The 72089-nt window shown below is 45.2% G+C and overlaps 1 protein-coding gene across 4 annotated transcripts; it reads right to left on the bottom strand.

The window, feature by feature from the left end:
* Positions 1–11773: 11773 nt before the first annotated feature.
* Positions 11774–71669, bottom strand: large1 (LARGE xylosyl- and glucuronyltransferase 1). 4 transcript variants are annotated; one of them, XM_070928977.1, is made up of 15 exons: positions 71549–71654; positions 66475–66477; positions 58188–58486; positions 54085–54167; positions 45496–45619; positions 45085–45256; positions 28478–28582; positions 27349–27461; positions 25411–25536; positions 24051–24206; positions 18946–19109; positions 15064–15342; positions 14785–14931; positions 13349–13544; positions 11774–11971 (listed from the first exon to the last, which is right to left on the bottom strand). In XM_070928977.1, exons 1-15 carry the CDS (start codon positions 71652–71654, stop codon positions 11774–11776), a joined length of 2271 nt encoding a protein of 756 aa, XP_070785078.1. The 4 variants fall into 4 exon arrangements, with proteins under 4 accessions (XP_070785078.1, XP_070785081.1, XP_070785079.1 ...); XM_070928980.1 differs by lacking the exon at positions 66475–66477 and having other exon boundaries at positions 71549–71669; XM_070928978.1 differs by lacking the exon at positions 14785–14931.
* Between the last annotated feature and the right edge of the window lie 420 nt (positions 71670–72089).

Raw genomic sequence — 72089 nt, 5'->3', positions numbered from 1 at the left:
GCGTGCTTTCAGGGTTCCCCGGGACGTTTTAACGTGATATATTGAAGGCATATCGAGAATGACATCCCGTGTCAAAATAGTCCCTTATCACTTTCATCTCATCTTCCATCCTTTCAAACTTAAGTGTGTGAGCCGAGGACACTGAACTGTCGCCAGGGACTTGGGTTCTGTCCAGTCACGAAACAAGAAGGCCCACCTTTTCCGTAATGTGAAATGTAGTGTTGTGACCCTCAGGGCCACCGTATATATATTGCTATAAAACTGCAAAAGGTTGTGGGCCTGTATCAAACAAACATGATATCTTCACATCTTCACAAGGATTACCTTCACATTCTTTTGTTACATGTGTGTACACCGAATCCTACCCTGCTACTAGGCAGGTGGCTGCTAGGCATTATGGTCTATTTAAAAGCACTGGGACACCTGTGTTTCACATTCACGCTCAGCCATGATCTCCACTCCTTCCTCTCTTGTTCTCAGCAGCAGTGCGCCTCTTGGATCACCGGCCCTCGGTCCACTCAGCAGATGCCCGCCATGAGTGCCTCCCGTCTGGCTTCCTCAGCCTCCTCTGGGTCCTCCCATCTCCGTGGAACACAACGGCCCCTGACCCCTGACCTGCCGACCCAGAGGACTCGCCCAACTACCGTCTACCGAATCTACTGACGCAGCCAATGCGGGAACTGCAGCACATATGGATCCACGTATTCGTCCATTCATTTTGGGTGTTTTGAATAATCAATAGTCATTGTCTTTTTGTGTCACCCGCACGGGTTATTGGGTTGGGTCAGCATAAACATTTGGTTGAAGTGTGCTTCTGTGTATCACAAACAGTATGGCACCATACAAGTATGTTAACCATCATGTTTAGTTCATAAAGCATGTGCCGCTGTATAGGTTCTAGCTTTTGATGCTTCACAACCTTTTTAACTCATATGCAAAAGCATTACACTGCATTTCTTTCCCATTTTACATGTATTATTCCTGCGCATCAAGTCGGACTCTATTCCCCTGTAGGATAAGCACAAACTGAAGCAATGCATTCCAAAAAAAAACTTTGTTGTGTCGCGTGACTGTTGGCGTCACATCAAAACGCTACAAAAGAAAAAGAAAGGCCGACAGTGCTTAATCAATATTCCGCATGTCCTCTTTGTTTAGCCGACAGTGCTCGGCTGTGACTTCAGGCGGAGTGATAGCAGCCAGGCTCCCCTGTGCCCATTTCATGGTGAAATGGGACTTTGTTATCGGTCCACAAATGCCGATTCACTCGCAGCACTCGCTCAACTGCCAAAGGCTTGAAGCCAAGTGGATACGAGCTGGAGTCTGGAGGACAAACTGAGACTCCAGGCTCTCCTAAATCTCACCTCCTTTAGGTTTTGACCGCAGGTTGTAGTTCATGCTCTGACTGGAACGCGGCATGAAGCTGTTGAGTGAGTGGATTCCTGCACAGGACAGACACGATGAGGGGGTTTGCTCACGTCATGACTTAACCGCTAATATGCAGTAGTGAAATGTACCTGTCAAACTCCTACAAGTTTACCTGCAATAGTAGACAAAGTTCCACTTTGTCTCTGGTGTGTACAGATGGAGGCTTTTTACAGCCAGCCTGGATACTGCAACACTTAGGTCACAAAGGTTCATTTTTTTTTATTTCCATGGTTTCATGAGACCGTGTTGTACTGTCAGGAACGTTACTGTTATTTACTTGGCACAACATGGACCTGTGAAGAAGGGATCAATCAGCATTAATAAGCAATGTTGTTGCAATATGTTTCTTTCAGACACCCCCCCACCCTCCCCCCAAATGCCTCCCTTTCAAATATAAATAAACTACTGCTACATTACATTTTCTCTTTCTTTTCTGCCTATTAAAAGTATTAAAAGTCTGGTTTTGCCACCTGGCAGGAAGAAGATCCAGTTTGCCAGAAAGATGGCTGAGACAACAATCCAGTAAAAGCCCCAAAATGTGGTTCTCTTTAAAGTCTCAATGTCTCCTTAGAAAGGAACAATCTAGGCCTGAACTTGTGGAAAAAGGCTGAAAGTCTATGGCCACACGAAAGGGCAGTGAAACTGTAGCATTGCAAGAAAGGTGGTAATATAAACAAACAAAAAAAATAACACTGGGCCCCATCCTCAAAGAAGCATTAAAATGTTTCTAATGTGGCTCTTCATGAAAAGCTGTGTCCAAAATAACATACTGACTGTGGAGGAGCAAGTAATCTACATGGTAGGCTTGCAGGTCCAAGTTCCTGGAATTCCTTGATAGTTCTGAGTAGGTTCATATGAAAATGAATTCAAGAAACTGTAATCTTATTTAAAATGTTTCCCCCGGACCATATACTGCTCCGGAGAGTCCCAATCACTGCTGTGGGGTTGAATAAGAAGGTCGGAGTGTCTGTATCCCTGGTTTGTTTGTGGGTTTCATCTTTGAACCACTAGAGGGCGCACATGGCACAAGGATCAGTGATTAATTGCAGTACAGTCCTGAGTCCAGAGGACTTACTTTAACCCAGCAGGGCTGCCAACACACACATCAGAGTCAGAGAGGTGAAGCTGGGATACATTTGCCATCATTTTTTCTCACATTTTATCACCCATACCACCAATTGTCGAGAGGGCCTTACTACCGTCAGACGAGCCGTGCTCCGACTGCCTTTACTTACACATGAAGGGCTTTTCCGCTACCGTCGCGTCCCTTATGGCTTGGCCTCCGCTCCATCCACGTTAAAAAGAAAATGATGGAAACGACGCTGAAAAGGTCTACCTGGAGCGGGCAATGACCTCGGCAATGCGACCGTTGCCGGACCTTCTCAGGACGAGCATGGCAGCGGCCCGCGGACCTGACGCTGAGCACACAAAAATGTTCATTCAGGCGATCAAGCCTCACGTTCTTGGGCCACGGCTTTTGTAAAACAGATACTGAATATGACCCAAAATGCAGACTGGAAAAGTTTGGGCATTTCATGACCAGATAAGAAGGTACAAAAGCTTGGCTTTGAACCAGGAAGTGGTCAAAACCGGAAAGGTAGTCCAAACAGGCAAATGACTCCAAAGGGGCAGGCAGAAGGCCACAAGCATGGTTACAAAAGCAGGTTGGTAACTGATTTCTGATAGCAGAAGGCATGAAACAGAGGCGGGAAAGAAAAGGCACATGGGGACTTTAACGATCCGGCAGAGGACAATGGATCTGGGCCGGTGTATGTGCTGAGTGGCTGATGAGGGAATGAGGTGCAGGTGGGGAGGCAGGATCTGGAAAGAAGAGGGGAAACGTCTGAGGGCATCTGGTGGACGGAGGGAGAATGGCGACGAAATGCACGCATGGGCATGGGGAAGGGAGAGGCGACTGACAGGGAGGGACAGGGAGGGGGAACGAGAAGAAGCAGGACTGAGGCGGAAGTGAAAGGGCAGAGATGACAACCTGGGTCCTTTCGCATCCGCACTTGTTCAAGAGCACGTCCCTCTTATCCTGGGATGGGAGCACCAGGGACCTGTGCATCTTAAGCCCCCGAGCAAACAGCGACCACATTACTTGCTGGGATGCTAAATGATCCAAAATGACAAAGCTGCACACAAACATGCAGCAGCTCAGCGTCTCGCTTGTTATTCCATCACGTTGGGATGTCGCACACTCGATTAGTGATGCAGTGCTGCTCCCCATCACCGATGTTTGTTCTCTTATCAGAGGCTCTGGGGACTCTGACACCGGAGGGCCTCCTCCGCCAGACGAGCACCGGCGTTATTATTTCCCACTCTAAGAATAAATAATGATGTGGATGGAATTATTGCACGGGTCTTTGTATTTGTGGACCGGGCCCCGTCAGCTCTGTGAATGATTTAAATGAAGTGAAAGTGTCCCGGGACTAGTCGCGGACATGACTCGTAGGGATGCATTCTACTCACGACAGGAGGACAGGAAGGAACGGGAGGAATTAAAAAAAAACACCACCAACCGCATTCACAACGTCAAGACTTTCAACAGCCTTCCTCACTACATTTTTCAGATGTTGTTTACCTCCAGTATCGATTCCTCCCTGCAGGTGCAGGGGTGTGTTGTGCGTGTGGGGCTGACTCCTTCAGTATGTGTGCTGTGGAGCCCTTTTAAAAAGGAAACGTAATAAGATTCTAGCTTCAGCATCGCAACCCCCCCCCCCCCTAATTGGCTGTTGGCCCGTTTGGATACTACTTCACTGAATACTGATTATATATATCTTTTTTACCAAAGCACTCACTCAACATCAGAAAAGGAAGCGCAGGGATTCGATTGAGCGCAGAGGAAGACGACATCCTCTGACCGCCCCCGTCCAGATCAGCCAGACCAAACACCAGGAATAGGGTCAGGAGAGCCAGGATAAGGGCTCAGGTAACCCAGATTGGATTTCCGGGCTACCCCTGCTACCCTGCCTGCTCCTGGCTAGTGCCCGGTCGCGGGAAAAACTAAACTGGACAAAATGAGCGACGGCTGTCATGCTCACGTCTTTACAGAGACCCGCAACATCCTGGATCAAGCTGGCGCACTTGACGAGCTGCTGTGCGTCCATCAGGAAACTCACCGGTTCAACCAAAATCAGTCAATTAGGTTATAAAGTTGTGGTTTTGTACAGTAATCAGTGAGGCCCGGCCCCAAGAAACACTCAATCCAATCTATCCTTTTTCCAACCCAGTTCTTGTCTCATTTCTCAATTCAGGTTAAAAACATCATACACGTACATTATTATTATTATCATTATTATTATCACGTGGACATCATGTCTTCGCAAGTCAACGACACCAAAACGTGAGTCACATAGGGGAGCTGTGGCAGGGAGCAGTGTTGGCGTTAGGAAACAGCGGCATATCAGTGAGAAGCCAGGCTCGGTGTCTTTTAAAGCGTTGCTCTTTGATGTCCTGTCCTTAATGTCCGTCCTTCAATGTCCTTGTCTTGTTTTCTTTTTTTCAATAGCGCGCGTTGAGGCCAAAGACAATTTTCCTCATCACAGACAGCGGTGTTCCCATCTGACGGACTACAAGTGGCCTCAGGAGGAACGTCAGACAGAGTGAGACTTCACTGCTTCCTGGCAGTGACATAAGTCCAGACGTATATCGTCCTCCTCCTCCTGTGCTCACATTGAGGGCCCCCCCCCCCCCACACACACCATGAGACCAGGTCTCAAAATCATGGCAGTAGCAAAGGAACGGCAGCCTCGGCACGCCGAACGCAATTTCAAAAATGTCAAAGCAATTTCTCAAATACTGAATGCAGGTACGGCACGTTCCGATGATTTGGCTACCCTTCGTCGGCTGAGTGAGTGCAAAGCTGATTTTCTTTGTTCTAACTTAAGCAAATCACACACACGTAGTCGTGTAGTGGGAGGACTCGTTTGGCTTTGGTAACAAACTGTGTGCGTGTTTCTGCTCGCCGCGCTGTCCGTGAGGGAAGGCCCGCAGACGGTGATTGATTGCCTCGATCCACCCGCCCCCAGACAATCTCCATTACGGCTCTACGTGAGGAGACTGCGCTGGGGTCCTCTTGGAGACGGTGCCCAAGCGTCACCGCCGCTTTTGGCCCCACCTACCTCTGTTACCGCAACGTTTGTGAAGTGAGAGGCGGAGGGAGGGAGGGGGGGTGGCGGATCTCTTGGACCAGAAGCTGAATTCCATTGCCTCAGTTTTGCAAGACTAAGATCACTAATGTTGATTACAAGATGTGCCCATGTGCTTAAAGGACCGTTCTGGTTTATTACAACTTGGATCTTTGACACGACATTCTTAACTCAATTGAGAGGTTTTTTTTTTTTTTACTTTGACCCCTGAGATGCGATTGAAAGCTCTGGAAAGAAGCTAGTAAGTCAAGACATTCGGTTTCGGCAGACAACCTTTACTCAAGGTGCACTTCCTACCTACCGTACCTTTTTTGGAACCTTGAACCACACCTTCATCAGTGGGCAGTTATCCTGACATGATCTATGTATGGAATTTTCATCCTGTCCCTCACGCTCTTGTCCAGGGTCCTTGCTGTTTGTTTGGACAGACAGTCCCCCCCCCCCCCCCCACCCCATATGACCAACTCCATACTGCTGCCAAACGGGAACATCTGGGCCATTTTAAGACTGTAAGATGTGGTTGATAGCTCCCCGGACAAAATCTAATCCCTAATCAAGAATAAAACTTCGAGTCAGGGGATCAGCCAAACATGCGCAATGCAGTGCACAACCCTTTGCATTGCCCTAATTCAATCCAATACATAAATATGCAACCTTTATGGAGCTTATCGCGCTCACTCTTTTGGCGACACTGTGCCTGAGAATACTTCTTTGGTCATTTCGGAGGCTGCAATTAGTGGTGGACTTTAATTGCAGGGATGTTATATTGCATTATATTGACAGTATGGAGCAGTAAACAAACAGCAATTATAAGTTACTCCTGTGAAATTCTACGCACCGTGTTCTTTTTGCTGCTCCACGGTGTGCTTTAGTCAACCGAGTTGAGGAGTTTTGAGAAGGCAACATTTGGAGCAAACGACTGCTGTTTTGCAAAGAGTTTTTAGATTTGTGTCTTTATTTATTTATTTATTTATTTTAAACTGGCACTAACAAGGCAACGGCGCTACGGTCCAGAGATCCCCTTCAAGAAACAATTAAAAGGCACACAACACAGGACCACTAGGTGTCACTGTGGAACCATGATTCACCATGAGAACTAACAACCTGCAGAGAACCTACGGACAGTGACACAGTGTTTGCAGCAAATAAAGCGCGACATCAATCAAGCTGCTTGGATCACGTGAGAAACACTTCCATGAGAGTTTGGTTCCCAGTGCTTCCTTCCTTCCTTCCTTCCTTCCTTCATCAGGTTGGTAAAACGATCAATCAAAATCCAGTGCCTCGTCTCGAATGAAACGCTTTGAGTCCTGTGCATAAATGAGACGGCGGCGAGGTGAGGTCCCCCCCCCCCCCCCCACCCCGGGGAGTGTTTGGGGCGAGAGACGTCCTGCGGTTGATCGGCTGCCGTCTCAAAGCCACGGTGTCTCGGGCGAGCAACAGAGGTCTTGTAGTAGGAGCGAGGCTGCTGTAGGTTTGATATTTCCAGCGTGTAACTCACCTTAAAACCCCGTTTTGTGGGAGTTTCACATTTGTTTGCGTGCAGTTTAAACAACAGTGTGTTGCCTTGTGAGTTTTAGAGAGTTTGTGCGTTTTTTTTTCGAACTCTGGACAGAGCCGGGCTAGCTGCTGCCTAGCCTTTGTGCTAAGCTACGCTAACCGCGCCCTGACTCGTGCATTTCCCAAAAATGCGAGTACTTCTTTAAATTCGGGAACTGAGGAGACGGACGAGAGCCATTTCTTATCAACTGATATGAACGCCGGAGAGAGTACAAAGAGCAAAGACGCATTCCCAAAGCGTAGGTCAACTCACGTAGATTAAATGTTTAAATCTTTTGAGTATAATATCTACAGTATCTTGACAGAAGTACAGCTTACCTCTTGCCAAAACGTAGGTTTACTTTTAACATCTTATCGACTGGGGTACCCGCAGACCCCAGAGGTCTCCCAGGTCTCAATTTGTTCCTAATGACTTTCATATCATTGTTGTTTTGTTTTTGTTTTTTTAATGGCAATGTATTGGGGTCCTGGGGGAAGCACCCAATTCCACCTATGCAGTTTTAATAGGGTGGAACTATTTATTAACAATAATAATCTTGTTTGAGATTACTTTAATTATAAGTCAATATATTTTTTTTTACAATAGTTTATTCTTGGGGTCCCCAGGGACCCCCGTGGGTAGTCCGTGTATGTAAAACATGCTGGTAGGATGAGGGTTAAAGCTCCAGTTAGCTTGTCAACGTGCATTGTTCAACTAAACAAACGCAGCTGCAGGTGCAGCAGCCGCACCCTTGAAACCCCACCCCCACCCCCCGGGTATCAAAGGCCACAGTGCATCAGTTCCTCTGAATTCATTATCCAAAAGTCAGCCGAAATTCATGCATTAAATTTTAAATTGAATTAACGAGCTGCTCCACTAAAACTTTTAATAGCCTATCCGATAAGAGAAATGGTGTCGAGGGACCTTCATTAAAGGGGAGTTAAGGGATGGCTCGACAGGGGGACAGTCAGACTCCAGGGAGCTGGCGGACTGGGCGCTCCGCTCTCATTTCATTTCAAGTCAGGTCAGCCCCCCCCCCCCCGACATATACAATGCCAGATGACATAATTCCATTGCACCCATTAACGCCTAGCCTGTCAGAGATTTCAGCCATCGCCCAACGTGACACGCCGATTTGGTCGCAAACCCAAGTGCATGCTCATTGAATTTGATCTGCCGTGCACCGACAACACCAACAGCTCACTGGAATTCATTGCCAGTTGCACAAGAATTAGAACCAGTGGCGGTCCCTTTCTCTGAGTTTACAGTTAGCTCGGTATCAGTTGATTTCTAGGAAATGATTGGGAGCGTCACGCAGACTTCCTCAACATAAATGAATGGAAAATAGACATAGTTAGGGTTATATAAACATATCGGCGCACTGCAGACTATATATAGTCAATTCGTATCAGTATTTTTAATCATGTATCCATGTCAACAAAGGCTTTTTAATGTTTGCTATGTTAAAGCTACAGTAGTATATATTATTGAATTGTAATTTCGGTTGAAATAACTCATTTTGACTGTTGCATGTCACTAACAATATCTAATAAAAGGGCGCCTTTAAAAAATATGTGTCTGTGAGCACCCGCCCCCTTTTGTATTTCGTCTTTTATAAAAAAAAAAGGCCTGAATCAAACAACCAATCAGGGGTAATCAGGGGGGTTCGGTTCTGTGTTCTGATTCACGCTCCAATCCAGAAGGTGGACCTATGAAGTTGGGGGACTTGGAAGACACAGACTTAAAACAGCACGGTCAAAATCTGGCCGGGACACCCTCGCCTCCGGTGACCTAATGTGAGACGAGCCGCGAACACGCCACGTCCTACGTTTCCCCACAATGCAACAGTGGTCGCCCATGCGTCTTTCCGACCCCGGTTTGAAACGCAGGGTTTCACGTAAGAGAGGTGTCGTCACCGCGAGCCCAAGTCAGACGAGCCCGATGACATCACTGTGACATCGCCGGGGTTATTTTCTCAGACTTGACGAAGCTTCTCCAGAGACACAGCGACTGACTTTGACATGTAACACCCTGAACTCAGAAAGGTGGTAAACTCTTGGGAATTCCTACAAGTATAAATACACACAGGCGTACTATTCTACTGCGTGTGTGTGTGTGTGTATGTGTGTGTATATGGTGTCACATGAATCCCTCTTTACTTTGGGTTCACAAGGCTAAGTTGATCTTCGCGGAGACAGAAATGATGAGGCGACGCGACGGGAAGAGCGTTTGACTCTTTGCTTTTATTCAGGTAGCAGCATCAGTCAGCACTGTCCTACTTACACACTGCAGCTCCTCCCAGCCCTGCAAAAGCCACACACACACACACACACACACACACACACACACACACACAAGCGCATTCAGAACTGAGTCAAACAACACACACACACACACACACACACCCGCATACCGAACATACATGTACAATCAGACTACACGGCGCATTCGCAGACACACACATGCGCAACGCCTGCATGACTGGCTGCGCCGAGCCCTTTCTGCGGCTTTCCCGTACGGACTGAGAGACTGCTGTCATGACTGAGAGACAGAGAGACAGACAGAGACAGAGAGACAGAGAGAGAGACGGAGAGGCCACTAGTTTCACAATGGCAACCGGACTGAAATCTCAGCGGCCCGATGACCACGACCCTCGGCACAGTTGGACGGAGCGTCACGGAGACGATCAGCCTCGGCGCGAACTCTGCGTCCCGCTAAAAAAACGGAAACGCAACCTTTCATTCTTGACCCTGGAAAGTGTAACAGGCCCGCTCATTCGCCTTTTGTCAGCCGCATCGCGCAACATTTTGTTGCTGGTGAACGAGGGGCGCCCGTGAGGACGAGAAAAACCTTCGTCTTGCTCGTGTAGTCGCGTAAGTGCAATTCGCCCTTCAGCTTCAGTGTTAAATATCTAGAATGTCACTGTCGCGACTGAACCGCTAACGCGCGGAACTTCTTCTTCTTCTTCTTCTTGCCCGGATTGGGATCGTCCCTGCTTCACATTCCTACGACATTCCCGTCGGATTAACGCACTTGCATTCTTTCATGTGACTTCTAACATCACCACCAAATCCAAAAACATTCCTGCAGTTATCTGTACGACTTCCTCCGACTTCTCTTACCATATCGTGACATACGTCCTGATGTTTTTTTCATCATATGGAATCAGTATTATGGGGGCTTTCGGCTGTCTAGAGTCGCTCTTTAGGTGGAGAGGAGGAGGAGGAGGAGGAGCCATAACACCCCCCACATCGGGATCAACACAAGCAGGAGAACACACACACACACACACACACACACACACACACACACACACACGTCACTGGATGCCGCTATGATGTCGTCAAAACTAGAGGCCAGAGTGAGAGAAAGAAAGAGCGTCTGGGACTCTCAACTCCCTGTCCCGATCCTCCTCAGACCCTCCTGGCGGTGTGTGTGTGTGGAGGGGGGGGGGGAGACACTAACCCCTCCCAGCTCCACCAACTGGGACCGTAAACACACCGATAAATAATACTGGTCGTTGGTAAGAGAAGTAAACAGTGTGCTGCTCAGTGTGAGTGGGGGGGGGGGGTCAGCTTCACAAACCGACAGGACTTCCAGCAGGTGTTTTGTGCAGAGCGCACTGGCATCAATTTAAAGACACACACACACACACACACAAAAAAAAGCACACTGCACCAGCTGCTGTCAGATCTGTGGTGGTAACAAAAACACCGGGAACAGCCTCTAGCAAGCACGGGCTCGGGCTGACGCCGCGGGGGGGGAATAGACCCCGAATGTCAATGCCGCACGGGCGACCTCCAGCCGACCCTTGCACTTCACTTCCCTTGTTATACCAGGGGGAGGATTATCATTCTGATCTGTACCAGCCATCAAGCAAATGAAGCGGCAGCAGCAGCAGCAGCAGATGGTCGGCTGACTGGCTGCTCGCCTCAATATCGGGAGTGTGTGTGTGTGTGTGTGTGTGTGTGTGTGTGTGTGTGTGTGTCGCGCATCGCGTCGTGATTTCTCGAAACCAGCGTGGACATGTTTACTGCTTTGTCTTATCTTGCGTTTGAGCTGGGGTGTGCTGTCAGTCAGAGCGCCGCCGCTGTGTCGGCACTCGGAAGGCGTGCAAACAGAACGTAAGCCCGCAGTGTTTCACAGCTTCTGCTCTCCTCAAGCCTTTAGCTAAGTGCTTGTCCTGGAGGGACACACACACACACACACACACACACACACACACACGCATACATACATACATACATACATACATACATAATGTTACACGCAGCCCATAACTCTTGTCACTGGTCTTACAAATATGGCAAGGCATTGACTGCCTGCGGTCTGTCAGATTTCAGGGCTGAGAGCTCAGGGCCCACACAGAGGGGCCAGAAGGGGAAGGGTGGGGGTGGTGGGGTGGGGGTGGCCTAGCAGTCACTCATGTCGTCACAGCTTTTACATCCTGGCAGAAGTGGATCTCCTCCTGGATTATCTCTTCCATCCACAGCAGAGGACAAAGAATGGACATAAAGACCCTTGCGGTCCCACACTGATGGTCAAACGTTCCAACAAAGTCTGAGGGACACGAGTCTCAAAGTAGTCGTTTTCCTGCAGTCCCGTCCTGGAGTGTGTCAGTAGTTCAAGGCCGGCGGGGTGTGAGGGTCTGCAGTGGTGGCTAGCTGTTGTTCTCAGCCGTCATGTATTTAAGGGCGGCGAAGCCGTAGCGCCGCGACATGTTCTGCTGGAACTCCTCCTTCAGGGTCTTGAGGCAGACCCGGTACTGCTTGTTGGAGCGGAACTTGGTGATGTCGAAGCTGGGTGCGTGAGGCATGTGGATCATGTAGGCGTTGGGCAGAACCACAAACTCGTACTCCTGTAGAGAGAGTAAGACAAGAAGAACTTTCAGTTCGGACAGCTGAGAACAACAACCACCTAACCTCTTTATTACGGATGACGGGGCTTTCACATTAGGGGACCCTGGCCCGGATCAGAGTACACTTGACCCCAAAGTCCAGTTTGTTTGATTAGTGTGAACTCGAGTACGGTCCATGTGTACTCGGGTACGGTTCGCATCAGGTGTGAAAACTACTGTACCAAAACACGGAAGAAGACCACTATTTAGAATGTGACGCCATAACTGTTCGATTGTACCATTCGGGTCACACTGATCTCATCTTTTGAAATGCACGGCCATGGCTGATAAAGTAGGGTCGTTTCTTGACATTATCTCCACAATAAAAAGAAGGTTTTGGATAAAGGTCTGGCTTAACCCATTATCATTCTGGGATAGGGGAAAAAAACATTTTTTGTATTTCTTTAAACCAATCACAATCGTCTTGGGCGGCGCTAAGCCCAGGATGCAGCGACGGTGCCTTTGCAAAACGGTAACACCCAGATAGGGGAAGGGGAGGAGAATGCTGACTATATCTGGTCAGACTAGGACTATGACGTGGACGCCAAGCTACTTGAAGCTGTCCACCCTCTCCACCGAGGACCCGTTGATATTAAATGGGGCGTAGCTCCTTCCCTGCTTCTTCCCAAAGTCCTCTATCAGCTCCTTAGTCTTAACGGCGTTCAGGAGTAGGTTCCTGTCCTGACACCAGCGGGTCAGGTCCTCTACTTCCTTCAACCTCCTCCTTCTTCCTATCCCAATAGCCCACATCCGGTGAGTCAGACTACTAAGTTACAGAGTAACTTCAGACTATGGTACACTGCTGGTGAATTAAGCTAAGCTGAACCGCTGTTTGGTGCTGGGCCTGAAGAGGACACTGAGTTCACTGAGTTTGTGGACAGAAAAAAACCCCAAAACAACCAGCTGAAAGATGCTAAAAAGCTTTGTAGATGTTAATAGAATGAAATGCTATTCTGTTCGCCTGCAGTGATAACATTACAACACATTTTCCATCGGCTACCTTTATCGAGGGACCAGCAGAAATCAGGAACCAAGACTTCTAGCCATCGCACTTTACTTTGACGAGATCGGTGAGGCCGTTTCTATAAGGGCCTTTTTCCGTTATATGTCGGCATTTGGTTAAAAAGGTCACTGCAAAGGCAGATATTAAGTGGGTCATCCAAACCTGACCTAATAAAACCTTAATAATAAGGCCTAATCATAATTAGATGCATGGTGACTTGCTGTACAGTCACAGCAGCAAGAAATGTGTGATTAAAAACTGCAGGAAATAAAAGTTTATTTGGTATTTCAAGATACTTTTTCTCTCTCTCTTTTGAACGAAATGTTAAAAGTTACCTGCGCATCCAGCTCCATGATGTGAGCCACCTTGTTCCAGCCGAAGCCGACAAAGCGGCGGTCGTACTCAGGACTGTCCCTCCTCACCATGACGTAGGGCTCGAAGTCGGCCTCCCACTGCACCCTGTAGGGCGTGGTGGCCGTCCGCCATTTGGCAAAGTTGGTCGGCGCGTGGCCTTTAGTCCACACGTGGTACCTGGCGGGAGAGAGGGGGAGGCAAGTCTTAGCGTGGGCCGGATGGTGAACCACGCTCCTCCGTGCAGCGTTTCTGGGAGGGAGTGTGATTTATAGTTTCTAAAATATTAGGTGGCACTTTGATTACAAACTGTGTCGTAAAAGGTCTTAAAAGGTCTAGACTTTATTTATAGAGTGTTTGTTTACCTCACACTGGAGACCAAATCATTTTTGACGGGAATAAAGTTGTGTTGTCTCTTTTTTTCTGTCCGTGGCATCATAACGCTTTTTTTTTTTTCCCTCCACCAACTTTCTTTGGTTCTTTTTAACCGACTTCAAATTCTAGGCGTGAGGAAACACACTCAGTGGCCGCTTTATTAGGTACACCCGCAAAATCTAATGCAATCCACGACAGCAGCTCAGTCGTCAGTTCTGCCTTTACAAAGACAACCATGTTCAGTTTTGACTGACACGGTCAGAGAGACACGGTTTTATGTAGTAATAATAACAATAACAGCGTTTATTCATATAGCACTTATCGATATTGCAGTATTTATAGAGCAATGCGTGACCCCAGGCTCATTCAAAGGTTTTTTTTTACTACTGGAGAGTGACAAGTTAAAATGTTGTTAAACTAATAATATGTTTAAAAAGAAGTCATAGATCCATGATTTACAATTCATAAGGATGAACTAAAACAATAATTCATTTAATGAATCATGTTATCAGAGATCCATTAAGCATCCAGAGAGCCATTTCGTGCTCACTTTACAGGATTTTCATACATATAAAAGATATATTTTTCACTGTTATTTGCGTACTGTATATATTGTTTTTGTGAGACTTTTACTGAGACTTTGTGTCTCAGGGAAAGAAAAAAAAAACTGTACATCAGTGTCACTCAAGTCTCCACAAAAAGTCAGGTTTCATGTAAATATGTCAATACGAAACATATTGTCTGTTTCATGATTTTAGCAGCATTCCAAACAATTTAACTGTGGGTCCTAATGTAATGTAATGTGCTTCACCTTGTAGTGGCTTATTATCTTTTCTCAATTTGACGCGCAAGTGCGAGTGAGCCTCTCCCAGCGTGCTCCTGAGGATTAAGTAAGGATCTGAGTTAATGAGCGAAGAAATATGTGAATCAATATTACTGATTTACACAACTTCTGCCACGTGGCTGCTGTAGTAGTAGTTTTGTTTGAATGAAAACCTGAAGAGTTTCGAGCATGGCTGGCTACAGAAACCGGGAAGAGGTTCACCTGAAGGTGAAGAGCGTGCCCATGTCCAGCTGAGAGAGCAGCTCAGCCTTGGACTTTGGGTAAGACAGGCGATATCGCAGCGTCTCAAAGGCTGGAACCACCAGAGCTTTCTTGGTGTTGGCCATGTCCAGCTGCACCACTGACTTCCTACAGACACACACAGATGAGATTAGGTCAAATGTAATACAAAATGATCATCATAAGGATTCGAAAAGCCAAACATAAAAGGTGCAACGCTGCCAACTTAGCTGGTCCCATTCCGATTCTTTCCCCTCTTACCTGAGGTACTCATAGAGGCCATACATGGGCAGGAAATCGATGTCCGATAGGAACATGTAGGGTGTGTTGACCTGCCGCATGGCCACATTTCGAAGCAGGTTGACTGGGTAGAACTGTCCCTCTTTGTAGACAATGTGGTAACCGACGTTCCCGCGGCTCATCAGCACCTCTGAGCCCTGAGCGTAGCGCAGGAACTGCTGGGCCTCAGCGTCGGACAGGTACAGGGCCAGGCTGATGGGGCCCTCCCAGTGCTTACAGATGGCCTCCAACATCTGGAGCCTGCAGAGGGCGGGACACAGGGATGGGTGACATCAGTGGGTTGCCAGTAGGTGCTGCCGTGACTATGATTCACGGATGTCACATATAGGTGTGACCGGGAGTGGTGGTCCACCAATGGCCGTATGAAGTTTGAGACTCATCGGTTGAAACATTGCTGAGTTACTCCCACTTCCTGTTTGGCACTGCACTCTGGAAGACTGTAAACAAAGTGTTGAGCCTCGCGTCTTTGTAAAAAAGTGAGACGTGACGCAGCATAACCATCACTATTAGCCATTGTTGCCCACAGTGAAGGTATGGAGTGATGAGATACTTGGCTACGAATATTTGTTTTGTATTTGTTACAAAAGGGAAAGCTTGTCACTCACTCTGAATATGCAATAGACATCTTCTGTCAAGTGGTGATGCCGGAGAGTGGAAGCAAATTCATGGAAGTCACTGTTTTCCACTTCACTGAGTTAAGCACATTCCAGCATTTTCAATTCTGACGCCCCGATGCTTTGATTTGTAGAGCCAAGTTTTGACAACCCTTCCAGCTCCTCTGGATGCTTCCCACCACGGTAACTCTGCAATTCATTTGGCATTCTATCTGAAGGCGAGGTCGTGTTATTTGCGGAGTGTCTGACACTGTTTTGGATCTGGAATGCCAATATTTCCCTCCACAGTCTAAAGCCTTAAAGCCGGGCTAGCAGCCCCTAGAGGCGACCATGTCAATGGTTTAGATTATGATAGGTGCTGAATCCCTTATTCTGATGGCAGCAGTAACGTTTGGGCTCGTGCTTGTTATGATGTCTTAGTTCAAACCGTAGCGTGGTGACGGACGGTGGAACCAAGACAGTGAAGGCAAGATTGACAGCATTATAGCTGCAATACCATAATGAGAGCATTTCCTTCAACACAATTGAGGGAACAATTCAGCCGAGCATCTCTACTCTTACGCCAGTTACTGCCGAGATGCCAAGCTTACTAAACAAGCAGCCTGGCTCCCAGCCTTGTTGGCGGAAAAGCCTCACACCTTGAGGCTTTCCTCCGCTCTCTTTGCCATCCTTGAGCCAGCCAGATCTCAAAAGAGACCATTTACATTTTTTGTAATTATCCCCGACCTCATTAGCCAAAACTGGAAACAAAGTTATTTGTTCAGTCAGAAGACGGGACCAGAGGGGCTGCGGAGAAACCGTTCTGTTGGCTATTCTGTCGCCGGCGATCGTCCCTAGAGTGTGTAACTGCAAAATTTCAGACCAAATCGGTTTATTGAATCTGCTGCAACGGCTGGATTTGCTTGCAGATGAGTAGAAGATTCACAATGTGCTTTCACGTGAAATTCAACTTTGGCAAGCCTTCGGCCAACGGCAGACCATCTTTACAGCGTGGATCTTTGAGGGTCCAAAATGGAGGAAGCTATCATATTGTGCTGTGTGTAGAAAGTAATTAACTACAATTACTGGAGTACTGTACTAAGTACAATTTTGAGATACTTATCGTCTCATGACCCCTCAGATTTATCTGGGGACCCTTTTCTGGGTCGTTGTCTGATTAGCAAACAAGAGTGCAAGTCGTGGCTACATTACCAAGCTTTTTGCTTGTGCTATTTTCTGATAAAAAGCCAAGCACTCCAGAATTCTGATGGATCCAAAGTGTACCGATGAAAAGTAATGACATAAACACAATAAGCAGTTTCAAAGATAAATCATATTTTAAATGTCCTCCATTGGGACTAAGCAGTGAGGACACTGGAGGACTTTAAATTACTCAAGGTTATCCCTGCAGACACATTTGAATTGGGCTGAGTGACGGTTTAAACGACCCAATATCCCATTATGAGAAGAGAGACAGAGGAAGATGTAGCAGTTACATTTACCTGCTCAATATATGGACCTTTCAAATTTAGGAGGAATTGGGTATTCACGTAAACAATGCTCATTGCAAACATTTGTTTATACTACCCCTGCACACTGTTAACGATGAAACTAACACCTTAACATTAACATATAAATGGCAGATGATATTTGATGGTAAAACCTCTGCAGAAGTAACATAATGCTCTTATTAACTCTGACAGTGGGGTGTTTCAAATCCACTAAAAAGCTCAATGTTGCGCATCAGATACTGCAGATCCGTCAGTGTGTCCCCATTGTCTGTCACATGAAACATAAACCTGATTAGTTGCCCTTGCACAGTCTAAGACAGGATTCTCAGAGGGCTTCCTTATGTGTGCATGGAAAAGACCCTGGATAGGAAACGTACCAGTGGGTGCGGAGGAAACATTCAACATGGCTGGTAACAGCAGCACCCTGAAGAACAAATTGGTTCCTCTTCAACTGTACCTCTTCCTCTTTGCACTCCACAGGCTCCCCAGTAACAGCAATGTGACGAGTTTTACAATTGGGAACAAAGGCATGCACTTTCACAATTTCTCCTTAAGTGGTTGAGCAGTCACCTTCAAAGGTGGTGAAGTATTTGTGTCACGAATGACAGAATAGAGATGCAAATTTGGAGAAGCCAATAGTATAGGATGTTTTATGCGAGTATGACGGAGTACTTATTTTGGGTGGTTTAAATATGGCCGACGTTATTTTCACCCGGGGTGGAATAGCCAATGTGGCTATTTGTCTGTAGCCAACAGTGCTATTAGCGCCTGGGGTGGAACCTGACTAAACTGCGACCATTTCACAACATTAACCACGTGTTAGAAAACATTTCTGTCAGAAAGCCTAACCAAGTAGTTTTAGAGCCCCCCTGGAGGTCTCTAATTACCTACTTTTAACAGGAGATAGAGGTGACTGATCAGTCCTAGTGCTTTTCGACCTGAGCACTGCTTTCAACATATCTGATCACACTCTCTCGTTCTCCTGTACCATCTGGAAACCTGGGTTGGTCTTAAGGGTTCTGCTCTGCATCTTCAGTGTTCAAACATCTCCATTAGAACCATCTCTGTTGTTATAGCAAATGCCGAAGTTTGTCTGTTGCTCATTTTAATGCTGGTGTTCCTCAAGGGCCCATTCTTGGTCCTCTTTAGTTTCTACTATACATGCTTCCTCTCAGCCAGATGATTTCGAACAATTATTGTTATGTGGATGACACACAGCTATAAATCCCTCTCCAATCCAGTAACTCCAAACGTCTAGATAATCTCTTTGCCTGCTTCTGTGATATCAAAAGTTGGATGTAAATATTCAAATATTCAATATCAAATATTTCTAACATGTAATGATGGTAAACATGAGGGGATAGTTTGTTTCGCAGTAAGCTTGCTTCTCTGACTAAAAATATCCTCTAGTCATTTTTGACGCAGATCTCCGTTTTGAGGTTCAAGTGAAGGGATATTCAGTCATGGCTCTTTCAGCTCAAGAAAATCAAATCAGGTCATTCTTATCTCCCGCTGATTTACATAAAGTCATTCATGCTTTTACTTTTTCCCACCTGGATTACCGTAATGCACTTTATGCTTGTATGAGTCTACATATATGGAACCTTTACTGCTGGAACCCTGGATGACCACAAGAACTCCTCGCACTTTACTACTCTTGAACATGCAGAATCTGCAAAGCACCTGAAACCCTACCCACAATAAGAGTGAGCTTTGTAACTCTGGGCGTCGAACAGTACCTGTCCATAGAGAGCTGGGCGACTAGAGTGACGTCGGTGTTGTCAGAGCTGGGCTCATACTCATAGTGGAGGAAGTAAAGGTGTGTTCGGTGGACGGTGAATCGCTCTCGACGAAACTCGTAGCAAGGATCGTCTTCATCCAGCTCTGACAGAGTCTTCTGGAGCTGCAGGCAGAGAGGAGAGGGACACCAACAGTAAGACATTTTATGGACTGGAGAACTATGTGTGTCTGTGGAGCACCAGTGACAAAACTTCATTCTGCACCAGGATCAAAATAGAAATGGATCGTAAGTCACTTCACATATACCAAACTGCAGCAGGACTGCATTTACGAATGCGCCGCATTTATACAGCGCTTTTAACCCGAGCACTTTACAGTTTCACCCATTCACGTACAGACTCACAGACAGACCCTGTGAATAATGGACTACCTGCTCTACTGGTGTACTGTATCAAGGGGAGGACTGACTTCATTCAGGATCCTAGTGGCCTGAGGGTAGAACCTCTTCCTGAGCCTCTTCGTGCTGGCTTGGTGTATCCACTACCTTTACCATTACTAAAGGCCGATGCACAACTGTGGGTTCTCCCTTGACAAGATTGCATGTTGATGTCCCAAACACAACACACACCATCTTCTAATGGCATAGAAACGCACAAGAGTGTCCCTGCTGGCTTGGCCATACTTACTACATATTGTCCTAGGACTTTGAGATTGGCGGCGGCGGGGAATGGCAGCAACCAGGAAGTGCTCTCACTTCCTTCTTGGTATGCTAATACAACTAGCAGAGAACTCTATACGTTTGTTTGGAGTGACGACTGGCGTTCCGCACGTGTTCAATGGGAGAGAATGGATGGGATGTTTGGCGACTCGGTCTGGTGCTGAACATGGGACCTGCCCTAACCCACACGGCGTGGCTGGGCAAGCCGGTGTTTCGTAAAAGAAGTATGCACGTACCCTGACAGCAGGGGGATCATTTCCCGTGTATATGGAATATGATAGATGTATGTATAGAGATAGTCTCAACACAATGGAGAACTGATGGTACATATCTTATTATATCATGAGTGTAGCATCTTATGTAAAGCAATCCACAAAGAGGATTGCTTTACATATTGTATATGTCCATTCAACAAGTCCTCCAAATCAAAACGACAAAAGATGTTGTTTCTTATTGGTTCCTAAATCCACTCATGTCAGCATTGTAAGATATTGTGCCAATAACAAGTTATTAATATAATAATATACATTTCCTGATCTGCCACCGCTATGGTTGAGGTTTGGTTATGTTTAGGCACAACAACTAATTGGTTAGGGTGAGGGCAAGTCATGATTTGGGTTCAAAACAACTGCTTTGTTAAAGTTAGGGAACCTTTGTCGCCACGGTCAAAAGAAAAAAAAAACCGACTTGGTTAAGTTAGGGGCCGATCTTGGTCATGGTTAAAAGAAAGGGCAGTTTCCTACCTACGATGACTGATTGGTAGGAAACCGATGACGATGTGATGTGTTAATAGAGCAACACATCCAACCAAAGTCTGAATGGACGTCAGCATTCTGTCCTCGGGTGTATGTAACTTGACTTCAGTTCAAGGTGAAGATGGGCTCCACATACGCAGCACAGTCACTTTGCTTCGGGGGAAAAGCAGGAAGACACGGCTGAAGGGGCCGTCAGCACAGGACTTGGTGTGTGGCATCAAACAGCGTGATTAGTGGAGCTGCCGTGAGTGACTGGGCTGCAGTGGGCATGGTGGCCCTGAAGGAGCCCGGTCTGCAATGTGCTGCTGTAGCCAATCCCTCAGTGACTTCATTAGTCTAATCATCACTTTAATGGGATTTAAATCGCTGCTCAAACTCTGAAAAATTGAGTGAGCAAACTATTTCCTGAGTTAAGGACACATTAGAATTAAGTGTTGGCCAAAAAAAAAGGCTCTGGCACACCATGATGGAAAATTATAATGTGATTAACTGACCACAGAGCTGACAACCCCATGGTGGCTGGCCCTGTAAAAACCTCAACTCCTGACCGTAGTGACCTTCAGCAGGTTAGAAGCTGAGGAGGTGTGATGCACCAATTGCCTGAATGATGACATTTCGTGGTGTTGCACTCAGTTATGCAAAGGACTGGGTCTCAACATCTTCTCTAACATGGATATATTTTAACGAACCCCAAATTTACAACAACCGCAAGACGTCGGCGGTGTGTATGCGTGCCACCGCGGCATCCATCTTGCTCAGTCCACACCAGCCCTGACTGACACTGTTAGGGCCCCCTCTGTCCTCAAAAACCAGCTATTCTTTCAGCAGCACACAGTGAGCAGACGAACAATCTTCACCAGGCTGACCGATGTTGGTCTGCGGACCACGCTAATCTGGGCTGAAATACTTTGACAACATGGATCAAAGATGATGAATCCTACAGAATTTGGTGATTCCCTGGCTTTTATTTCAATTTGCTTCCATGCATTGGTGTGTGACCAATTACCTGCAGAACTAATGACATTCTTATTTACCTTGTTTTTTTCGTGCAAATTGGCAAATGTTAGCATGTGAACATGCTAAGCTAAAACTGGGTCTATACGCTTGACACAAAGGGGTGAACAGCAGCCTGGCCGTAGATACCTACAGCGTAGGTTTTGATTTGTAGTTCAGCGCTTGACTTCAGTAGTTTCTCACTAAATCTTCGCCAGCATCGGAAACTTGATGGAGAAAACCCGAGCAAACCAGACCGACCGATCACAGTTATTGGGGTCTTCATGCCATATCTTCATAGTCACTGTAGCCCCCGACATGTAGTTATATTTTTGAGGGGGCTACGTCAGCTACAGCGTAGCAGTAATACCCCTTTACTCTTGTTACTTCATTCATCGTTTTGCTGTCCTTGCCTGCCACAGATCCACATGCCTATAGTGAAACTGGAAAGCTCATAGAAAAACTGGGGACCTTAAGTGATCATTGCAGATACATTTATAGAAGTAGAATTTCATCTGTTGAAAGAGACAGATAAGTGATGGACGTCCAAAACACTCCACAAATGCTTTAAAAAAAAAACTTGAAAAGCATTTGAAAACTTCAACCACTGATAACTCAGCCATTCAAAAAAATAAATAAATAAAAAAGCTCTCCTGAGTAAATAGATATGAAAATGCCAGTGTAAAGCGTCGACAGGGGAAATAAATGTCAACAGAAAGGCTGACGCACGATTGCAAATCTTCCGAAGTTAAGAAGCCAATTTTCTCTCTGTGTGTTTTGTCCCGTTATCAAACAAATGAAACAAAAGGTATGCTAATGGCAGCACCTGTCTTGTGTAGATATACTGGAACCCAAAATAGGCAATCACAGGTGGAGTCAAAGGTGACACAACGGAGCGCTACCTGCTGCGAGCAAGAGGAGTAACAGGCTGTTTTTTTGGTCAAAAATACCACATTTCTCACCAGATACTGGCAGTAAAGCACAATGCTGCCTTGAAAAAGGACAAAGGACGTTTTGGAATTTCCACACAGATGGAAAACGAGGTCACGCCTGGGCGAGATCTGGTATCCTGTGGAGCGTCTAGGGTGGGCTGGCAGAGAGCGTGCATTTGTGTTGTTCCCGTATTCTCTAACAGTTTGACGGACGGAGTGGATCAGCAGAGTCCACAGTTCACCTCATTAACTCCTCCCCTCAACAGAGTGCCGCAGGAGTGAGTCCTAAAACCCGGGTTCCGGGTCCCCTCATCTGGAAGTCAGTGGAGTTTTTTTTTAATGGTTTTTGGTTAGATGCCCTGAATTCTGAAACAGGGTGAGGCTAACTTCCCTCGCAACACTCTACACGTTCCTCCCACCAAGACAGTAATTAAGCATCATACCCCAGCTGTCCAGATGAGGCCACAGCAGACAGACACTGGTTAAGACTAGGACTACATTATTTTCCAGTACCCACGGCTAATTATTTAGTTTTGTACAGTTTAGTTCCTTATAAACTCTGCCATGCAGAGAATGATCTGGCAAGACACCCTCGATATCAGACTGGACAGACAATCCACTCACGCCGTCTTTATTTTGCTAAATTAGGATCAAAGAAACATGCCGGGCAGTTGCAGGTTCATGCTTCATTTCATATCTGCAAGGCCTAGTTTAAAACAGTTACGGAGGCTGTGAACATTTCCCAGCCGGCCAGGCTCGGTCGATTGTCATGATGTCTGGCTTTGTAAAGACAACCAAAAATCAGGTTTTGGCATACAGAGATTCCCCCGATTGAGAATTGCATGTCATGAGGATGTAAACCTCACTCTTGCCATGACAAGGTCACGCTTCAATATCTAGCTGTACAATTTCTACTATGACACAACGTACTACAGTTCCTTTCAATGAAAAAAAGTTACGCTGAACTTGAAGGTTCATTCTGGTAATCTATGCGATAAATGGATCCAGAAAACGGTCACGACTGCTGTCCAGGGAGATGATACGAATACTGTCTTAGGTGTTCCTCGACGTTCGCACCGTTATAGTTTGTAATAGATCGACTACGAGGGATTGACGGACCTAGCTTCATCATTTGTGTCTTCGGGCAAAATATCTTGTTGCTTGAAGTCTGAAATTGGTGGCGTTTTCTCAGCACCTGGGTCCCTCTTGAAGGTCCCATATTGTAGAAAGTGGTATGTCCATGTCTCGCTCAGTCTGTCTAAGTTATCGGAGCGCTCTGCTCAGGAACTACTCTTCAAGTGTTTGGAGGTTGTTCAGTTTGTCTCAAACGGCTTGTTTCAGACGGGGGGGGGGGGGGGGGGACTGAGGGGCTGCAGAAAGGGCCAGGAGGAGATACATAAGGACTTTTTTTCAACTGTGAATCATGCAAAGCTTCTCTAGAGGAGTCCCAGAATAAAAATGTAGAGCTGAAATGAGCATGATATGGGACCTTTAAGCAACATACAAAAAAAGAGAATATTAGTTTCTTAGAACTGAGGAAAAGGTTTACTACTCTCAGTCACACCCTGTCGGACCACTGAATCACCTCCCTCACGACACGCGGCGCTATCATAAAACAACCTAAAACACTAGTTTACCACCATCCTTCATGTCTTCTGCACTAGATAAGACGCCACAAGCAGGAACACGGAGGCAGCTCCACCTACGTTCTCGCTGTTGTGGTCGGCCTCGCTGGGACAGCCGAACAGCTCCCGCCGCAGCAGGTTGCCGTCGTACTCCAGAAAGGTCAGGTAGAGATTCCGGAAAAACTCCACATGCTTGTTCTTCACTCGCAGCTTCTTGGGAGAATTCCAGTGGATCACCTGGGCAAAGAAGAAGCATGGAGAGGAGAGCAGTGGGACCTGGGCCAAACTAAAATATCAAAGTACACGTCAAATACATTTTTGCCAAAGACTGTCAGACTTTCAGGGAGTTCTCATCACGCTGATGTTCGTTCAAGTGTTTGTCTGGTTTTAATTAGTTATTTGATGCTATAAAAACGGGGTGAAACGTCATGATTGACAGCTGAGATGGACTGTGGTGGCGATTACCACTGCCCAGACTCCGAATGACATCACCAGCGCAAGACGGTGGCGGCCGTATCCGGGAGAGTTTGGCTTCCTTTTTGAACAGTGCGAGGAAGTGGGGACACGTCGGCCATCTTTTTACATACAGTCTGTGGTTTCAGATACTTCCACATGCTATTGATAGAAAGTGTTTTAGAAAGCGTTTAACACTGACGAGCCAACATTTGGACTAGATTAGAAATGTTGTAGCTTCTATAGTAGTCAAACCCTGGATTCAATGCTTATCGTCTTATCTAGTTATTTCAATGCAGGTTTCCTGCATGGTGGACCTGAGGTGAATCTAGCACCGGATCTCGTGTTCATGGTCTTCTAGGATGATTTTTTTTTCTTCTTCTTTTCTTTATAACAGACATCAGCATTAAACGTGAATATGCAACTCGCTGCGAAGTCACGTCTGCCTCGGGGCAATTTGACGACAACATCGAGGACCATCCATCCGTAAACCACTTAGCTGTTAATACTTTTTGGATATCAACTCATTTAAAAAGGCATCCTAATTCATGCTGGGAGCAGTGACATTAAATGAGCTATGACACTGACGAAGCCATTAAAAAAATAAGGCTGAACTACATGCAGCAAAGGGCCTGGGCTCAAACCCGGGCCGCTGCGTTAAAGGACTCAGCTTTGATACATGGTACGCGGTCTACTGGGGCGCCCCCTTTAGGTGCATTCTGTATGTCCATATATATATATATATATGTCATGTGTATACATGCTGTATCATTGCCCACCAGACTTGGACAGCCCTGCTACAAAAGACGGGAAAATGTTTATTCAAGGCTAACAAAATGTCATAATGCTTTTTTACTTTGACTGCCCGACATAGAGCCGAATGTGCGTCACTTTGAGGGTGTGCGGCCGGCTTGAGACTCTTGATTAATGCAGGTCAGGCCTCGTGCGCCTGATGTGAGCACAGTCGGGGGGGCAGCGGGGGCTTCACCTTGAGGTCCGACACGTCCTTGTAGCACTTCTCGGAGCGGGTGTGGTCGGACAGCTGGACGTTCCAGAAGCAGGGCAGCTGGTGAACCAGGAACGGGTTCTGTTTGATCACGGCATTGAAGATGTCCTGCAAAAAGACACACAGACACACACACACACACACACTGAGCCTTATGTTTTGCCTTCTGTTTCATCATCTACTTGCCTGCCCCACCACGAAGTCTAATCTGACCCTGCTACCTGGCCATTCCGTGACCACACAAAGCTTATTGCATGGATTTTAAACTATAGGTTCATTTACACGTGAAGTGCACTGTCCAAATATTGATTAGAATGTTTTATGTTTTGTGGAAATCATTTATTTGCACAACTGCTTTAGATAAGATAGTGTAAATAATTGACCGTGGTGGTCAGTGGTTTTCAGGCTTGCATAAATAACTCTAATAAGGGGAAATAACAACATAAGCACTCCTTTTAGCCATGAGCTGGTTCGGTCGTTTTCAATTCCACCTGTCGCCACGCAACAGGAGAGGTGGGAGGAAATCGACACGTCCTCTCCAGATGTTGCCGCCGTGGGGCCGGTGTGGCAGTCCCGACTCCTCTGCCTTGTTAAGTGTCGCGTACGTCTCCAGAAGTCCAGGCTTTTGATTCGTAACGCACTCATAAAGCCCAACGCTTTCCTATCTAGCTTTGAGAGAAATGTACTTTGGTGACGTGCGAGAGACTCTGAAATCTTCGCGGGCTCGGCAGACGAGGGACTGACTCCGGCTTTCCTAATGGGCGACATAAAAACCTATGGCCACATGATGAATGCTGCGATAAAGAGCGCTGGCAGTCCATTGGAGGAGCTCATACAGGAAAGGAGGCAGATGGAACGCTCAAACGGTTCCCGAACTCGCTCATTTGTCCAAACTGCATACCTTGCGGGACTCTGCTTAATGGTGGTTTAATTAAAATCTCATAAAACGCACCTCTCATCTGGATGAGCTCCGAACGGCTCGGAGATAATGGAGGGGCCCTTTCACCTGCCCTCGCTACGTTCGATATAGAGGTGCCCGGGTGAAGATAACGGCTATTGATGACCTCCCCAAAGTGGGATGAGAAAGGCGCCGTATCTGAAGCCAAACCTCTGCCCGAACGTTTGACATGAGATGAACAGGCCGTTGTTGATACCTTGCGAACGATCAAGACAATAAAACAGTGGCACAACCCAACAAACCCGTCCGCCAGCAGCTGATACATACTTTAGACTGAGTATTATTATGCTCGGGTCAGTTATTTACTCTGTCTTTTGACCCGAGCCCAGGTGCTCATTTGTTTCCAGTGCAACACAAAGTGAGGGGTGAAAGGGTTAACTGGCGTCTACGGGCACATAAGCCTGCATCCTGGGAATTGCGTCGATATTGGACGGTTTGTAAAACAACTAAATCAAAACCCCACTTTAATCTGAAGCACAGTGAATTTTCAGCACAGCACTTTTACTCCAAGCGGCTGTTTTCCTGTTGCAGAGTGACGCCTCGCGGACGGGCTACTCGACAAGAGAAAGCCGACTAGCACCGCGACATGGCCGGACGTGAGGCACGAACGCCGGCTTGGCTTGACTTATATTGAAGATTTGAGGACATTTGATACCAGTTTCACCCAGCCCTCAAATGTGGCCATTCAGAACGGGCAGAGAGACTTTTACTTTACTTACGCGTTGTGCTCCCAGCGTGCAAAATAAGTTCGTTTGAAGCATACAGAACCCTTTACGGTAGCTTAGTTTAACGGCTAAAATCCAGGCAGCAGTCATAGAAAACAAAGGCACCCAAAGACCAGAAGAGGTGTTTTTATGATTTGCCCAGGTGAAATTTTGCCAAAGGGTGGCAAGTTTGCACGTCTGAGGCGTGAGGCTGTGTGCATAAGTGTGTGTGTGTGTGTGTGTGTGTGTGTGTATTACCTGGTCTGCCAGGGAGGTGGACAGCATGCTCATTAGCTCCCTCTCCGCAGTCAACCTCCACATCTGCTCCCATCTCAGCTTCCGCAGACGGTCCAGGAGAAGCAAAATCACCCCTGGAAGGTGCGCACAGACACACACACACACACACACACACACACACACACACAAACACACACACACACACACACACACACACACACACACACACACACGTACAGACAGAGATGTGGTAGCTTAAGAAACAGAGAGATCGCTATCTAGCCGCCTGGTGAAGGTGATAAAGTCCAGTCGTGAGGCTCGCAATCGCAGCCTTGTGTTCTCTGCGATAAAGACAGACTTTCAGCTCAAAGACGGGGCGTGGCATTGGATGGAGAAAATATGTCTATATGAGAAAAATCCTCCTGGAAACAAATCACTCTTAGAAGCTCAACGTGCTTTCTCCCCCAACAAACAGGGAAAAAAAAAAATCCAAAAACTTCTTCTCAGGTCCCTGCAGAATAAAAGGATCTCAATGGCTTTACAAATAAAAAAAATAAAAAAAACTGATTTTTTTTTCCTAGGATGGGGATAAACAAACTGCTTTCACACCCCCACGCCCCCCGGCTGTGTGTAGCTCTATCTGTTGCCACGGCCACCGCCCACAAAGCCGGGCCCCTTCCGCAGCTGAACCCGGGGGCTTCTTCTGTCAAACGGCTGCTCAACGCAAACGCGACACACCCCTCCCTTCCTGTCGTTCAGTCGCGGCCGACAAGGGAACGTGAGCCCTTTTGAGTGAGTTTCTATTTTTACTTTTTTCATGCAACTTCTCACAAGGCATATTTCATCAGTGCGCCATACGCTCTTGCAAGGAAAGACACTGCCTTACTACTTTCACTTTTTTAAATTCTTAAAAAAAAATTGGGGGGGGGGGGGGTTGAAAAGTGGAGACTGCAGTCCTCATCAGAAAAAAAAAAAAGGATTAACAGGAAATAAATACTTGGGACAGCAACAATCAAATGTTTTCCTATTACAGCTGCTAAATGGAAATGATGCTCAGATGCTTTAAATTATAATCAAAGTAAAAATATAAAAAATAAGTCAATGCAACATGCTACAATGCAACCGGGACACTTAAAGGTGCCGTACTCACCGGTGTTGAAGCCTCTGCCCAGGGCCGGCCAGGGTCGATGGTTCTTCCACAGGTTGCCCAGGTACCAGTCACTCTGGTTCTCCACCAGACCCAAGACCTGCTGACCTGAGCACAGCAAACACGGCGCCATCACTGCTTTTTTTTTCTCTGCAGCTTTTCATCTACTTATTAACTATAATTAATTGTAGCGAGTGTATTTCATCATCCCCATCCCTGTATTTATTGTTTCATAGTTATGTATTGTGTCCTGGGGGGGGGGGTTCGGCTGAAGTAATGTGGTGGTTTTCAGAAAACAAAACTACATTTTAATTTTCTTTAATATCTATAATTTGATGTTCGAGGCACCTCAGGAGTTATTTTATGAAGGAACATTTTGGTGTGCACACCACCATCGACCTGGCCGCTCTGCTCACACATCGGCTGGTGATTTTTTCTCTCTTTTTTCCCCCCTAATACTTTCAAACACTTTCAAACACATTCATGGTACAATTCAGCACACAGGATCCATCAGTACAACGGCAAAGTCATGTCGTTCTCCCACTGAGAAACTGTTCTCTAGAGTTAGACTTATCTATTGGCTTATATATGCTTATCACAGATATATCGTTATCAACATATGTGTCGCCCAATAAACTATAAACTGCAGTGCAGCAATGCCCAAGAGGGTAAACAGTATCCCCATTACACAGCTTGTCCACCAGAGAGCGCTAAAACGTCTTTTTTTCACAACTGTTCTCAAATGTCACACATATCTCGGCCGCTTTTCTATAAAAATATGTTATGTCTTTATGAAAGAAACAAACTGCAGCTAACTATTGGCATCCACCTCAAAAATCCAATATTGTTGGGCTAAACACCTTTCAAAATAATTTTCAATCAGTTCTTTGCCATTTTTTTTCCAGTCAGTGTTGAGCCACTGTCAAACCAAGGAGCAAAGTTCTGCAGGAATGAGTCCTAGAACCCGGATATTACCTCCGGTTCCCTCGTCTGGAAGTCAGTGGGTTTTTGGTTAGATGCCTGAAATAAGGTCTGCGGCTAACACAAGCTTAAGGAGGTTTCTACGTTTTGTTCTACAGAGCTTATTTTCTGCAATAATCCAAAATCCCGTGGAACAATCCCCGTTGGCTTCTTGTCGAGGGAACCAGGGGCGACGCCATCCCTGCAGCGCCACTGAGAGAAAAAGCACGACGTCACTCTGTTGCACGGATAGAATTAGCACTGTGGAAATGATACATTATACTGAATCTCTTCAGGTTAACACAGAAGTGTTGAGTTTGCAGTAACAGCGAATTAAAAGCAGGGGCAGACCATAAAACTTAATAATAATATAATTCTTAATAAAATATGACCATTATTAAGTCTGGTTCTTTCTGCAGTTGAGGTAAATAAAAAGGTCGGTATTTGAGAATTTATGATAATCACATTTTAGGCTAGCAGCTTTAAAACGAATTATAAACTCAATAAAAAAAACAACAACATTATTTATTGTCATTGGTTTTATCCCGAGATGAGACAATTGAGTCATGACTCCGAGCTAACTGGCTGTTCTTGACTTGGACTGGGGGGGGCTGGCTGACAGAAATAGAGGTCGGATGGCGGATCTGGCGGCAGGGCACCTCAGGGTCAGCCTGGTTCGACACAGAGCCGGCGGAAACATAATCCCTCAATAAAGTGGGCTTTCGGCCGCAAAACCGGGAGAGATGCTTTAACTGCCACCTCGCACATGGCCTCCGCCGCTGCCACGTAAGAAGGTGCAAATTGAATTCAACACTCACACGCCTAGGAATTTAAAGTTTTCGAGCCACCAGACAAAAAAAAAAAAGGGTACGAGGAGGACAGGAGGAAGAGAGAGAGAGAGAGAGAGAGAGAGAGAGAGAGAGAGAGAGAGAGAGAGAGAGAGAGAGAGAGAGAGGAGGGCATGTACGTGGGCTTCAGGGCGAGAGATTATGGAAGACAAGCTGGGCAGAGATAAGGGTGGAGGATATAGGTGTTGGGGGGGGGGGGGGGGGTAGCGGCCTGGAGAGCGAGCATGGGTGTAGCGGTGGTGGCTTTAATGAAGGCTGTAAGGAAGATGAATGAGTTTATTGGAGCAGGCAGCCTCTTTGGGAAAGGCTGCAAAACAAAGGGCATCATTTTTTTTTGTTTTTTTGGACGAACCCAAACCAATCCCGTCGCCAGCGGCGGCCCCCTTCTGTTATATTCTACTCCGCGCTTGTATTAAGGTTAAACCAGGAGTTTGGTTGCAATTAAGCAGTCAGCAGTGTGTGATTAATTGCAGCTAATGACACTTTTTAATCATGTTGGATGTCAACACACGAGCACTGCATTTTAACACTGGCTGAGTGGATTCAGGAATCACAGGTTCGGAGCTCCTTCGCGTCGAAAAAGCATAGGCTGTATGTAAAGATGGACGACATGACGGCATGAAGCCAAAACGTCTCAATCGCGACCACCAGACAGCGATGCGGTCACTTGCCACTACTGCCCCCGCTGCTTTCTTCTGTCCATACAGCATTTAACAAGCCCCCTGCGAACTGTTCAACGCCAATTCAACAATAATGTAACTAACCAAAATAAAACCACGATCCACCACAATGATATGCTGACACATGCCAATAACTTAAAGCCTGTGGCTGGTAGACTACATGGGCAACCCCCCCCCAAATTCTCAGGTCGTTAGCGACATAAACATTAACCGGCCATAGATGGCGAACAAGCGATAAGACAGTGGTTCTTTGTCATTTCCGTTGCAAATGCGGCACACAAAATGCTCCACTATGTACACCAGCTAGTCTCTATTTTGATCCGTCCGCCGCACAACAGGTTTCATCGGCGCCGTTTCACCCCTGGGGCGGGGGTTGACGAGAGCGGGAGCTCGCGGGCCAAGAAAGAACAAGACAATGACCTAAAAGAGGCAAAAATGCTCCGTAGAGGTGAGGGGGACGAGTCGGCGATAATTCTCCACGTGTTCCGTCGCTACAAGCGCATTACACACAGTCATTTCGTCCCATTCTTTGTAGACACTTAATATATATATTTTTTATACTTTGAACCATCTGATACGTCTAAACCAAACGAAACCGCTCAACTGTTCTCCTTCCCCATCGCTCTCAATGTTCCCGAGTAGCCAGCTGAACAGGGAAACGCGTAAATAAAATGCTGTTGACGCATCGAGGCCCACCTTTCTCACAAAAGGCTCGACTAAATTCAAACATCCCCGATGAGAAAAACTGAAGAGCAGCTGACCGTGAAGCCTCGGCCCTTGCGGTTTTCTCAAAAAAAAAAAAAAAAACACAGTCAAAACACTGGGTTTTCCAAGTCAGAGAGCATGACAGGCAAAAGAAAAAGGAAACAAAATCAATACGGCTTTTGCTCCGTTTCAACAACAAAAAAAGAAGAAGGAAAAGAAGGCACGGTTGTGGTTTAGAATCACATCTTACGGAAAACAGAGCGAGGCCATTCTTCACACTGTTCTCTATATTCAAACACAGCTGTTAGCCACAGCCACTGCATCAGCTTCTTCTTCTTTTTTTTTTTTTTTTTTTTTTTTATCTTCAAAACAGATTAATTCACATTACACTGTTTAGCTGCTATTGATCTTGTAATTTACAGATCTGGCCCGCGAGCCCCTGAAGGATTAAAGCCAATACCTGCTATTTAGCGATTACAGTCTGGTGAAGACGCTTTACAGAGTCGGACATAACAGCGCGTACGAACGTCCAGCAGCGAAGCAGAGTCCTCACGCAGCAAACCTCGGGCCATCCGCAACATGCAGGCAGCTGAGGGGAGGGGGGGTGAGAGCAGTTCTTAAATTAGCTGTGGAGAGGTACCAGGAGATCAGTGGAGGAGTTTTTTTTTTTTTTTACTGCTGAGTCAGTGGTGCTCATACATACTAAAGATGGATGCCAAGGTCAGGAGGCCCAACACAACACTCCACACCATTTCATCCTCCCACTGCAACAACCTTACCGGGAGACTTCTGCACCAACTCGACGCCTGAGAAATCCTCCTAATAAAAAGGGATTATGCAACAAATTTGGTTGTCCAAGCTAGTAAATGGAATTGCATTGTGACGGCACTGTTATCCAAATGTGTGATGATTCCGAGTGAAATTCAGTAATTTAAAGGTTTGTTTTACACATGTGTGGAGTTTTATCTGATAACACTGGTTCTTTGCAGTGTGACATACTGTATATATATATAACAATTATGTACTCGTAACATCAGAAATTCTATTTGAACGGAGGGTACCAGCTTCTACCGAAAACTTCTGGCCTTATTACTGCTGAGCAAGCTTGTTTAAGTCTGCATCAGTCGGCCGTAAAAGCGCTTATCTACGTTTCTGATGGCTTGTCTAATGTGTTTTGCTACCTCTAACCCCCCCCCCCCCCGAGATGTTCTATCACGAGAGGAGTTTCATATAGATTTTTACTTGTAGACGTGGTCCATCTCTCCGCTGACGTCTTTGCTGCAGAAACAGGCCGAGGATCGGATCATCAGTGAAACGTCCGAGAGTTACCACTCTCACCGGATGTGATGATCCGTCCATCCATGCGTTCATTCATTAATGTTCTGCTTTAATAGAAGTGTCTTTTCTTCATTTGTATGAGAGCAAATGAAGGCTACAGAGAAGAGGACCATCTTATCCTTGAGAGCTTTCCTGAGATGCTAAGTGAAAGTGTTGAGCATATATTATATTCCTGCCAATGCATCGATACAATGTCATTAACTCTCTTGTCGTTTCAGACCCCGCCACCACACCCCCCCATACCCTTATTTTGTTCAATCCTGCCACCAGAAAACAATGAAATGCTGTTTTACGCACTACTAAAAAGGACACACTACTTCCTGCACTCCTCCCACTAATTAAGGTGGTCGCAAGGTTTCTCCTGGCCTGGCCTTTAGGTGACAAACACACATCTCAGGACCCTCCAGTCCAAGGTCGGGCATGCTCATTATTCCGTATCTTCACAAAAAGCAATTCAATGCCGTGGGCAACAATGACTAATTGTAATGGTTATCTTACGTCACATATCTCAAGTTTTTTTTTTGGTTAAAAGGCACAAAGAAACAGAAGTGGTTGAAACATAAGCCACAGGACACTCAGCATCTCAAACGACCAATGCTGACACTGGCAGGGTACGTTTTTAAACTGTTTTAAACTGCCTTTGTTTGATGGTTGATGGTGTAGAGACAGAAAACATGGGGGGGGGGGGGGGGGGGGGGCGTGGTATAACACCTCTTTTCCCATAACAGAAAAGCACAGGGGTCACTAATACAATGGCTCTGGTCAAGCATCCCAGTGAACCGCGACAGTGGGACAGCGAGCCGGCACAAACAAATGCCAGGGCCCTGAAACTAAAGCCACTAAATGGACACAGACGCCACAGACAACCGAAAGACCAACAGGTAAAATCAGAGGTTAGATAGTGAGAGCTAGCACGACGAGGCAAGTCACCTTGGACGGCAAGTGATCAGCTAAAAAGCATTTCTGCCGCACGAGAAAAAGAGAGACACAATGTCTCATGCACTTAAAAAAAACCCTGCAATACACTTAAAGTGTCCCCATATTCAAGGACGGGTAGTTAGTCGGTAACGCTGCCAGAGGCATCGTCTGCCATCGGTTCTGCTGATTGCAGGAGCCGGGGGATTGCGGGAAGGCGTGATTTGGCGATGTGGTGCAGGGCGTTGTCATGGTGACCCACTTCTGTCATTAGGGCGCCGCCGTTTTGCACGTTAACCAGCACGAGCAGGACAGGTTTGAACTGGGTTTACATCTAATCATCTTTCTCGTTTGAAAATGTCAACCAATGATGGGAAAAAAAATGATGAAGTCTAAAGGACGTGTGACTGCCTTTTTAATATCCACAAAATCAAAAGGATTTATGGGGGAGGCAGCTGGGGAGACAATTTCCATGATCCAACACTTTCTAGACTCTTAAGGCCCCACTGAGACCCTGGAGACGATCCACCTGCAAAAGCCTGCCATCATCAATCACCTACGCAATCGCACACACATTTTCCGCAAGTCCTTCCCTTCGTTCATCCATTCATTCATTCATTCCCTTCACTTTAAAGAGCCAACCAGGCGACCAGGAGCCTAAGAAACGACCCACAAGCGACTGACCGAATGGGTAAACATGTTATTTCTGTACAGGCTTGGCATAGGGAGTGGGCTTCGGGAAAGCCGTGGAAGCTGAGATCCAGTTCCACACAGCTGTTACTTAATGGCGCCTTAGTCTTTCTAGTGTCAGCAGGCTCTGACCTCCATTTTCACTGCAACAGCCCAGTTGGCTCATGGTTAATCTACCTTGTCTGTCGGAGCAGAGTAAAGAAAAAGGGAGCCACCACGTGCGCCTGTAGCGCTGATAAGGGGGCTTACAACTCTCTCTGTCTCAGTACAGCCTCGCATTACCCGGAGGCTGGCCCGGAGTACTGTACTAGAGCCTTTAGGACTAGTACTAGCGTTTATTCTGAAGTTAGCCCTGTAGGAAAGCCATGGACTTTCATACTACATTTATGAATGTGTGCAAGAATCTGAAATCTGAAACTCTAAGTGACTGTAAGTAATTAGCTTTAATTCGATTTTACAGGGACGTTGTCTTTACACTGTTTGCATCCACCTTGCCATACATCATGACGAGAGAGAAGCAGAGGGTTTCGAATTTTTCCGACACACATCTTCAGGTGTCGCTATGCTAGCTCTCGACCCTATCCAGCTCTACGGGAGAGCGGATGATCTCGACAATTAAAGTTCTCTGGTGAAATTGCATTTCAGGAAAAGGACATTTTAAGGTCTAATGCATCAGTTTCAATCAGATCCAAACCGAAAAAGTAGACCAGAATGAATTGGGGTTTTGGCTCTCCCTTTGATGTACCAGTCTCCTTTTAATTGGAAGTTCTGATATTCTGTTTTCTCATCTTAAAAAAAATTAGACAGCGTCCAAATGATGTCGTTTTTTATACTACTACTAAGTGTTTGCTGGAGTTTTGATCTAAGACAGTACCTGGTTAAATAAATGACATACTGCAGCTGCAGTATATATTCTCCCTGAACGAGAATGTTCTGCTGGGGAGATCTTCGCTTAAAACTGTGCAGGGGCACTGACAGCTTATTTAGTAGAGGGCGAGGTACAGTGCTATATCTGTGTGACTACTACCGAATGAGTGTTGCCACCAGGGAAAGTGTTAGGGCTGGGGCTGCAGGATGCTCGATGGGTTACAATCCCGGTGTCAGTGTGCATGGCTCTTTCCAGCTCAACAGCTTCGTGAAAAGACTTCATCACACCAGTGATGGGCAATTATTGCTTATGTCAATCAAAATGATATCAAGCCAAGTCCCCGTCCACTGATAAGGTTCCTTTTCTCTTTGCCTGCCCACAAATCCACTCTCTGTGCCTCCATTTCTGTTGTCTCTCGCGTCAACACTGATTACTGGGGATAAACGGTAGATGACGAAGATAAAACAATGCTAGCTGCTAGATAAGCAGTAAAATGGGTTTTCTTTGACGCCATTGTCAAGGTGTCACCAGCATTTAAAGGGTGATATTTAACTGTGCGATCGCGCCGGAATCACACCAGAAGATTTGAGGAGCGGAAGTGGCTGCCGGCCTTTCCTTTCAGTGAGCCTTGGTGATGCGAAGTGGCAGCAGTCGCCACGGCAGCACCAAGGACTGAACTTCCGCTGCCCGAGCGGCGACTCGGTTTCGAACTGAGATTGAACTGAATCACCCACAACATGCTGACGCAGTTGCCAATTTCAGATAAGGATTTGATTTCCTTCCCACTGCGACTCTTGACTATGCAGAATCGGTTGTTTCTGCTGTTGCTGCACCAGTTTGAGCCATTGTTTCACTGCGACAGGAAGCCAAGATGCTCAACCTCGTGGCAAGCGCTACCTTGAGCGCAGTGCATGTTTTACACCTCGCTGCACCCCCGAAAGCACAGTCAGGTTCAACTCTGATCTGTTTGTCAGTGATCTTGCAAAGCACAACCAATAAGACGACAGCAGTCTGTGACATAACCCGAAAGCAAGCCAAGACAGATTAAAAGCTCATTCTTTGTTTACTTTACAGGGTTTTTTTTTTAGCAGGGTTTTATGCACCTTCTCCTTCTCATCTGGCTCCAACATACAGTTTATAGACCCCTCATTCACAATCATGGACTCAACAGTGGAGGTGTGATAGGGTGATGCTCATTGTGAATTGATCCTTGAAATAACATCCTGGCTCCAACCAGTGCAATTCAAGACTCCCAGCGGCGTGACCTGGGGAAGCTGAGACAGGTTCAACTTCATGCACATGTACTCTGACACATGGGAGCGACAACCCGGTTCATTTTGATTCACTCAGAAAACCCATGCCTATATCTAAAACTAAAAGGCAGAACTAGCCTAATATGAGAAGCCATGCGTGAAATCACGTTGAAGATCTCAAAAATGGACTGCTTCAGCAGCAGGTGCACTGCTTCGTTGTAATAGCAATGGGAGGAAGTAACTGCCCAATCAGAGTTGAGGATGGGAACGCTAAACTATCACGGCGCGTATTACGCCCACACGCTTGACAGACTGTCACTTTGAGTCCGCTGTGTGCTATTTTTGTGGGTTGCCACGGTAACCCCCTTTTTATTTCACTGTTATTGAAATGCCAATACCATCCTACCATCTGGTACTATAAAGGATATAAGAAATAAAATGTCCTGTACCTTACACCAGTGATTTAGTACTTTTATTGAGTGAGGCGACTGAAGGCAAAATATGAATTGTCTGGGCACCCTGGTGGCCTTGGGGTTTAAGGTGCTGACCATGGACCCCAACGTCCCTGGATTTCCCAAGCATGGGTGAAGCTCCAAAAACCATGTATCCTACACTCCCCATAATGCAACCACTAGCATCTTTTTTGTTAGAACCTCCCTTCCTGGTAAACACCAACATCTATCGAACTCCACACCTCCGAGCTTTCTGTTAAGAATCTGTAGTCTCCAAGCCCCGAAGACATCATCAGGCATCAGGGTTATTTTATCAGACTAGTTCAAACTACAGCACCTGTCCATTGGCCTGCTTTAGTCTATCTGTTGTGCCTTTAGTACCAGGACCTCATCAGGACCACCCACCACTCCATTATTGACTCTTGTCTCACCCAGTAGCAAAAGCACACTTAAACCTGCTTTCTAATGCCTCACTTACATTGGCCTGTGGGCCCACTGAGCACGTCTTTAAGTGCTTCATGTTTGCACGCTGCTCTGGGTGGTAAAAAAGCACGTCCGGTGGTGTGGCGTTGAGAGGAGGTGACAAAATAGGTCACCCTGGTAGGAACGGAAAAGTTGTGTTTAATGTATGTCTTTGTCGTGGCAAGCGCTCACATGTGCGTGTTAGTTAAATGTATGCATTCGTGTGTCAGAGTAGATGTGGAGACAGAGCGACAATAACAGGAGTGGGGGGGGGGGCAGAGCCTGTGTATGCATGATAAATCCTATTCATGAGTGTGGTTGTGGTTCAAATACTCAAATAAATGCTTCCCACCGAAATGAAAACCTTCCGTGCAGTTCGACCTCTCAGACACACTGCATCAAGACCAGTGTTTACCATGCATAGAATCCATTTAGGCAGTAAAAGCAAATAAATCCGTCCCCACGAGTAGATTTTTATGTGCATTTTTACTGTCATATTCATTCATATTTCGATATATGCCTTCAAGTAGAGACTGCCCGAAGAATGAAACATTATCCCAATTGGTATGTTTCACCACTTTGAGACTACAAATGCATGACGAAGACACAATTCGTGGAGAGAGGTCGGAGATGCAGTGGGATGCAGTGAGGGGGAGCCTATGACAGCAGGCCTTTCACCCCAACTTCCAGTGTGGAAATTGGCAACAGGTAGAGATACGTTTGCCTTTGGATGTGATCAAACAGCATGTCCTCTTACCTCATTTGTTTGAAGCATGCTGAGGTGCTTAACCCCCAACTGTTCAAATGGTGCTGGTCAGCGGCCAACAGACTGCACTGTGCGGACTGGTTGTACTGAGCAGATACCAGGTGTGAACGTGTGACTGAGAACAAGGCATTCCTGAAAAAGAGAGCATTGCTCCCACCAAAGGACCAACCTGGCCAAAGAAAGGTTAAACAAAAAAGGTTCCCGGTGAAGAAAGAACATTTGGGATGAGGCTAAAAAATAAGTTTTTGCAGCATGAACGCATGCCTGAATACTTGCAAGAACTGCATCATGTTACTGAGTTAGCACGAACCAAAATCCCCAAGCGCCATTTCTAACCAAACCATATTAGCTCTCTCTGATCCGAAGTCCCTATCCTTCCAAATTATTAATGTGATCGTTTCCTCATCTGCCACTGCTATGGTTAAGATATGGTTAGGTTTAAGCACGACTGATTAGAGGTGAATGTTGAGGAATATAAGAACCATGTTGATGGGACATTCTGAGCCTTAGGTCAGTCAAAAATGACACTGATAGTTCAACTTGGAAAAAGTAATAATTCATGGATTTTGGAACTCCTATTATTATTCCTGGTCCTAGATTTACCCAACTATTTGGTTAATAATCTTGGTCTGGAACAATTTGTGTATGTGAACAGCTATGGAGTCAGTGAGTTAGCTGTTCTGGAAAATTGGCACCATCAAAAGTGTGCTGAATTAGCAATGTATCCATGGACGTACAGAGGATAGTGTAAGCCGCACTGTTAAGACTCCAAGAAGAAGTATACATTTCAATGCAAATTGCTGCAATCAGGCGCTAAGGGTTTTAAAGTACCTTAATGGCCTTTGTGAGCCCTGTGTTACGGCCACTGCTGCAGCTCCAACAGTTGACAAAACCACAATAACTAACTTCCAGGTGTTTTTAGAACGCCGGCATGCACCTGTCCCTTTCACCTCACAGAGTTTTTCTGGGGATTTTTGAGGCAACTACCTTTTACTGGGCAGGTAAACGGGAAAGGGGAACTTGAGTTTATGCTCGATTTCTGCTATAATTAACCAGCTTAACAGCCCTTTTGGAAGATCATCAGACCATTACGTTTCTGTTAAATACCCCTGTGAGATGTTTAAGAATGAATGAGTTTAAATGCGCCACGAACGCACTGTTCAATCCCCCCCCCCATCTCTACATTTAACACCTGACCGCAACCTGCCTCCCCTCTTCTACTTGGTACACACCCCCACAGGCCTCAAATTTGTCAAAGTGGCAAGGGTCGTGGATTGTACTCCTTGGAGGGCATGGTATATGGGAGTGAGGCTAAAATGAAATACGAGGTCTTCAGTGGAGCTCTAATTTCCCCGGGGCTCCACAAATAACTTTAGAATATCTGCTGATTAGAAATGGAGGGTTAAGTCTTAATAAATTCCAGGCAGGCACCAGTGATTTCTGACAAAGGATGGATAAATGGTACACGTCACCGTCTTTGAGTGGCTGTAGAGCCCACCAGCGAGACCATACAATCAGTGGTGAGGGAGGGAAAGTGGCACGCAAGAGTTCACCTTCCTGAGTGCCGCTAGGGTCGTATGAAATAAAGGCCTGCGGGCAAGTGGGAAAAATAATATTAAAATAGACCAAACCAGATGTGAAGTATGGGGTCCATTCTGTCGACTAGCTTGGACAAACATGCCCTGTTGTAGGACCACATTTCCCCAGAAAAATGTCAATAAATAGATGCATGTCAGAAACAGAATTCAGACATTTTGAAAGTATTTAAAACCGTGTCCTCAAGACAAACATCTGAGGTCCTATAAGCCTGGTCTTATGTGAGCATGTTTGTTATAGTCCAAGTTCAACTACCCATAGAGATAGATGACACGAAATCCAGGAAACCTCCCCAAAAAAATCATGAACTGTTCCAAGTGACACTGATTCCCAATTTATAAAGCATAAATTCTCAAATAGTGGCATTTATTTACCTCAACTGCCCAGAGATCCAGGTCCTTATAGGAAAGGGGCTTATATTAGAGACAAGCCCCCTTCTGATTTCCCTGTTTTAAAAGTATATTTATCATAATAACAAATACAACACAAGAGTCGTGTCATGTCCACCCCTCTGCTGCTCTCGTTTTCTCTTTTTTAAAACGCAAATACTACTTAAATCCAGTAATTATTTCCAGATGCTTCAAATTGCACAGTTTTTCGAGTCCTGCTAAGCTACCGTCAAAGAAACTGTCAAATCGAAGGCCTTCCAGCGACTCAAAGAGCGTGAACCCTCCTGTAAAGGCTTTTAATTTGAGATGCCTGCAGGAAGGGTTGAGTTTCACTGACGACAACTTGACCATGCTCAAGAAACGTGATGGAATGGCAAATGGAATTTTGGAACCATGTTATCAGGTATCCAGTTCTTCAGTTGGCTTGGTAATGGAGTGACCAATGACTGAAGCAACCTGAAGGTCCTTAGTAATAACTGAGAGACCTCTGATGGTTCAGGGACCCTACTACCTAAGGTTGTGAGAATTAGATCATTCACGATACAGAGTCCTTGGAATGTCCCATTACTGTCAATTCATGAAGACGTGAGTTTGATAACGAGAGGGATGAAAAGGTGAAGGGCGCATTACGTTTTCCACATCTGCGTAGCCACAAAAGGTCTGTGTCGTATACATTTCGTCAGCTGCTCATGTCCGTGAGCGTCTTGTGTGGACAAGTTCACAAAAGACAGATGCGTGACAGCGTGGAGAGGTGTGAATTGAATATTTTCCAACCTGAGTGAAAACATTTTGTGTCCTGGGGCTTTGAGAATCGACCTCATAAAATGTAGAGAGAGGAGAGGAAAAAGCAGAGGGACCGGAGGGACATTACAGAAAGAAGTGGAGTTTCTGCAGAGTTTCTGAGAGCAGTCAGAGGCTAAGCTGAATACAAACACATACACAGCAGGCACACTTCATACACACACACACACACACACACACACACACACACACACACACACACACACACAGAGTTAGTGCCTCCGTTGGCGTTTGGGGCAAATCAACTCAGATTCTGCAAACGGTCCAGAGGTCGTCGACCAACAGTCAGCAGACGGCCGGAGAAAGACCACCAGAAACAGGGGCAACCCTCCATATATATGTTGTCTGTTATCATGTTAATGATAAGTCCATACTTAGATCAGGCGATAACGGCTGAACCACCTGCATGACAACTGTCCACTGATGAAGACGCGAGTGCGAGATGTGGTTGAAGGCTCCAGACAAAGCCCTTTCTTGAACGTCTATGTATTTCCAAGGTCAAGGATGAACTTGCCCACATGCCCAGGAACTGGATCATTTTGGATCATTCTGTGGTAAAATTGTTCTCATGGAAATGATGTCAATAAATTTAAACTAACTGAAATGAGAAACTTGGGACTTAAATACGCTCACTGGGTCATTATGGCAACAATTCTAGGCTTAAATGAGGGAGGTACCAACCACAAATATACCCAAAGCCTAGAAATAAATGTCTAATGTTTAAAAGCTAACAGAGTTTGAATATAATAAAAGCAGACAGTTTGAGAGCAGGACGATGGAGACGAGGGATGATGAAAAGCTAGAGGAAACTCAGAGTGAGCGAGGAGGAGCGGGAGAAGCAGCACGATTACCTGAGCAGGAACGATCAGGACAGGCAGGATTGACAAGACTGCAGGATGGAGAAGACTCCAAATATTTGCCTCTCGGAAACAGAAGCACCTCAACCCGCCACCGTTAGTGGCTGCTGGCATCACAATGCCGTAAGTTCGCCCTCATTTACAGGGAGCTGACGGCGGTAATAGCGAAGTGTCTGAGCCGACGTGGCAGAAGACCAGAGTCAACAAAAGCACACAACAGAAAAATGTTTAGCTTAGACTCCTCCCACGGAGCCGGATGGGATTCTGCCACTTTGTGATGACGTGGAAGTAAATGGTGGCAAAAATCCGCAGCTGATGCGGTTCCAATTCTGTTGAAACCGCTGGAACTACGACCACAGCCTTCACGAGGCGGCTCAGCTCATTGGATTCATTGGTTTAGAAATGTGAGAAATAGTGGATTTCGTGTGGATTAACATGTTCTATATTTTGTATATGATATGGTGATTTTGTATTATGTATACCAGAATATTTTGAAAATTCGATACAATTCAATGACGAAATTTCACAAATGTCATTGTTTCATACATTTCAACTACATTTAAAGGGTCTGGGACCGGTTTCACAAAGATAGACTTTGTCTCTGTCATGAAGCAGTTTAGCAGGACTAATTTGCCATGAATTCTGGGTAAATTAAGACTTTTTCAAACTAAAAAGACATGGCTGACCAAGCAACCACGACTGACAGGTGTCACAGATTGTTAGCGAGGACACGTGGCTCTTAGTTAGCCCGAGGGTAGTAGGGTAGCTTTTTATCGTTAAAGTGAGTCAGTGTTTATTTTGTGAAACTGGCGACGTCGGCGTTAGACTAATTGAAAATATCTACCTAAATAAGAAAAAAAAAAAAAAAGAAAACACCCCCATGGCATCAGTCATCAGAAAGTTTGATTCAGTTTGTTCATGTTTCGAGATATCCGTCTCTGAGGTTTCCGTTGGTATTCTATTTCTAAATTCTCAAACGACGGCTGGGGCCTTTATTTGAGACATGCTTATAAAGACAGACCTTTTATTTCTCATTTGTATTACTTTAGTATGTTTTTCCTCCATGTTTACCTGTTGTCTTGATCAAAACATATTTCCACAGCACTTATACCATGGGTACAACAACATAGCCATGCCATACTCATTTATTAGGAGCGGACTTTTATTTGTTAGCACTGGCCACTATCATTTGAGACTAGACATGCCTCAATACATACCCTCTTTGAAAAAGTGAACATTTTACCATCCCTCCGCATGCTGGTGGCTTATATGGGCTTGATAAAGTTAATGACCAGAGAAAATTGGGAGCCGCGCTGGCTAAATCATGGCACTGTATCGGCACTCTGAACCATCTTCATAAAGCTTGCATATCAGCTGGTACTTTGAGGAGAGCTAAAGCCTGAAGAGTAACACTTATTGAGTGTGTCTCAGTGGAGTGTTGCAATGCTTTAAACATAATGGGGACATAACGGTTCAGCCAGACTGGACAGCAAAGGGAGTGCGTTGCGGAGGTGCTGCATTGGAGTCAACTGCTAATTAAGATTGATCCAAACCCCAGCTGGCTACACTGCACTATAGGACAGCACTACCCATAAATCTTTGAAGTGACTCACCGATGCCTTCCCCTACCTCTCAGCGATATGCTCACAGGACTTTGTGTCCTACCGCTTGCACACTTCCGCCCTGTCCTCTCTCATTCTATTAAGGTCTGACTATGCTCAAAAGAAGGCCTTGTCTTACGGTTTAGCAGCGTCTGAAACTTGTTGTCCGACCATCCCTGTGTACAGTTTGTCCCCGTTCCCTTTTCTGCTCTCTCTTGCTCTGCCCAGGTGTGCTACATCCTGATTGCCCAATGCGGTGCACCTGGCCTGGGCAAGAAGTACTTAAAGATCCTGAGCCAGCATCAGAGGAGAGGCTTCTGGCACGGGGACTACTACTTTTTGATTGTCTTTATTTAGTGTTTTGGTCAAATCCCATGGCTTTGGTTGTTTTAAAAAGGTGACTGGGTTGGTGGTGGAGTTTTTGTCACCCCCATAGGGCCATCAAAGGGCGGGACGCAACGCCACGTTGGAAGGCAAAAGTGTTCACAGCCGTTTCGATCAGATCGCACTGGAAGGTGGAGTGAAGAGCCGGCAGTCACGGGGAGGCGTGAGATGTAATTTCAGACGTCCTCCTGGAAGGCATTCATAGTGTTGCACTCGTGTGTTCACATGAAAAGTGCCACAAAAATATGAAGCGACATGTCATACAACCCAGTCCACAGGAAGCCTTTTAGAGAGAGCCACATCTCTATGGCAACTGTACGGTCTTATCACACCTTGGCGCTTCATATGTCGTCTGGGGATGGATCAGATTGAACATTCTTACATTTGTCCATGAGAAATGCTGACTTTAAGAGGATTTGTTAGCAAAGTAACTTTAAAGTACTGATTTCATTTAAAAAGAGCTAGAACATTTGTAGAATTTGTAGCATCGCAATTTAATGTTTATCCAACTATCCCTTTGATACTTTCGAGTTATTAGGCCTGATGCGAAATGTACCCGAGTACACATGAACCATACTCAAGACCACCTTTTCAAGCGGACCCCTGTAATCTGATCCGGGGCCCTGATGTGAAATCCCCCTCAAACACCAATAATGAACAGCTGCAGGCCTACATTCTGAAGTTCCACTGTCGGCTCACACGCTGTAGTTTTACGAAAAGATGCTCACCGCCGCCCCGTGTAACACGCAGCTTCTGTCCAGCTGATCCCAACCGCATGTTGGTTTCAAGGAGAACAATTCGACATGGCAAGTCACGGTGGTGATGTTCTCCACAGGAGAACGTGTTGGGGTGGGGGGGGTTATAAAAGGCCTGCCTCTGGGCTAACAGCTGCTTACGACAGACCTTTACTCTGACTGGCTGCCAATAACAAGAATATTGATTATTCTATCGTGTATATTTCCGATGAATAACCCTGACTAAAATATCCACGTATATACAGTGAAGTTGCACCGAGTTAAAATAGGGGAAATAGGAACTGTGTTACCTTTGAACTTGTGGAAGACAGCCCAGAGTTCAGCGATGTCCGTTGCAAACGTGATGTCTGTGTCCAGAACGATGACTCTCTGCAGGTCGGACAACAGCGTCTTAGTGAGCACCAGCTTCATCAGGCCGTAGATTCCAGAGTAATGTTTGTTGGGGATCCATGACACCTCAGACTGAAACACAACACCAAAGCAGGGCAGGGTTCATTTTCTGTCGCACTGACTGAATTTTAAGAATGTGCAGTTTACATGTAACGGCTTCCATAAAGACGGCTGACAGAGCTCATAATTCCTCAAAGAATTAATGATCCGACTGCCGCCTTCTTTAGGCACTACAGGATAGTACGTGAAGTCGAACGCGGCTCTGAGCGTTTATGAAAAAGAAGCTGGGAGGAGGAGTAGGCGTTCCTCACCTTCAGCTCATCTGCATCATAGAAGTCGACCCTGACAGCAGGGACCATCCAGGTATGGAACAGAGAGGACAGGATCTGCTGAGCAATGGAGTCTGTGATGAAATGGAAATGTAGTGGGTTCCGCCTGTGGGCACACACACACAAACACACACACCCAAACTTGAATAAGCTCTTATATGCTTTTGCACAGCGACATCCTGCTTCAGATTTACTAAACGTTCACACTGGGAGTTCTTTACTACAACTACACTAAAAGAGCCACTCCGTCTATTTTACAAAATTAAGAAAACAGTGTGAAGTCGGGTTGAACTATGTCTGGATTTAATGGAAAAGAAAACAATTGTGAGAAACATCAACCTGCCCAGGGACTGCAGATAAATCTAAAAAAAAAAAAGCCTGACATACTTCCACCATATTGACGTTACTTGATGTGAATTGTCGTTAAGTAACTCTATCACACCAGAAATCACCATAAAAGGTTACTGAGCGCGCACAAATATCTGGCTTTCAACAGATGGCCTAATTAATGACTGACCAATTAGGAATGTTTGCACTGTACATCAGAATGTATTCATTTATTTATTTATTTTTTGCTAAGACATAAAAAATGTTAAAACCCTGAACTTGAATTATCTTACTGGTGGTTTACCATAAAACCACGAAAACCGTCAATGAGCCACACTGTTGCACTGGGTGACATGTTCCTTCATTGCCATGAGCACACACTGTAGTTTATTCAGGACTTTATAAAAGAAATGAAGCTATGTATTTGTGGCGTTTTCGAAAGATTTATGCCCTCAGTAGGAACCAATGGGCTTGGAGTTGAGAGCCACAGACAGGATAGGGAAGTCAGAAAGTATTAGTATCAGTTATTTAGAATTGCACTAACATGAAAAAACAATTTGGGTCAAGCTGTGAATGCTATGAACACCCACATCTGTCCAACTTCATGCTCCCAGTGCGTAGCACAGGCCGTCTGTTAAGAATGTGTAGTGTGATGTCAAATAAGAGTAATTTGACTTGGCAAAGCTCCTCGCAGCCTCAGATGACATTATACAACTGGTTTAACAAGGCTGAGTAGTACTCTCCGTGACAAGTAAATTGACTTTGACTAAGGGTGGGTATCAAACCTCAGTACTCTTTTGGTACGGACCAAAATGTGTCCATGGCGTAGTATCAAAAACTGTCATGTTCTGAAAGCTGGCATTACATGCCCGGTAGTTGTAGTTTTACTTGCTTACTGTCTGAACGGATAGATTCTGATTTAAATCAGAATTTTGCCAACTGTAGACTGAATTTCATTTGGGCAGAATTCTTAAACAGCTGCTTGAGTTCAGACCCGATTTAACAATTGTGAACCTTTTTTTGGGTCTTGTAGTAGTATGTTCACATTCCTCAAAGTATGGTTCTATCTAAAAAAGTATTTTTTTTTGTATCAGTTCCAAAACTGAGGTATCTTATTGGCCATAGTAAAGAAAATGTTGAGGCCCAGCCTTGACTTTCAGATGCCAAACATGATGGCCACAAAGACATGTTCCAGTCCACTCCCACTTCTTGCTGCTGTTTTTGCTTCGATTTTCAAGAAGCGGTGGTAACCGCCGGGATTACGGAAAAAAAAATTGCAACGCAACCGGCATACTAGCAGCCCGGTCAGGGGTTAAAGTTCTTCTCCCTCTTCTTTTTTGTAGTTTAGAGGCAGTTGGCAAACTGCTTTTAAGTGCATTTCCGCCACCTTCTGGATTGAGGGTTAAAGTTCACAACATAAACCTGCCGCAATCACTGGATTCAGTCTGAATGCATCCTTACCCTACATCTACAGTTCCATCTGCTCATGAAGACAGTGTGATATGATTGAAAGCTCCAGAATAAGGGAGTAATTGGACCTTGAGTAGAGACTGTTTAGCCAACTTCAAGTATATAGTTTGGGGATGAGTGTATGCAGTCAGCCCCGAGGCTGGTAAAGTCGGCACAGCACAGTGAAGGAGATGATGCATCTGACAGGACGACCAAAGCCTCTTCCAGAGAAGCCTATACACTCTGTATCTTACATCAGCTCACTCACACAGAAGAGGGAGGGGGGGGGTGCAAAATAGGTATTCAAAATCATGTCAAGAGATAGTGACACTGAGCTGAGGATGTGAGCACCCTGGGGCGTCTTGTGCTGAATGGCTTTGGGAATGAATGTGTCAGCTGCACTTGCTCAATAAGCACTGGGGGCTGGAAGCTGTCAAAATGTATCGGAACTCCAGTTCCATCCAAGTTGTCAGCAGCAGCAGTGCAAGGGTCTTCACATCCTCTGGACAAACAGCAACAAGCCTTTCACTGGATGCTTGGGATTACGCTGACAGGGAAGCAGATATTTCAAGTGCATCCTGATTATGTGATGCGGCGTCCTGTGATGATCTCATCATCTAAATATTGTTATCTTGTTCCAGTAAAGACTTTCGGAGTGGACAACGTACAGATTGATTGTGCTCCCATCCGTTCAGAGAGGAGCGGAGGATTGTCCTGAACCGGAGCATTCACATTCATGTATTTTTTCAATTAAATTTTATGCATACAGCGCAAAATCACAACAAAATTCATCTTGTGACACTTTACATATAGAGCGGGTCTAGTTCGTACTCTCTCATTACAGAGACCCAACAGTTCCCAAAATGAGTAAGCACTTAGCAAGAAGAACCTTGAGCAGAACCAAGACTCTAGGTGGGCAATAATGTTGCCTAAAGGAAAGGTGAATAGTATTGGTCCAAGCACAGAACCTTGTGGAACTCCTCGACTGACTTTGGCGTACATGTCGTACATCGTTCGACGTGTATAAACTGCGATCGATCTGATGAATACGACTTAAACCAGCTTAGTGCGGTTCCTTTAATGCCAATTAAATGTTCCCCGTCTCTGTAACAGGATATGATGGTCAATGGTGTCGAATGCAGCACTAAGATCTAACAAAACAAGTACAGAGAAAAGTCCTTTTTCTGATGCACTTAGAAGGTCATTTGTAACTTTCACCAGTGCTGTCTTTGTGCTATGATGCGCTCTGAAACCTGACTGAAAGTCCTCAAGCAACTTATTGTCATGTAGAGTCAAAGTCACACAGCTGGTTGGCAACTATGTGTAGGGTAGGGATGCACCGATGCAACTTTTTCCTCTCCAAATACAGATTCCAATACCCGAAGTCAGGGTACTGGCTAATAACAATTTGGGATTGTGTTGTTATATTACATCAATTAATTACAGGCTTCTGCATTTCTGCACCTAACCATTTCAGCTGTGCATGGCTCCATCTTTTTCCCTAGAAACCAAAGCCAACCTTCTATGGTAATTGCTCAAAGGTCGCAGTCAAGAAGATGCAATGTCAGTCCTCCTTTCTGAGCCACTCTTTTCATTGTGTTTTACGAGAACAAAATCCATTTAATCCGTGTGCTTTTTCTAAAGCGACTTCCAGACAGAAAGTGCCAAAAGTGTGTAAATCTAGTTTAAGAAAAACTGCAGCGAGTTTTGGTAAGTGCTGGTCATCTCTGAATAGCAGCATCAACACTTCTCACTGTCTAAAGCACTTCTTGTGAAGCACACACACTAAGCCATTGAACCGAACTGAGCAAGAAAAAACATATATGCCATAAAGGAGGCAACAGAATTTCATCAAGAGTCATCAGGCCACCTTGGCTGACATGATGTAGCTGATAGCTGAAACGCTGAATTACATATTGACATTGACAAAGAAACTGTATTTAAGGTGAATCAGTCACATTTAGTGGATACCTGACCTGAGGTCAATATCGATGCCAATAACAATTCAGTGGATCGCATTGGCGCATCCTTTGTGCAGAGCAGTGGTTTCCCCTGAAATCTCTACAATTACAACTGTTTTCAGTCTCCAATTGAAGTGTGGGAGGGGGAAACAGAGCACTTGGATAATATTGATGTACGCAGACATGGCCAAGTACTTTCCGTAATGACTTATGTCGTCGATTGCACAGTCGAGGCTTCGGCATTGATATCTTCCCTCATGGCTCCTTGAGGCAGCGGTGGCCTAAAGTTTAGAGAAGCGAGCTTGTGACGGGAAGGTTGTCGTTTCTATCCGGCAGGATACATTTGGACGGGGAAGTGAAAAGCAGCGCTTGCGCCTCCCTCTTTACCACCACTGGTCAAGGCCTTTCACCCCGACTGCTCCAGTGGAGCCGTTCAATGGCCAGCAGATCAGACTGTGATTGTACTGGACAGCTTCCAGGTGTGAATGTGATCATGGCGTTCCTGAAAAAGAGAGATTTGTTCTCAGTGAAGCTCCCCCTGAACGACCCATATGAGTATTTTCTGGTGCCCCTCCCAGCAGGACAACACGCCCGACAATTAATCATGGATCAAACTTGATTGAGGTTAGGGAAAGATTGTGGTCGTGATTAAAAGGAACCAACGTTGTTAGGAGACGAGAGGCGAACAGTGTTCCCAGATGTCAAAGTCAGAAGCTTTGTATGTCCACCCATTAAGAGGTTTTGTGGCGTGTACCAACGTCTACCACTTTTCACTTTTGCTTCTGACAAGAGAGCGGTTATCATTTGGACATCCACAAGAGGTCAGGTCAGGAATACATACACATGTACAACGGACGACTGACGCTGTTGTTGTTTTTTTCTGCTGGGGACAGTCTCCGATTATCCTGACGGGACACACACAGCTGCTGCTGGACATAACGGCATGATAAGAAGCCCCGCTGCACAACGGAATACAACGGAAAGAGGCCATCTCTCAGGTGGAACAGCATCAGTCACAGTGAGAGCGATTCTACAGGGCTCTCCATCACTGAGGCGAGAGACGAACTGGTGGCAAATATTTGATTTACAGCGTAGGACTGAACAACACACTGCTGCGGGAAATTCACTGACAGTACGGTACAGTAACTATGGCATATATCATTTAAATCCCATTTCGCAGGGAATTTACGGCATATTCAATATTTCATCACAAATCGACGACACGTGGAAGAAATACAGCTGGAGAGGCTATTTGATAAAAGCCGCAGGGGTTAGCTTATCGCAGGGTCGGGCTGTGTTTGACAATCAATGTCCCGTGCCCCATCCCATCCTCTCAGTCATTCAGCAGAGTGCCCCACGCTATCAGATGACAGTCCAACAGGCTGACCTCTCAGGCATCTGTCCGCTCGCATATTTGTCACTCGGCGGCAAAACAGCAGTGAGTCAACATTTAAACGTCCCCTCTGATTACACAGGGCCCGCAGGGGGTTAGCATATTAGCAATGCTGCTGGTGACCTGCCCTCAACCAAGAAAAAAAAACACAAAAAGAAAAAAAGAGGCCATTTCTGTCCAAAATCATCACCCGTCATCTGATGAATTAGGGTGGAATCGGTAAACTCTACCCTGCCGCCTGTTTAATTCTCTCTAGGGAGGCGTGGCACTTCATTCTTTAGACTCTCCAGGAAGCTAATCTGAGGAGAACAGTGATGCTGAGGTCTTGCCTTTCATCCGACAGTCCTGCAAATTTCCTCACACCTTATCATCCACTTAACACTCGCATTAACCTTTTGAAAGTCTGGGCTGTGTGTGTGTGTGTGTGTGCGCGCGCTCCGCTCACTTTACTTCCAGTCTTATGGCTCAGTGACTCAGTGAATGCCTCATTTTCAGAATTGCAGAAAAAAATAAATAAATAACGGTATGTTAAGTGGAAGGTTTTGATTGTTTTGCAAGACGCCGCAAATAACTGCACATGATTGAATACAACAACCATTAATTAACATTCATTCCTCTCTCTCCAGTGAGAGAAACGAAACGTGTAGCACCACTCTACAACTGCAAAAAGACTATGTGGTTTCGCAGTTACCTAGCTGTGAGCATCATGCCACTTCCAGGAGAATCTCCCACTCCCCCCCCCCACACGCACCTTAAACATGTATGCACATCATATACAGTGCATCCGGAAAGTATTCACAGCGCTTCACTTTTTCCACATTTTGTTATGTTGCAGCCTTATACCAAAATGGATTAAATTCATTTTTTTCCTCAAAATTCTACACACAACACCCCATAATGACAACGTGAAAAAAGTTTTTTTGAGATTTTTGCAAATTTATTAAAAATAAAAAACCTGAGAAATCACATGTACATAAGTATTCACAGCCTTTGCTCAATACTTTGTTGATGCACCTTTGGCAGAAATTACAGCCTCAAGTCTTTTTGAATATGATGCCACAAGCTTGGCACACCTATCTTTGGGCAGTTTCACCCATTCCTCTTTGCAGCACCTCTCAAGCTCCATCAGGTTGGATGGGAAGCGTCGGTGCACAGCCATTTTCAGATCTCTCCAGAGATGTTCAATCGGATTCAAGTCTGGGCTCTGGCTGGGCCACTCAAGGACATTCACAGAGTTGTCCTGAAGCCACTCCTTTGATATCTTGGCTGTGTGCTTAGGGTCGTTGTCCTGCTGAAAGATAAACCGTCGCCCCAGTCTGAGGTCAAGAGCGCTCTGGAGCAGGTTTTCATCCAGGATGTCTCTGTACTTTGCTGCATTCATCTTTCCCTCTATCCTGACTAGTCTCCCAGTTCCTGCCGCTGAAAAACATCCCCACAGCATGATGCTGCCACCACCATGCTTCACTGTAGGGATGGTATTGGCCTGGTGATGAGCGGTGCCTGGTTTCCTCCAAACGTGACGCCTGGCATTCACACCAAAGAGTTCAATCTTTGTCTCATCAGACCAGAGAATTTTGTTTCTCATGGTCTGAGAGTCCTTCAGGTGCCTTTTGGCAAACTCCAGGCGGGCTGCTATGTGCCTTTTACTAAGGAGTGGCTTCCGTCTGGCCACTCTACCATACAGGCCTGATTGGTGGATTGCTGCAGAGATGGTTGTCCTTCTGGAAGGTTCTCCTCTCTCCACAGAGGAACTCTGGAGCTCTGACAGAGTGACCATCGGGTTCTTGGTCACCTCCCTGACTAAGGCCCTTCTCCCCCGATTACTCAGTTTAGATGGCCGGCCAGCTCTAGGAAGAGTCCTGGTGGTTCCGAACTTCTTCCACTTACCGATGATGGAGGCCACTGTGCTCATTGGGACCTTCAAAGCAGCAGAAATTTTTCTGTAACCTTCCCCAGATTTGTGCCTCGAGACAATCCTGTCTCGGAGGTCTACAGACAATTCCTTTGACTTCATGCTTGGTTTGTGCTCTGACATGCACTGTCAACTGTGGCACCTTATATAGACAGGTGTGTGCCTTTCCAAATCATGTCCAATCAACTGAATTTACCACAGGTGGACTCCAATTAAGCTGCAGAAACATCTCAAGGATGATCAGTGGAAACAGGATGCACCTGAGCTCAATTTTGAGCTTCATGGCAAAGGCTGTGAATACTTATGTACATGTGATTTCTTAGTTTTTTATTTTTAATAAATTTGCAAAAATTTCAAAAAAACTTTTTTCACATTGTCATTATGGGGTGTTGTGTGTAGAATTTTGAGGAAAAAAAATAATTTAATCCATTTTGGAATAAGGGTGTAACATAACAAAATGTGGAAAAAGTGAAGCGCCGTGAATACTTTCCGGATGCACTGTATCAATATCTGAACATGTGATCAATTTAATAGCTCTGGATCAGGACCTCCCGTGTTTGGAAAATACGCGTGAAGTGCAGTATCAGTGCGCCACAGCTGTGTTTCACCGTTTCAGACGTGCATTTGAATCAACATTACCCATCTTCTGCTGATAATCTCACATTGTAGCTGGTGCGAAAGCAACATTACGAAAGGCGACCACCACACGCAGCCACACAAAAGCTGATTACAGATCATTATGTTTTAGATATTCATACATTTTTTTACTTACAGATGTCACAAGTTAGACTGGATTGTGGAAGATTTAAAATGCCATACATATTGTCATGTGTATTCCCTTCTATATGTATACATTTACTGTCATCATTGAATAATAATAAAAAAAAAAAAAACTTACTTACAAGGGACAATTATTAAGCTTTCTTTCGTTTTGTTTTCTTAATTTAAGCATATAAAAAATTTAAAAAGATACAATATATAATTTGTAAAGGAATGTGAAGGAGAATGTGGCGATGTGGCTTAGAGTTTTCAGACGACAGACGGACAAAGGAAAAAAAACATACACAAGTAATGACAAAAAAGAAAAACAAGCAATATTTATAATAGGCTTTTAGACTCATGCGACAAAGGAAACTATTGGTTGAACCCAGCTTATATAGGCAGACCATCTGTGAAATACTGGTTGGTTAGAAGAAGTGATTTTAAGGCTATTTTAAACTGCAGTGAAGATAAGAGTGTAAAAGGCAGAGAATTCCGTATTTTGGACCCTCGGCAGAGTGTGCTGAACTGAGATTGGGAAGTACGGGAATGAAGAACTACGTGTGGGATAGGAATGAAATTGATAATTGTGCGCAAATAAGTCGTGAAAAAAAAAAAAGGGGGGGAAGGAACAAATAAACCAATCTGGAGATGGTTCACTTGATACGCTCTAAGGACTGAGAGGATATATATATATATATATATATATATATATATATAATATATAAGTGTGTGTGTAAGAAGGTTAAGAATTGAAAAAAGAGCTTTACCTGTGGAAGAGGACAGATTTAACCAGCGTCACCACGTCTCGACTGGCGTTGTAACCCGCACACACGATGGCCACATGGATGGTCTGCGGAGATCACAGAGACGAAAAAGCCAAATATAATAACAGATATGGGTAGAAATAACAAAAAAAAGGAAAAGGAAAAAAAACACACTTTCTCTTAACTTTCAGCAAATCGCACAGTGGAACGTTCATTGACTTCCATTGAAGTATCAGGGGGAAGAATTCTGATCAACCATAGTGATATCAAGTCAACCGCTTATGTGTGAAGTTTAGCTATTGTGATGCCTGGATTCTTGTTTATTAACACAAAAGGAGAAAATCCCTACCACAGGATATTCTTTCATTGCTATGCATGTACATTTGAGAGGTTTAAAGGAAAACCTAATTCTTATTTTCATGGCTTTTATCATAGCAATTGTCTGAGTACACCGGAAATGACCACAAAGGCACTGTAGAATGTGTAAAAGTTGAACCATAAGACATGTTGCTCTGCAAGACCTGACGAACCTTTGCGAACTTAAAAGTATGAAAGAAGTCAATGGTTTTGAGCAGGGGTTGTCCAAAAGAGTGAGTGTCACAGTGTCAGGAATATAAGAACCATGATGATGGGACATCCCGAGCCTTAGTAGTATCAGAAAATATCGACAGTGTAACATGAAAGACGTTAATTTTACTGTTATGATTCTTTGCCTAACTTCTGTTTCATGCTCTAAGTTTTCCCATAATGCCCTGGTGGATGTAAACAAAAAGTACACTATAATGTTGCAATGCAATTTGTTTGCATTTTGGCAAACTGACACCGTTGTCAGTATGCCAAATTAGCTGTTACCAGTTCCTGTTTGCAATGTACCTCATGGGCGTACAGACAAATATCACTGGAATACTGTCATACAGAAGAAAAATGTAAAAATGTGATTAAAATCTCAGGCAAGTTCTAGAGGAGCGTCGTTTTTTTCTATGGAGGTCTGAGCAGATTTATGGGTGTTTATTCGGACATCGGAGGTAATGACATTCTCAGAACCGCTGACCATGTTGGTAAGCGGGCCAAACTACAAGAACTAACTTTTCAAACTAACTTTAACCCTGCCTCACAGTTTGAAAACCTCTGGTTTAGAGAATACGGCTAAGGGGCACTCCAGCGATTTAGCATGACAATTCCATAAAGCCTAGAAAAGCAAGATGCTATACTTTCCATAATGCAACTCAATACAGTCTTTCATTAAACCTTCGGTCTTTCAAACTCCACACTCCCCATTTGTAACGCAGCTTTCAGTTAAAAATCTTAAATCTCCAAGCCAAGAAAGAATTTACGGAAAGACCAAAACTGCGCTCATATCCCTTGGCTGCACATCTCAATGCCATCTCCCTGTGGCTAAAGGATTGGAGGAATGGTACGCTATGGAAATATTATTGTAATCCCATCACTACGCGTTGTGAAACAGTTCAGACTGACTAATTACCCGTGACCCCATTTATCTTGCTTGGATTCTTTGTTGGGGGTCAGTGTGCTAAATCAGGGTAGGGTCCTCAATGATTTATGCTCAGGTCATGGATAGATACAATCCCTCTACATCTCATATTCGAGAACAATGGGAAGATGATCCAGGGGTCCCGTTGTCGGATGAGGAGCATGCCCTTAATACAGTTCAAAGTGCTACATCGGCTCCACTGCTCAAAAGCTAAACTTTATATATCCCTAAACCCAAAACGTGCGCCTTTCTGGTCCTTTTTTTTGACACTATCTCCAAGACTTAAAGCTGTAATATTATGCCTCCTCCTACGAGTGCTATTTTTGGTATATTCTCAGCTCCAGGTGATTCCAATCTCCCCGATCACTTACAGAAGGTCATTGCATTTTTCCTCTCCGTTAGCTCGACGTTCAGATCTATGTGAACTGACAGGTGTAAGCCCCCCCGCCACACAACCGATGGATCAAAGACCAAGCTGGAAAAACGCCCCCCCCCCCCCCCCCCCCTCATCAGAGGCGCCTTCAGTATCATGTTCTCATGGCAGTTAGGAAGCAGAAATTTGCGCGTTTCGGCTTTCGGGCAACGTACAGCTGTCCTATCCTCTTGGCGGAGGTTGTTGGACAGCAATCTATCTATCTATCTATCTATCTATCTATCTATCTATCTATCTATCAATCTATCTATCTATCTATGAGTCTCTAGTAACATTGTACTTGAAACCAAATCTATACCCTTGAGCGCTATAATTAGATTTGTTGCTTTCCTCAACTTCTCATTTCTATTACTACTTCAATTGGTGCTTTCTTAAGTTTCCCAGCATGCTTTCTGCTGATTTCTATGACATGTCTTGCTGAAGCATTGTGATGCGGTCCTTCGGGATCTGTAAAAAGAAATGATCTCTCTTTATGACCTGTTTTGGGTTTAGTTGACAATGACTTTCCTTTCCTTTAGCCTTTAGACTTTTTAACAGTATGCGAACACTATGCTGGACTTCTGCCTCACAGCCCTTGGGTCATGGCTCCAATTTTAGCTTCAAATGTCCCTCCCTGATGCCAGCCTGACATGTGCCTTTTCTTTTCCCCTCTCAGAGCTTCTACAGTAATCTCCCTGCAGGGGTCACGGCAGCGGGTTCTAACCCTCCAAATGAGAAAGGGTCATATGCTGAAGCGCTGCTGGGAGGGTGCTATAGTCGAGACCGTCCTCTCTTGATTTCTCCTCCTCCGACCCTGAAGGACCTCTGGTTTCCCTGCAGTCGGCTGGCTCTTGAACGGTGCGCAGCCGTAGCGAAGAACTGTGTGTGAGTGACAGCTGATGTGGGAGGAAAGTAGAAGGTGGTGATAAGAAGCACTCTAAGGGCATATCCTTTCTCAGAGCACCGCGCACAAATCACACACCTGCCAGTGAGAAAGGTGTGCGTCGGTGCGCTCGAGGAGAATCATTTCTGAACCTCCAGTTATTCTCGGTGCACTCTCCGTCCGAGCTACACGAGGAAAATGTATTATGAAGTTGTTTCTTCCTGCCAATGCACATAGGGTGCATTTTAATATCATTTTAGTGAATGATTGACATGCACTTACAGTAACTGACCAAATCTATTTTGTTTGGTTTGTCTTACTCTTTTGCACCGTTCTCCTACTACACAGCGTTGTCAGGAGCCTCCGCAACACAGCTCTGTCTAAAACATCTGACGAACGTAAATCAGGCACATGACGGCTATAAGCTCCTATTTGTCAGGGGATTACAGTGTGGTTCCGCGTAAAAAGCCTAAGTAGTCACATAAGGTATTTCTTTTTCTTCAAAAGCGAAAATAACTTCTACTCTCGCACTGACTGCATTATCAATCTCAGAAATTGCCATATGTTATATAGCCTACATAAACTCCAATATCAAAAGATTTATGAATATTTTTCTTAGTGTCAACAAATCCCATGAAAAGACCAAAACCAACAATGAGTTCGTACACCTCTCAATACTTTCCGACTTCCCTGCCCTCTGTGGCTTTCAGTTCCAAGCCCACTGGTTCCTTCTGGGCATGAAGGTCACTGAGACAAGTTGGACCAAAGTGGTGGATCAACTGACCGACACCACCATCCCCAGATCCAAGTTTCAAGGCCCAGGTAAAAGATGCATATACAATCAAAGGACTGTAATGCTGATACTGACAAGTACTGCGTTCTTTTTCATAGTACTTACATAGCCAATATCCTGAATCTGTACCATGACGACTGACTACCTGTAGGCTATTCCAGTCGCACACTCCCACTGAGCTAAAAGGCGATGTGGTGCTGTGAGGTACTATCAGTGTGGGGATCACAGCGCGACTGTGTTAAAGCTCTCACATTATCCAGCCTTCTGACAGTGAGCCATATCCCGACAGCAAACCAACACCATCACTGCTGAGGATCAGGCTAAAAGGAGGCTAAAGCCAAGCTATAATATGGTCTCGCTACGTGCTAATGGTACTCGGGTTCCTGGAAAAACATCTTCAAGGTGCATTACTGAACAAAAAAAAAAGAAAAGAAAAGAGGCCTTGAGTGGCGTGTTACCAATGGAACATTGGGCCATTTTTTCCCCTCAAAACTGCTATGACAAATGTGCATTGAACACATCTCACCTCACACTTATCCACCACTGGCTGCTGTACACAATCCGAGCTGTTTCCCACTACAGCAGCTTTCTGGCCCTCATTGTCGCCAGTGCCCTCCTCTGAATGGGTTCGGCTTTGGTTACCACGGTGACCGCCGTTTGGAAGGCGCGCAGGCGGGCTCCTGGGTGGTCGGCTGAGCTCCCGGCGCAGTGCCCGATTCTCTTCCTCCACTGCCCGGACCCGCAGCTCTAAGGCCTGCCGCTCGCCGGCACCGCCCACTGGCGTTGATGACTGGGCTTCCAATGGAGACAGGGGGAGGGGCTTCACTGTGGGACAAGGACAGAGAGAGAAAGAGATTTAACGTGAGGATTGACACCAAAACTGTTAAAACATGTGTATAGGGGATATGGACAAAGTCTTGGGTGGGTCATTATACTGAACTCCGGAGGACTTGTACTACTTTGCACCTTCTATAAATGGAATGAATTACAGAGGATTTTAAAACTTGAATGTCTACGTACAAAGGTACAAAAGGTGCAGGTACAAAGGTAACAAACTAGAGACCACCTTACGATGCGATCACGCCAACCGAAACACCTGACAACATGTTGGCGTTCCGACCCTGAGTACTCAGTAGTCATTACTACACCACACCCACATACTAACATAGTATGTTACGCAAACATCCATTAAGAGCGACCTTTAACAGTGATCCGTGACTCAAAACGATCGTTTTACGTGCACCTGACAAAGTACTCAAATCCTCTTCTGCTGTAGGTCAGCTGTAGGCGTCACCAGGACCACATTGCTGCGGTTGGTAATAAATACAAAACAGTAATGACGAATACAAGGGTAAAGACAATGGAAATGACAAGACTACACAAGACAAGACATGATATAATAAGTCAGTAGCTATTTCCTCCACTCTTCTCTGACTGTTTCAAATACGAACAAGCAGCCCCGAATCCTGTCGAGAGGCAGAGGGATGAATCTTTTGAGAGAAGAAGAAGCTCTCTCTCCTTCTCTCTCTCTCTCTCTCTCTCCAGAGTACATCTTGGAAACCTCAGCTCCCAAGGGGGGAGGGGGAGGCCTTGGTTGAAGATCATTAAAGAACACAATAGGTTCTCCGATAAGAATCTAACTGGGGAAAACAGACAGCCGTGGAGAATTCCATGTATTCCGCGTATTATCGCAGGGGACCACAGGCGTTATAGCTCACATTACATGTATTGATCGCGTCGGGGAAATAGATGGCTTTCCAGTATGATACCATTTGTCATTCACCCAACTGGGAGAGTCTTGGTCCGCCCGCTTTTGACACAGGCTGTCAACTAAACATCACCTTCCAGAGGAAATGCCAACAAACTCCAGCACATGTAAAAGTTGTTTAATGTGTAAAGACCTCTAAATGCTGCCCGGAATGAATTGAAGTCATGTTACAAAACCGCTCACTGGTCTTGGCTTGGTTTGTTCTCTAACCAAGTGTGTTAATGAAGTGACACATTCTTTTTTTTGCTTCCCTTCAGATTTATTGTCCTCTGCGGCCAGAACGTATAAGGGCAGTCGGTATATACATGGGGTCCTTTCAACCGCGGAGGGCCACTAAGCCCTTTCCCGCGGAACCAAAGCACACCTTCTGGACTCCATTTTGTTCCAAACTGTAATTAATTTGCGGAGAGGATTTGCTGGGCCTAATCCCGCTGAACCGGACTCAAATGGCCAATTTGTTTGTGCTGCTCGGAGACCGCATATGGCATTTTCAGGGCAGCAGATGCACCTGGTCTTTCATGGCGGCTGAGCCAATTCATTTGGCTTTTTAGGTATTTGTCATGATGCTCATCATCTACACGCAAACAGAAGCCTCAGTAAAAAACAAACAAAAAAAAAACCCACATGAATTGTAATGTGAAATAGTACATTAGCTGCGCACCAGGCTGATAATGCATGCTCAGCTTAATATTTGAGAACTGTGGGCTTCATCTACTCCCATGTGCAAAGGTAAAAAAACAAAATACTGACAGTAACCTGATAGGAATCATGTGATATTAGCAGTCCACATCAACAATTTTACTGTCAGGTTGAGGCGTATTTTACGCCTCGCCTGAAGAAAAGAATGTAAATTGTAAAGATTATCGTAAATTCAGGAGGCCGTTTTACGATTGCAGTCGCAGCTTTTGCTGTTAATACAGACACTTCCTCCACGTTCACCTGTTGTACTCACCACTCTGCCACCATCAGAAAGATTGGTTCTCCTTCATGACCAATTTGCTTTTACTTTGCAGTGTTTTGGATCAATGTTAAGCTGTAGCCCATAACATTCAACACTTTCTTTGTAGATGTCTTACATTAAAATCAATCCAGCGGCTCGAAGGGCATAATCCCTTTCATTTTATGGTATGCTTATAATTTGAAACATATATACGGGGAGGTATTGCGTCTCATTGACTGTACCTTAACCTCGATTGAGGTGAGTATGCCGTGCTTTTAGTGCTGTGGAAATGTACGCAATACTGAATTTACCACGTGAGCCATCAGAGCACAAGTAATTCCACCCCTCTCTCAATGGTTTTTTTTATCCAGTCTTTCTCCATTTGAGCTGGCCACATTATTTGAGACTTGGTCATTATTTGAACTCTGGATTGTACTTGAGAATTTATGGTATTGCAAAGTAAAACATTTAAATTCAATGTGGTCATTTCGTGAACGGTGTTGCATTAGATAGTAGCAATTCTGTACTCTACTGTGCCTTTGTTTTCCCGGATGTTACACAGCTTTACACTATGTATCCATCACCCAGAGGAAGAAAAACAACATAAAACCATTTTTATTTCGCCCCCGGGTCTGGAAGGGACATACACTCTGTGGTTTTGTTATTGCTCTCCTAAATCCCGAAATTTCCTCGTCACTCAGCGTTGATATTTTGAACAACATTCATCGTTGTTGACTTTCAAAATCAGTGTGTCTTTGTCTTCCAACTGCATAATCTGTATGGAATTGTCTCCTTATCCTTAAAAGGCTGATGATTCTGCAAAGTAGCTTGAAGCAGCAGTCGTCAGATAGTGGACCAAAATAAAAACAGTCACAACTGTCACAAAAGTACAAGCCTGGCATCGCCCAGACCAATTCGCGAATGCCAATCAGTCTGGGACCTCGTATTGACGCATCTGCCAGTGCAACGACAACATGAGCTCACAGATTCATGTGGTTCCCGGGCTACTCAAGTCCGGGACCAGTACTTCAAAATTGCACATGAGCACTTGACTAAATGCGCGTAGTTACTGCGTAGCCGACAAAAGCTCTTGTGGAGGATCTGCTGACCTCTCATCCACCCAGTAGTGACACTTGTAGCACTTGCCGAGTGATTCATGACTGTTTGGATGCCCTGCTGCCAGTGCGTTCATGTATGTCAGATTTAATTGTCATCAGCTGCAAACCTCCATCCTCTCCCCTCCTGCTCTCCGGCAGATACTCTCTGGGCTGAGGCAACGCATCCATCACGCGATGGCATCTGCTCACCTGGCGGACAGCTTGAAACACCTCCGCGCAAGTACAACAGCCAGTTGCCATTTTGTCTAATCGCGGACGGAGCGAAAAGCATCAATACTGTTCCCTGTTAACCCCAACGTGTCCTAACCCCAACCACATACTGGGGCAAAAGGAGATTGCCATTGGAAAAGTGAAACACCCTTTGGGACACAAAGGATGCGGAAAGTGAATAAAAACCTTTTCATTCTGTTCATTGTAGCTTTTGAATGTTGAGATTTTTCCATCTATTCATGGTATTTTAGGAATGTCTAGCGTCGCAATCGCACAATTCAATGAGAAATCTAGCAGATTAAGGGAACGCAGGCACAGCAGAAAAGTGAATTACAGGACTGCAGCATTATATAATAACTCCCACTGAACAACACAAATCACTCCCATCTAACAGAGTTTCAAAGGGTGAGTTCTTCACTTAAACCGCAAATTCAGTGAAGGTACAGCAAGAGAGTGCTAATAATATCATACACACCACAGCCAATAGTATTATCTAAAAGATACCAACCAGACAGAAAGGGAAAAATATCAACCCCCGAAAAAAGGACTTCAAGGGCTGTTTTAGGAGTTCCGCATGCTTGGAAACAAACTAGTTTGTAAAAAGAAATGTGGTTCAATCATGTTTACAGGAAAAGGTGTGTATAGATAAATGGCCACACTCAAAGGCTGTGGGGTGGGGGGCAGGGGGGTTCGGCGTTTTGCGTGTCTTGCAGTCTCGACACCGTGAATCGAAGAAATGGGGATGCCGGCGCACACTTTCCGACACGTTCCTCAAAAAGGCGTTCGTGGTGTTTCACTCCGGTGCACACATGAAACATAAGTAGTCGGTCGCAGAAAGAGGTGTGGGATGAGTTTGAGATGCCATTTGCTTTGGTCGTAATTCAAAATGAAAAGCAAAAACAGTGGGACCGATTGCGACCAAAAAGTAGGCCATGCATTACCATTGGTCCGGCAATACAGACGTTTTACGGAAAAACCTTAAAAACAGCTTACAAAATAACCCGAAAAAAAGGATCGTTCTGGCACATCGCAATTTGGGATTTATTTACATAGTTTTAGCCACCATTTCTATTGGTAATACTAACATTGTACTGATTCTGGGAACACAGAACAGCCCTTATTACAGAGGAAAAACTGTGATCTACCATAGTAGTTGCGAGTACGCAGTTAAACCTAGCCATATTTGTAACTTCAGCACGCTCGACTAGCAAGCAAGTTGTAGCCTCCAAGGTGTGTTTTATGATCACACAGATGTTTACTGCTTGCCTAGAATGATGAACCGGTTGCTCAGGATGAAACCAACATCAAGTCAGGCAGGCAAAGGGGTAGTGGCCCGACGGTCTGGGGAAACGTTGGATTTAAATGTTGGTTTTTGCCCTGGGCAAAGAAATGTATCCTCCTAGGCAGAAGCATCTGTGAGATCACAAAATAACCTTTGAAGATACTGCTGCTGGAGAACAGGTAAATGCTTGGCTCCCCCTCCGCCCCGTGGAATGACGTTCAGAGTGCTGCGGCCACAAATAGGGCAAAGTTGAAGCAGGAAGTGGGTTTTCAGTTTAACATTCACCTCTATGTTCTCTTACCTTTTAGACTAAATTACCAAATTAATGACACTGATAATAATTAATAAAACACCCATTCGTAAAATTCATAGTCATGTTTATCGACAAAACTCGAGTACATTCCTTGCTGTGCCAACCTACCAACAATATGTGAGGTTTGATGAGCCTTACTGATGGTATGATATGGATGATATTATGGCACAGCATAATACTAAAATAAAAACTAATGAACTGTTTGATGAATACTCCCCCGACATTATTCGTTCATACTATATTACTTCATGACACAGTGTATCATGTATTATACCAGTGATTCCCAACCAGGGTTACTTGTACGTGGAAAGATTGTGGAATAGCTCAAGTAATTTGAAAAAAAAAATATATATATATAGGAATTACAATGTGATTAAAAATAGACATCCACATACTGAGTCTGGACAACAAATATACAGTTCAAATATCTAGGTAGAAGGATAAAAAGTCATAAAGTTACAACGTTACTGACCAACACTGACAGTTCAATTCAGTTTTCCAAGCTGTCTGTTGGAAGGCCGAAAAAGGTTCAAGACAGTTAACTCATTTTCAGAGGTTAATATGCAATGGAGAAACAGGAAGTGTGTGTGTGTGTGTGTGTGTGTGTGCGTCGTCACAAAAATCCTGAAGACACCCGCTGTAGCTGGACTACCGCAGAAGAGGTTCTGAGGACTTTGCCAGGTGTTTGCGTGTCTGTCTGTGGACAGAATTTGTCACAACCGCGAAGATGCAGTCACGAAACTTTACAGGTGTGTGGTTGAGATCAAAATGAAGGCCGAGTTCGAAGACGGGTGTGGTCCGAGCGAGGGCGCTGGAAGTAGGGAAGGGGCCATTGGTCCCCCAATTCACACCCCTGGACCACGCTTGTTTTAAGTACTCAGTACTGAGTACTCTTGTAACGGTAGTAGTGGCTACTGAGTACTTGGATCATCAACATGTTGACATCCCAATCACAAGATGGTCTTGAGTTTGTTTTGCTTGAGGCATCAACACCCTGCATATTCATGAGCAGAATGTGAATAAATTACGAGCTGGTGCTTTCAGTCCATTTGGCAGGTCACCTCCTTACTAAGCATATTTAGTCTAGACTGCTTGTTTTTCCTCTCGTTCTTCAGCAGGACCTCGGATTCTGTACATCCTTGCTGAGACCTATCTTTATCTCAATCTCTAGAAACAACAGCCAATGGATTTTGTTCTTGAGAAATCAGTGCAGTCCAATCACACTGGATTTAAAATTAGGTTAGGTTCAGGACTTTCAGCTTTGGGGCGTTCGAATAATGCAGACCTTGTGGGCTTACTTCTAAATTTATCGGATAAAAAAACAATCCTGGTAAAGTCACAGTTGTTTGCCTTTTTCGAGGTACTTTCGTATTCCATAGGAAACGAAATTACAAGTCTGAAACTGGTGATTATAGTAGCTCCCAGAGGTCACTGTGAAAACACAAACAGGAAGTGAGCCAATCCGTCCTCACTGTACCTGTGTGCAATCCACAGTGCTTGACGAGGACAATTCGGACCCGATCCGAAACAGAGCCCCTGAAGATCTACCAGAAACAGATCCAAAAGCGGCCCAAGCACAGACCTGATCCGAACGGCGGCCAACCCAAAACAGACCCTAACAGAGGGAGAACCCCAACACTGGCAGCATCACGACGATTATGTCATGCCACGTGATCAAAGTATGACGTGAGTACACTTGGATTCATTCAGATCCACTCATGTATCAGTAAAACGGGACCCTACCCAACGCCATCAGACAGCGCAGTTTGGACCCGGTCTGACTCGGATCCGGGGTCGGGTCTTTGGCTCCTCAGAGCCGAATGGACCTGTGGAGACCTCTACTGCACACAGTCCTTCCCAACTGAAGTGCAGCACCTCTCATGTTCTTTTTAAAATAACAAATGCGTGCGGCAGAGACGACGCGTAGAACTGCCATCCCGTGATGATTAGCATCCTTATCCCTTAGCCCGCTCCTTTTTATGAGAAGGCGAAGCTGAAACCTCATGGTGAGGCAGAGAGCTGTATGTCTTCCCCGAGACTGTTGACGCAGAGCTAAATCAAGTTACAGAGACCTGAAACTGTCATGTTCTGTGTGACTCAAATTACAGCGCTGTGGAGTGCGCTACACCTTAGAAGGCGGTGATTAAATTATGGGAGAACTGGGACAAGTACAGGGTCTGATGGAATTAGAGAGTGACTGAAATAGAAGCAAGAAAACTTTAAATTGTGTGAAAGCTATGTCGCTGTTACTGTCCATAACGGTTCCTCTTCATCTGGCCCTATAAATGAATAAAACAACCCATCTATGTTGTTTTGTATTTCATGGAGCTTAGAGTTCTTATCATAACCCAAGAAATGAATCCCACTGCCACCGACAGCAGAGACCCCGCCACCGTCCCAGGGGCGGACACCGACACCAGAAGCTGCCAAATCACCCACACACGTGGAAGCCAAACCACAACCCTTTCAGACATCACATTACAGCGTGTATGATGACTCTTGGCTTGTTGACATCGGTTATTAAGGTTACCTCCGGGGCAGCGAGGCTTCCTTTGTTGATGGTGATGTGTTTTTTCCCCCACAGGGCCTTTGAGAGAAGACTGCTGTGCAAATGAGCCCGGCTAAGTGGCTCCGGGGACAACACAAAACCTCTCAGACCTCATTTGTTTGGTTGTTTCTGGATGTAGCTGTCTGTAGCCCAGACAGCCGTGTATGGTCCGTATAAAGGCCATGCTGGGGACACAAGGACATTATTTTCCACTTTGGAGCTACCAGAGGGAATGTTCTCCATACATGGAATCCCTGGAGTTGTCATCTCTTTAACTAAATATGAAAAACTGCTGTTCATTTGCGCACACAAAGTTCAACTACGCCTTGAAGGGAGCTTAAATGAATTCGGCAGAAAGGTTAAAGCAATCAAGTAATAACCAGACGATGTGATTAATGGAGAAGAGACAACATTTGCATACTGGGCTTTGAGAAATAAATAATAAAGTCATTTAACTTCATTGAGAAATTTAAAATAAGTGCATTTTTCAGACCCCATTACTGCCAATTTGAACGAAATATGGGATTGACTAATCTGGTTTTCTGGGGCCAGCTGTAATTTGTTTGCTAAGATGCTCAAGAGTAATTCAAGCTAATACTCATTTACTCATTCACTAATGCATTCCTTGTTAGACTGTCTTCCCCCGGAGTGGTCATTAAGAGGCACGTCAATGACTGAAGACCACACAATATTAAACTTTGAGCGGAAAGCCAATATTCCCAGCGTCAAAGTATTTGTTCATTGTAACAAAAAGGAAAGCGATTTGAAAGCTGGCAACCCCATGGTATTTGGCGGTGTTCTGGGAGAACTTACACCAGGGAGAAAATCTTCCAACTGCTGAAAAAAAAAAAGCCGAAGAATAACCCAGAGACGCAGGCATGGAAGCATGGGTGACCTTTTTCCTCATTTGAGAAAGTGAGGCTAGGCTTAACGTTGCTTTTAGCCCTGAGCGGAATGAAAATTGGCTTTTCACACCATAGCTTATAGATTTATGAAATTTTTGAGGGAGAAGGTGAAACACGGAATTTTGGTCAGTGTAAAGCTTTTTCTTTGGTGATCTAACAGCCTAAGGGAAGGGGCCAAATTGAATAACCTGCTCTAATTTGTAATAGTCTGCAATAGTGGGGTATTATGTCAAATTATTTTCTGCTCTCTTCCACCTTTGCGCATTTTCATTTCTGCGCGTCTGCGTTCAGATTGAAGGCGTACCATTTTTGATGAACTGCGGCAATCCAAGGGTTTCAAAAGTACATTAATCACCACCGCTGCTGCAGCTGCGGCTGCTGATCGTGTTGATGGATGGGCCAAATCAGCGGGTCAAACTACAATAACTGACCTGTTGCTTTCAGGGATCTGCCGCGCGCACCTGTCACCTTCACCTCGCACAGCATCTTTGCCTCCGTCCAAAAATATGCCACCTTGGGTTAACGCTTGGTATCAAAGTCAGACACTCTGTACGCCCCACTATAGAGCGCTGCAGGGATGACGTATTTTTTGTAGGCCGACCCGGACGTTAGCGTCGCCCCTGGTTCCCTCGACAAAAAGCCGATGGGATTTTGGATTATTGCAGGAAATAAGCTCTGTGGCAAAACAAACAGTTTACGAGATGCTTACACGTTTTGTTCGGCGAGATAATCTTTCACTAATGAACACCACTTTTATGAGTTTTGAAGCGTAAATGGAATTGCCAGAAGTAAAAAGCTAACGTTAGGCTGTAAAGGAACTACCCTAATCCTAACCACGGTGGCGTTACTTCAGCGTCACCACCGCTGAGCTTCACTTTGAAGAGAATATAGATAGATATAGATACATAGACAGATAAACATAGAGTATAAACACTCATTTAGCCGCTTGTGAGCAACCGCCTTTTTAAAGTATTTAATGTTGTAGATCGAAACGTTGAAATCTCTTCAGCTTGTGTTAACCACAGACCTTATTTCAGGCATTTAACCAAAAACCCATTAAAAAAAAACCATTGACTCCCAGATGAGGGAATCGGAAGTGTAAAAACACGAACTTTCCGGGTTTTAGGACTCATTCCCGCAGCACAGCCTGGACTGCTCACTAGGATTTTACGGTGGCTAAATAATGATCTGATTACATTTCCGTGTCACTTCCACTTTTGCTTCTAGCTTGTAGCTTCGTGTACTCAGTTTTCTCACTTTTATTTTGCACCGTCTGACTTCCCACAAAAACCAAGCCTCGCTACTGAATATTTGAAACATCTGAGTGTCTTTTTGTGTTCTCCGTACAAATATTCATATATATATCTATATATATATATTCATACATTCAGTTAGACCTATGAACCTGGCAGGCTCATTCTTGTTGCCATGCTTACCCTCATTTCTATCCACACAGTGCCATCATCAACAACGCTGAATCTACTGTGGTCCACATCTTTAGCTCGAGTTAAACACAGCAGGTGTGAAAGCGATCCCTCGGAAAGCAAATACTGTACTAAACCATTTTCAGCAGCATGTTCAGCTGACAAAATGTAACAAGTCGAGACTCTCTTGGCCCTGAACACAACTGGGAGGATGCTTACTGTGCATTGTCCAACAGCGAGACGTCTTAATTCTGAAGCAGAACTTGACAAGGCCAAAACCGTGCGGGCATTAATACGCTGCTACAGCCTCCACTCTTTTGGTTTCAGGCTTTCCACCAGATTCACTCTCATTAGGACACAAGAGCATTAGTGAAAAATAAAAGCGCTTTCCCCAAACCGCTGCAGAAAAGTCAGAAGCCCTAGATTGCCCTTTATTGAAACTGAGGGGCCGAGTATTTCAATACTAGTGATGAATTTGGGTACCTTTGGACACCTTACTTTTTTTTGATATCACACACTCGGTCAAACCGGGGTACCAACACCAACACACCCCCCCCCCCGGCAGAGTCAGCTACTTGGACCGCTGGTATAGTTTCTCCACAAAATCAGCGAATGAAGTTACAAAGTTGTGGTTTTTGTGCGGTACACGTTTTCATTCTGTTCAATTCAGTTCATCCACTTCAGTCCTCATATCGCTATTCTCCAAGCTACTGTATGGTTTCCATGGGAACACACATCTTTTCAGTGCGGCCTTGTGCTGCTTCCCATGGTAACCACTGACTGCAGCTGGGGAAACACATCTGATTGAGATCAGCCAATTAGTGCAGTTTGACACACACACACACAGACATCCTCACACCTTTTTCAAGCAATTTTCAAGTCTTACCTCTTTATTCACACTTTTAGCTCAAATTCAACCTTTAAATCCCATTTCATACTCTGAAGTTTCGTTGCGACGACGTGGCAACGCACCCGCTCAAAATCATGGACCTTTTTTAATGAAACCATGCAGTACAGGAGAAACACACGGGTGCATACATACATACATACATACATACATAGGTAACATGGGCAGGCTACTCATTTGCTGACCCTTTTCGAATAAACATCAACAGCAGCAGCTCCTGTCCACGAACACGAAATGTCGTTATATATCAATACTTCAAACTAATCAACTTGTGTGGTCCCAACATTCGGTGCACGTAACTGGCAAAAACGGATTTTTTTTTTTTTTGCAGAAATACACAGGCTAAACGTGCCGTTTCATATGCGTCGGATGCATTTAATCAACACTTCACATCCTCTGTCGAACATTTCATTTCCAGGCTGCAGCTACAGGTTGAGGGGGAAAAAAAAGCTGCCTGTCTCTGGCTGCTGCTGAGCCAACAAAAGGTGATTATAGATCTATTTTTCTGAAAAAAAAAAGCCCTAGCCCAAATAATGGAAAGCAGGCCCCAGACCAAACCGCACGGGAGTATAATATGGGACAGGGTGCCCAGATACTTGAGCCTTATAGTGTATTTTTCTATTGGTTCCATTGAAGACCTTATTCTCTCTGCAGGTTTGCTCTATGTGGCAGCTCATCCAGACAAAAGCACGAACGGACCCCAGAGACTCACCATCTCTCTCCCTCCGTCAGACAGATATAAACACAGCAGAGGGAGAGAGAGAGAGGGGGGGGGGGGGGGGGGGGGCGCAGTAACAGGAGAAAACAACAGTCAAGATGGAGACGGAGCAACGGAGAGCACTCAGACATGGAGAGAGAGAGAGAGAGAGAGAGAGAGAGACAGATAGAGAGATATAAAGTGTGAAAGGGACGAGTCCGAGCCCGCGGAAGCACATTGTTCCTGTCTCACACGTTCAGGCCTCACCTACAGCTGATGCTCCCTGCAGCCAGGTCCTTTCACAACTTATCACACTCGCAGAAACTACTCCCCCCACCGCCAGGAATGTACTGCCAAATCTAATAATTACTTCGCAGACCTTGGCGACTATTGCATTGTGGAAGCGTATTCCCATGTGCGGCCTCCAGTGACTGTAACCCCTGGTCAAAAAAAATTGTCAATTTAATCATAATTAATAATGGCACTACCGCAGCATTTCAATCCTGCGAGTCAAAGTCATTAAAAATGGCTCCAGGAACTCCTGAACGATATTGTCTAGAGGAAGTAATCAACTTTGGACAGGCCTCAGTAATTCATTAATATACCTCCCAGAGAAGAAAAAGAGGAGGGAAGGGTGACTTTGTCTACAGGAAATTTATTTCCTCAGACTTTCTGGGGCAATTCCGGATGTACGACAACACTGTTGTCTATTCATTGTACATAATGTTAATAATGTAATGCTTCTCTTATAGATTCAATTTGATTGGTGGAGGACAAATATCAAAGGTTCTTGTTGGAATCTACCTTATATTAGTAGCTTACTGATGACGTGGACATATAACCAAGAAGAAGTCAAAACGCTTTGATGTCAAGTATGGTTCCCTTTAGACACATGTGGCCCAGCAAAAAAAAAAAAAAACCTGGTATGTGGTCATACTGCAAGTCAATATGGAACAAGAGTTTGTCAAATTACACAATGCCATCAGAGCTTGCATGACTTGCGCGCCGGGGTGCTGGGAAGCTGTTGAGCACGCTACCCAACACCTCGGTCATGGACGCGAGTCTCATCTTAACATGTTTCTGGAATTGCTACTGGTGTTATTATGTTGTACATGCCGTTTTTTTTTTTTTTTTATCGGAAGACTTTGTAGCCGTAATTCAGTAATTCAGTTTTTAAATTGAATCAAGGTCGAGGACCCAACATTGGGTTAGTCTAAAGTTTATACTGCGCTCCCTGATTTTGTTACAGTGGTCAGGGGGGGGGGGCTTGAAAATCTCGAAATGTCCTCCCAGTCCAGTCCAAATATCAACGGTGAAGTAAATGAACTTTACAGTTTAATTAGTGCTGGGAGGTGAGGAAGGCAAACAGAATTAAGTAAAGAATATGTTAGAAAGAAACCACTTTGGAAACGACTTATGGTTCATGTAACTGGCAGCTCAGATGTAGATCTGTCCAAGGAACGTCCTGCATCAGCATGGTGAATCCAACATCTTACAAACAAAGCAACCAATGCAGCTTAGTTTGGACATCAAGAGAACTATGCCTACAGGTGCCAACGTTCTGCCCCACTGGCATCAGCGAGTCAATGTGGCATTATAAAGATGGCGTCACCAATCGGTGTCACGTGAAAGTAACTGACCTTTTGGGGACGCCTCAGGGCAAGAGGCCTTGTCGGTCAGGCACGCACCTGGCACGCAATCTGTGTGAGCTCAGGTTTTGTAAAAACAGGGCAGGTCGCACGGCGACAAAGGAGTGTTACGAGATCTGCGCTCACCTTGGAAGCTCCCGACTGACAGGTAAAGCCACGTGAGCGCTGGGATGAAGAGCAGAGCGAGGGAGGCTGCCAGGAACTTCCTGCGCCCGCGACACATTCCCAGCATCCTCTGGACCGAAGCAAATGGAAAGAGAGGTGAAGTGACCTCTATGTGGGTAGCAGCTGTATTCCGGGCTGATTCATGGCACTGGAAGAGAAGAGGGGGGAGAGAAAAAAAAACCTGTTACAGACGGAGCAGACATTTCACTTCCTGCACGGACACGATTACAGCTGAGCACGTGGCCTCTGAGCCTCCTGAGCAAAAGAGACACATTTTGAATAATTCACTCAAGATTCGGTAGGACTGTTAATTAATATTCAGGCTTTATTCGGGCTATAAATGGACAACAGTAAAACCAGTAACAAACTAGGCATGAAAGCAGGCATTCTGGGGTCCAAGCACCCGGTGCAACTCAAAACTAAAGGTGCACTGACGCAGCGCGATGGAGAAGCCAAGAGTATTGGTAAATAGGGCTTAAATAGATGTTTTAACATGCTTGGG

Source organism: Enoplosus armatus, chromosome 22, assembly GCF_043641665.1.
Source record: "Enoplosus armatus isolate fEnoArm2 chromosome 22, fEnoArm2.hap1, whole genome shotgun sequence".
In the NCBI taxonomy this organism is placed as follows: Eukaryota; Metazoa; Chordata; class Actinopteri; order Centrarchiformes; family Enoplosidae; genus Enoplosus; species Enoplosus armatus.
This window is presented reverse-complemented; position numbering and strand designations above follow the sequence as displayed.

What these genes read in the sequence shown, in the direction of transcription:
- large1 (XM_070928977.1), bottom strand. Translation starts at nt 71,654, where the DNA reads ATGCTGGGAATGTGTCGCGGGCGCAGGAAGTTCCTGGCAGCCTCCCTC. An exon ending in TGTCTTCCACAAGTTCAAAG is followed by an intron (nt 28,583 to 45,084) that starts GTAACACAGTTC and finishes TGCTGTGCTCAG; the next exon opens with GTCAGCAGGTCTTGGGTCTG. An exon ending in CCACCTCCCTGGCAGACCAG is followed by an intron (nt 25,537 to 27,348) that starts GTAATACACACA and finishes GTCTTTTTGCAG; the next exon opens with GACATCTTCAATGCCGTGAT.